This window comes from Lissotriton helveticus, chromosome 2_1 (assembly GCF_964261635.1).
Source record: "Lissotriton helveticus chromosome 2_1, aLisHel1.1, whole genome shotgun sequence".
Lineage (NCBI taxonomy): Eukaryota > Metazoa > Chordata > Amphibia > Caudata > Salamandridae > Lissotriton > Lissotriton helveticus.
In genome coordinates this window covers 1723864035-1723936123 of record NC_136059.1, presented here as the reverse complement: position 1 = coordinate 1723936123, position 72089 = coordinate 1723864035, and positions in this window count along the sequence as shown.

Below are 72089 nucleotides of genomic sequence, written 5' to 3'. Positions count from 1 at the left end.
GGTTGGTGGGACAGCCGACTACTTGTTGGGCCGTCTCCATCCCTCTGGACGGATGCTTTTTACGCTTTGCATGAATATAGGTCACTGCATAATTTACATTTATACATTTGGTGACAGGCTTATGGGTCTCTGTTTTATTTTTTTAAATATATTAATATGTATAAATATGATCATAATAATTGTATCTATAAGTGCTTCACTATTGAAATATTGGGGGGAAATATAAAATAGCAATAAATAAATGTAAATAACCAAATTAAAAATTAAAAACAACATAAAATTACCAAAACAATTATTGCAAATAAATAAATAAATTATCATTATGTAAAGCAATACTTGATAGTCTGAGTTTCTAAATATTTATTCATGCATGTACATTTGGGACTTTATATAATAAAATGTTATAGCTCTTCGTTATTTTATGTAGACATGTACACCTTTTAATCTAGTTACTTATCTATATATTTGTTCATTTACTCTCACTGTAGAAAATACAATTTAAAAAAATCATCAACTCTCCAATTCACTACTCTTGGCCTAATTTGGTTGTTGGTGTGAGTTGCCTCCAACCGACATCCCTGCATTTCGGAACCGACCAACCTTGGGTCAGCAGTCCAAAACATGCAATTACAATACAACTGCACATGGTGCGGCCACAGACTCCCATTTCCCCATGGGAGCTGGTGCAGCAGTCGGAAACCAACCACAGCACAAGCTCCCACAGAGAAATAGGAGTTACTGTAAATCCCTGCGCCATGTTGCAGGCACCTCATGGTTCCTACCACATGGTGCAGGGATTTACAGAGGCCATGGCGGAATGAGGGCACTACTAGGGGCCCCCAAAGTCACTTTCTGACAGGCTTTCCATTTCGGAAACCGACATCATAATCCCGACAGTGTAAACGCCATCCGTGCAGGATTATATGATGATTCCAACTGGTGGAAGGGCTCCTTGAGCTTGTCGTAAGCCAGTCGGATTTACCAGCTGGTTTCAAATCCGACCACCATCATTGTTAAGTGGCGGTCAGATTTGAATCCTTGGATGTCGGTCAGAAAGCGACCAACATCCAAATTAGGCCCTACATTTCTCATCCTATACCTCTTTCAATATATCCTGTACCTCCAATTTCTGACTTATCTAAAACCTCATTTTACTATTACGATCTCCCACATAACCTCTCTAGACTGCTCCCTCCTCTATCCCTCCTTTGTGTTATCCCGGTTAGAAATGGGGGTTTCTAGTTGGCAGTGGTATGCATCGTGTCCAAGTAGGGACCCTTCCTTGAACTCAGGGTATGAGAGTTACACACCTAGATAACCCCTGCTCACCCCCTTTGTAGCTTGGCACAAGCAGACAGGCTTATCTCAGATGCAATGTGTAAAGAATTTGTACATAACACACAGTAACGCATTGAAAACACAACAAATGGACACACCATTAGTTTAGAAAAATGAAGAATCATTATCTAAACCAAAGTTTGACTTTTAAAAAAGTTTCAAGCAATTCTGTCCACAGAAATCTATGGATGTGTGATTTTTACATAAAGTACCTCAAATGCGTCAAAGTCCACAAGTCAAAACAGCCAGAGAGTAGGGAAGCATCAAAATCACAGCCATCAGTCAATTTCTGAGTCCCTGGGGAGTGGATGTGACAGTTCTGCTGTGCGCATGAGAAGTGATGCATCAAATCTGTACTTTAGGGGGAAGTGATGCTTCGGTTTCTCAAGTGATTCTGGTCTGCGGATGTTGTGTCAGAACAACTTGCAGCACAGGTGTGATGCATAACAAAATTCAGGTACTGGGGCACCGCCTGGATTTCCATAGCCGATGACCAGTGATCCATTGATTCTTATAGCCGCACAGCATGGCCTGCGTTGGAGTTGGTGTGTGGTGGTTTCACGGGCCGGCATTGCATTGTTTTCTTCGGCTGAATTGGGCTGTGCTTCTGTAATTTCTCCCGCACGATGATGCAGTGTCTGGAAATTTAGCCACAAGAACAGCCAAGCATTGATTTTGTAGATTTCTTCAGTTCTTCACTGTTTTTGTAGAAGGAATAACCTCCAGGGGCCCAGAACTGGAATAAGCACCCCCAGGCAGGTCAGAGCTCAGAGCAGGGGAGCTTAAGAAGGCTGTAGGTGAAACCTTTGTGTCACTGAGACTTCAGAACAGGAGGCAAGCACAAGCAGGTTTCACAGCAAAGTCCAGTCTTTGTTCTCTCCTTGGCAGAAGTAGCAACTGCAGGCCAACCCAGAAAAGTAACACCCAGAAATGGGGCAGTCTCCTCCTCACAGCTCTTCAGCTCTTCTCCTTGGCACAGGGTCCACTTGATTCCCGAAGTAATCTAAATGTCTGGAGTTTTAGGTCTATTACTTGTACCCCTTTATCCCTTTGAAAGTTTTGTCCAGAAAGTCTCTCTTGCTTGGTAAAGTCAGTTCTGCCCTCTCTGGTCCAGTTTAACGACAGGAGGTGTGGACAGCATTGTGCAGAGCAGCCACAGCCATATTCAGGTGTCAGTGACAACTCCTCCCACCACTCTAGCCCAGGATGGCCCATCAGCATATGCAGGGCGCACCTCAGCTCCCTTGGTGGGAGTGTCTGGAGTGAAAGCACAAACAGCCCCTGCCAGTCTAAAACAAGACAGTGAATCCACAAGAAGGCAAAGGGACACAGGAGGGTTAACCCTTTCCGTGCTGATGACGGAACCGCTCCGTCATCAGCCGCGGTGGCGCTGTGCTGATGACGGAGCGGTTCCGTCATGGCCCGCCCGATGCGCCTGCGCGGCGCTGATTTCGCGCCTTCGCGGTGCGTTCTATTAAGCGGACGGGGCGTGACGGAACCGCTCCGTCATGAGCACAGCTCAACCGCGGCTGGTGACGGAGCGGTCCGTCACCAGCATGGGCGCGCCGCGCAAACCCCTTAGCGCTGCGGCGGTGAGGTTAAACAAGAAAATGGCAACTTTCTAAAAGTGGATGACATGTCTCATTCAGCCTTTTGTGATGTTGTTTGCATCATCGGCTTCCTGCTCCTACGTCAAGCCGGCGCTGCAATGCCTGACGGGTAACAACGCGTGTTACTCTTTTACGGAGATCTTTTGTTCCTTGCCGTGATTTGCTAGCGTATGAGGTACATAGAAAAGTGAAGTAGTGAGCAAAATGTGAGTTTAAAAAAAGTTGGATAGTCCACTCAGTAACCTTTATTCGTGTGGCTAGCCACTTTGTTAAAAAGTGCAAAGAGGGGCATTGAGGACCAAATTAACCATTAGTATGGCTTCATTTCAACCCTCAGACATGGTCAACATGTTTCATGCCCTAAAGGCAATTCTTCAGGACCAGATAGTGCTCATAAACTCATTGGGTGCCCAAAGGAGAGCTCAGGAGTATGCTTTGTACAACCTGGTCGGTCTATGACTGGAGCAAGCTAAAAGTACTGCCACACCGTCAGACCTAAGGATTAAAAACATAAACATTGTATGCCAAAAACGCTTATATGTTAAGCGTCAAAAGTATCCCAAGTTTCAATGGAGCACCCAGACATCAGTGATTCACTCGGTGTTGAAACCATTATTTACATGTGACTTCGTGCTGAGAGAGAGTCTCATTACATTGATCAAAATATGGTCCAAAGTATTATTTGGAACACGTGTAAATGAAAATCTTAACTAGAGGTATGTTACTTGCTAACAATGAAGCCTCTCGTGTCAAGAAATGATAGCTTATATTGAACAGCCAGTGGCCCCCGTGTTACTTGCTAACAAAGGAGCCTCTCGTGTCAGGAATTGATAGCTTATATTGAACAGCCAGTGGCCCCCGTGGGGGAAGACAAGGACTAAAGGGGAGACTACCAGCAAGTGTGACTACCAGTAAGTATCGAGGCTTACCATTGCAAAGCCCTGTATCAATCCGCGCGGCTGGTTCAGGTGGGGCGTGCGCTAACGATAGCTCCCTGCAGAAACAATCAACAGGGGAGGGAGGGGGAGGGAGGGAGACAAGGAGTCATAACCAGATCATAGTCGAGGGAAGCATTTGAATGACGGGCCAGCCAATGAATCACACGGGGTCCCGCCACGCTAGGCTGTGCTGCATGGTAAGACAGATTCCCAGGCTCAGTCCGCGGCCCCGCCCGTAGGAGCCGAGCGAGTGAGCCGGTGGTCGGAGGTGCGACCAGCGGTCTGGTGGGCCGTGGGTGAAGAAGTCCGAGATGTGGCCCCGGCCGCTAATTCGGGCGGAGCCGCAGGACCAGGCGAGGGCAGTCACCATTAACCGCAGCCCGGCGGTACGTGAAGCCCCCTGTGGTCTCCTTGGGGAGTCCGTCACAGAGGCAGCGTCGGAGAAAGGTTAAAGACCCTGATTGCTTACCTTAGCGACGAGACGTCGGCGCCGTTAGTAACCTACCCCCACACACTCCGGCGTGTAAAGACACGCGAAACAGCCGGTAGAGCGCTGTGACCCCGTCGCCATTAAATGCCGGGCTTGCGAGTATCAGTGGGGGGGTGTCTCTTGTGACGTGTATGCCAGGGCAGCCAATCAGGGGCCTCTCGTGTCAGAGGACGGGAAGTGTAGTCCACTGAACTGACGGTAGGGATCAGGGAATAGGAAACAAGTGTCTTAACCTTTCGAAGCCCCCGAAGTCCTACTGGAATGTGTTAAGCGGTCTCAAGACGGTACATCCCTCTGAATGAACCCTCAAGGAGAGCTTTGAATGTGGAGGCGGCTACGTAAGGGAATCTCTCAAAACTGGCGAGACGATCAAAAATGTAAGGGAGCGTCCCACAACTAGCGTCGCCTTAGGGGGGCGGGTAAACCAGATGGGTCCAATGGGCGTCATCCAAGGGTTAGTATTAACCCCCCTGTGCAGGTGATATGAAGGGATTTACGGGCTGTGGGTGATCGAGTAGGACAGGGGTGTTGAGAGGTGAGAGGGCACCAGAGTGTGTAAAGGGACTAGTTAAGTCTAGCTTTTTTAGGTGTCCAATCTCAACATCATCCCGGGCTAGGTAGAGTAATAAGGGTGAATCATGAGAGTTATCTTGCTAGCTGATTCCTAGGGACAGAATCATTCAACCCACAGGTGTCTAATTGTAATCGATGCACCCACCTCTGTTCCAATCTATGTAGTGCTTGTTGACTGATGGATGGGTGCCATTCTAAGACTATCCATTTCATGTTTTCTGCTGAGTGGCCGGCTTCTTTGCAATGTTCATAAAGCCTTGTGTGAGTCTTAGTACAGCGAATGTTGCTGTTGTGTTCAATAATGCGTGTTTTCACAGTGCGCATTGTCATGCCTATATATTGAAGCCCACAGGGGCATGTGAGCATGTATATACATCTACTGCTGTTGCAGTTGGTATGTTTGTTCATGTGCCAAGTGAAATATGTTGATAGAGTAATCTCTTTGCTTTGTATGGACTATGGACAGACGATGCAGTTACCACATCTGAAATGACCAACTACTGGTGGTAAATCCCAAAGTGTATTCTGGTGGTGGGTACTTGACTTCTTTGGTCGAGTATGGGTCAAGGTATCCTTGAGGTTGGCAGTTCTTTTAAAGGCGAAGCGTGGACGTGGAATGTCCAATCCAGCAGAATTCAGAGTGCCCCAATGGGAATTGATTATCTTCTTAATGAAGGTGGAATTCTTGGTGTAAGTGGTTACACATGTGATGGCATCATCTACTGGCTTAGTATGTGTCTCCAAAAGGGCTTCTCTATTGTTGTTGAGTGCTCGTTTAGCTGATTGTTTCAGAAGTCTGGTAGGGTAGCCCCTCTCCTGGAGTTTATGTTGTAAGGTAGATGCTTCGCGTTTGTAATCAGTCACTGACGTGCAGTTTCTGCGAATCCGAAGGAATTGCCCAAAGGGTAAATTCTCCCTCAGGGCCCTAGTATGGTGGCTCTGGTAGAGGAGGAGACTGTTCCTGTCGGTCTCTTTCCTGTAGAGAGTGGTGGTGATCTCCGTGGGGTCCAACCTGATTGTAAGGTCGAGGAAGGGGAGTGATAATTCAGAGATGGTACCCGTAAATTTGAGACACTTAGGTTACCAAGAGTGACACTATTTCACTTCTCTGGCCCAATACACACTGGGGTTCTGTCCCCGGTATTCCGAATCTGCGGTTTCATTCAATTCTTGATACAACATTAAACTTAGCCACATTCCGTCCACAATGGAAGATGTACCGGGTCTTAGTTTTGATGATGATGCCATTGACGAAGCCCTCAGGGCAGCACCCAGCTTACTTACCATCTCGGCTGCCGCTGCCTCTGGCGCTACTAATGACGACTGGGTCATACTTACCGATATGAAGAAAGAACTAATAAGGATTACGATACATGGGATAATGATGACCGAATACCTGAGAAGTAAAATCGCCCCACAAGGCCTCATTGTGAACATCATACCCAGACTCTTCTTAGAAGACAAACAATTTAAGGTCGACTGGGTCCAGGTATCCTGGAAATGCACCAAAGATTTCCTCTTTCTAATCGTGCAAACATCCAAACGGCTGTCAGAGGCCCTACTAGAGAAAATCACAGCCATAGAAGCCACAATGAGAAGTGCGGTCAACAAAAACACCAAGGCTAACTTTACCACCAAACTAGCAGAGATCAACCAAGAAATGGCAGATCACCATGAATACCTCCTGAATCAGAAAACAGCCAAACTGCAGAAAGATATTGCAAAATTTGAGAAGGAGAAAGTCTATCCCTACTTGAAGGAGGGCTTCAAGAACAAAAAGACAAGCTACTCCTCGGACGAAAACACAGACAATAATAGCCGACGAGGCTCAACTAGCAGTGATTCAAGTGGAGGATATAATTCAAGGAACAACCGGGCCCCACAACAACCTAATTGGCAACCAGAGTACCACCAAGGACCAGCGTTCCATGGGCCCAAACACATGGCACCCCCGTGGCATTATCCCTTCTACCAACAGGGTCCACCACAATTCTTTCACTCAAACCCGCCACCTTTTCAAGGCAGAGGTTGGGGCAGAGGAAGAGGGCGAAAGCGAGGCGGACAGAAAGGGGTCCAGTGGCAAGATCAACCAACACCACAGACCATGGTAGAAACCAGGAGTACAACCAGGGGGAGAAGAGTCTGACGGTGAACCTCTCGAAAAGAGTGCTGACCCCCGCGGAAAACAAAGATTTAGAAAAGGGACTTGGCTTCGTCCTCACTCCCGTTCCTGACAGTTTTCAGGAAATGATTGAAATTAAACAACTCTTCAGGAAGATACGCCTGAGAGCCTTCTTCGATGGCAAACCGGAACAAGACAATCTTGATACAGGACTACGGAAACCTTCCACTTTTACACCCACTGATGGGATGGTCCCCCCGGAGATCCTGGCCTTTGAGAGAGCGGTCCTAACCAGCCTTACCAACAAACCACAATGTCACCAATTCAATAACCTGACCAAAGCAGAGAGACAGGCCTCCCAGGCCCTAGGTAATGACAACACAATCGTCATTAAACAAGCAGACAAAGGGGGTGCCACAGTCATCCAAGATTATGTTGAGTATGACCTGGAATGTAGACGACAACTTTCCAACAGTACCCACTACAGACCCCTCACCGTAGACCCTACTAAACGCCTGACAACTACCATCATGAGTCTTGTGTTAGAGGGAGAAACCAATGAATGGCTATCAAAAAAGGAAGCAGAATTCCTTATTACCACCGAACCAGTAACGCCCTACTTCTATACGCTGCCTAAAATCCACAAGGGGGTTACCCCGGTGCCTGGTAGGCCCATCGTCTCTGGAATAGGGTCCCTTTTGGAACCTCTATCCCAATTTTGCGACGCCTTCCTGCAACCTATAGTCAAGAAAATTCCTTCTTTTCTTCAGGATACCAGAGACGTCCTACGCCTGATTGATGATATGGATGGGAGGGAAAATGTCGACCTCATACTGACGTTGGACGTAGAAGCCCTCTACACAAATATCCCTCAGCAAGCCACACTTGAGGCAGTAGAGTCTGCTTTGAGGTCGGAAGAATGGATATCACCCACCCCTAACTCTTTCATCATGGCCCTTGCAAGTATAGCCCTGACAGAGAACTTCTTCAGATATGAATCGCAATTGTACCACCAGATCCGTGGCACTTCCATGGGTTCTACCTTCGCGCCGAGCCTGGCCTGTATTTACATGGCTACCTTCGAGGAACATTTCATCTACGCCGCTGACACCAACCCATTCCTCGAACACCTGTCCCTTTGGCGTCGCTACATCGACGACATTTTGATCCTTTGGAAGGGGGATCGGACGAGTTGTGAGGCCTTTTGCTCATGGATTAATCTCCAAAACCCGTTTCTCAAATTTACGGGTACCATCTCTGAATTATCACTCCCCTTCCTCGACCTTACAATCAGTTTGGACCCCACGGAGATCACCACCACTCTCTACAGGAAAGAGACCGACAGGAACAGTCTCCTCCTCTATCAGAGCCACCATACCAGGGCCCTAAGGGAGAATTTACCCTTTGGGCAATTCCTTCGGATTCGCAGAAACTGCACGTCAGTGACTGATTACAAACGCGAAGCATCTACCTTACAACATAAACTCCAGGAGAGGGGCTACCCTACCAGACTTCTGAAACAATCAGCTAAACGAGCACTCAACAACAATAGAGAAGCCCTTTTGGAGACACATACTAAGCCAGTAGATGATGCCATCACATGTGTAACCACTTACACCAAGAATTCAACCTTCATTAAGAAGATAATCAATTCCCATTGGGGCACTCTGAATTCTGCTGGATTGGACATTCCACGTCCACGCTTTGCCTTTAAAAGAACTGCCAACCTCAAGGATACCTTGACCCATACTCGACCAAAGAAGTCAAGTACCCACCACCAGAATACACTTTGGGATTTACCACCAGTAGTTGGTCATTTCAGATGTGGTAACTGCATTGTCTGTCCACAGTCCATACAAAGCAAAGAGATTACTCTATCAACATCTTTCACTTGGCACATGAACAAACATACCAACTGCAACAGCAATAGATGTATATACATGCTCACATGCCCCTGTGGGCTTCAATATATAGGCATGACAATGCGCACTGTGAAAACACGCATAATTGAACACAACAGCAACATTCACTGTACTAAGACTCACACAAGGCTTTATGAACATTGCAAAGAAGCTGGCCACTCAGCAGAAAACATGAAATGGATAGTCTTAGAATGGCACCCATCCATCAGTCAACAAGCACTACATAGATTGGAACAGAGGTGGGTGCATCGATTACAATTAGACACCTGTGGGTTGAATGATTCTGTCCCTTGCAATCAGCTAGCAAGATAACTCTCATGATTCACCCTTATTACTCTGCCTAGCCCGGGATGATGTTGAGATTGGACACCTAAAAAAGCTAGACTTAACTAGTCCCTTTACACACTCTGGTGCCCTCTCACCTCTCAACACCCCTGTCCTACTCGATCACCCACAGCCCATAAATCCCTTCATATCACCTGCACTGGGGGTTAATACTAACCCTTGGATGACGCCCATAGGACCCATCTGGTTTACCCGCCCCCCCTAAGGCGACGCTAGTTGTGGGACGCTCCCTTACATTTTTGATGGTCTCGCCAGTTTTGAGAGATTCCCTTACGTAGCCGCCTCCACATTCAAAGCTCTCCTTGAGGGTTCATTCAGAGGGATGTACCGTCTTGAGACCGCTTAACACATTCCAGTAGGACTTCGGGGGCTTCGAAAGGTTAAGACACTTGTTTCCTATTCCCTGATCCCTACCGTCAGTTCAGTGGACTACACTTCCCGTCCTCTGACACGAGAGGCCCCTGATTGGCTGCCCTGGCATACACGTCACAAGAGACACGCCCCCACTGATACTCGCAAGCCCGGAATTTAATGGCGACGGGGTCACAGCGCTCTACCGGCTGTTTCGCGTGTCTTTACACGCCGGAGTGTGTGGGGGTAGGTTACTAACGGCGCCGACATCTCGTCGCTAAGGTAAGCAATCAGGGTCTTTAACCTTTCTCCGACGCTGCCTCTGTGACGGACTCCCCAAGGAGACCACAAGGGGCTTCACGTACCGCCGGGCTGCGGTTAATGGTGACTGCCCTCGCCTGGTCCTGCGGCTCCGCCCGAATTGGCGGCCGGGGCCACATCTCGGACTTCTTCACCCACGGCCCACCAGACCGCTGGTCGCACCTCCGACCACCGGCTCACTCGATCGGCTCCTACGGGCGGGGCCGCGGACTGAGCCTGGGAATCTGTCTTACCATGCAGCACAGCCTAGCGTGGCGGGACCCCGTGTGATTCATTGGCTGGCCCGTCATTCAAATGCTTCCCCTGACTATGATCTGGTTATGACTCCTTGTCTCCCTCCCTCCCCCTCCCTCCCCTGTTGATTGTTTCTGCAGGGAGCTATCGTTAACGCACGCCCCACCTGAACCAGCCGCGCGGATTGATACAGGGCTTTGCAATGGTAAGCCTCGATACTTACTGGTAGTCACACTTGCTGGTAGTCTCCCCTTTAGTCCTTGTCTTCCCCCACGGGGGCCACTGGCTGTTCAATATAAGCTATCAATTCCTGACACGAGAGGCTCCTTTGTTAGCAAGTAACACGGGGCCACTGGCTGTTCAATATAAGCTATCATTTCTTGACACGAGAGGCTTCATTGTTAGCAAGTAACATACCTGTAGTTAAGATTTTCATTTACACGTGTTCCAAATAATACTTTGGACCATATTTTGATCAATGTAATGAGACTCTCTCTCATCACGAAGTCACATGTAAATAATGGTTTCAACACCGAGTGAATCACTGATGTCTGGGTGCTCCATTGAAACTTGGGATACTTTTGACGCATAACATATAAGCGTTTTTGGCATACAATGTTTATGTTTTCTGTTTTTAATCCTTAGGTCTGACGGTGTGGCAGTACTTTTAGCTTGCTCCAGTCATAGACCGACCAGGTTGTACAAAGCATACTCCTGAGCTCACCTTTGGGCACCCAATGAGTTTATGAGCACTATCTGGTCCTGAAGAATTGCCTTTAGGGCATGAAACATGTTGACCATGTCTGAGGGTTGAAATGAGGCCATACTAATGGTTAATTTGGTCCTCAATACCCCTCTTTGCACTTTTTAACAAAGTGGCTAGCCACACGAATAAAGGTTACTGAGTGGACTATCCAACTTTTTTTAAACTCACATTTTGCTCACTACTTCACTTTTCTATGTACCTCATACGCTAGCAAATCACGGCAAGGAACAAAAGATCTCCGTAAAAGAGTAACACGCGTTGTTACCCGTCAGGCATTGCAGCGCCGGCTTGACGTAGGAGCAGGAAGCCGATGATGCAAACAACATCACAAAAGGCTGAATGAGACATGTCATCCAGCCCATTAGTTGTGTGAGGCTTCTTAGTTCCGACTAGGGACTTGCTGACTTCCCAAACTCCCTTTTCCTCCACTACTTCTTCTGAGAGAGAGACTCTATTACAGGCTTAATTCCAGGGGAACTTTGTACAACCTCTTTTGCTACATGTTCTTTGGTACACTGGACCCCTTTAAACACTGTCCCCTTTCGTCCCCCTCTTTGTTTAAATATACTGCGTGGGTTGCCCCCACGGGACACTTAGGTTACCAAGAGTGACACTATTTCACTTTCCGCATCTGCGGTTTCATTCAATTCTTGATACAACATTGAACCTAGCCACATTCCGTCCACAATGGAAGATGTACCGGGTCTTAGTTTTGATGATGATGCCATTGACGAAGCCCTCAGGGCAGCACCCAGCTTACTTACCATCTCGGCTGCCGCTGCCTCTGGCACTACTAATGACGACTGGGTCATACTTACCGATATGAAGAAAGAACTAATAAGGATTACGATACATGGGATAATGATGACCGAATACCTGAGAAGTAAATTCGCCCCACAAGGCCTCATTGTGAACATCATACCCAGACTCTTCTTAGAAGACAAACAATTTAAGGTCGACTGGGTCCAGGTATCCTGGAAATGCACCAAAGATTTACTCTTTCTAATCGTGCAAACATCCAAACGGCTGTCAGAGGCCCTACTAGAGAAAATCACAGCCATAGAAGCCACAATGAGAAGTGCGGTCAACAAAAACACCAAGGCTAACTTTACCACCAAACTAGCAGAGATCAACCAAGAAATGGCAGATCACCATGAATACCTCCTGAATCAGAAAACAGCCAAACTGCAGAAAGATATTGCAAAATTTGAGAAGGAGAAAGTCTATCCCTACTTGAAGGAGGGCTTCAAGAACAAAAAGACAAGCTACTCCTCGGACGAAAACACAGACAATAATAGCCGACGAGGCTCAACTAGCAGTGATTCAAGTGGAGGATATAATTCAAGGAACAACCGGGCCCCACAACAACCTAATTGGCAACCCGGGTACCACCAAGGACCAGTGTTCCATGGGCCCCAACACATGGCACCCCCGTGGCATTATCCCTTCTACCAACAGGGTCCACCACAATTCTTTCCCTCAAACCCGCCACCTTTTCAAGGCAGAGGTTGGGGCAGAGGAAGAGGGCGAAAGCGAGGCGGACAGAAAGGGGTCCAGTGGCAAGATCAACCAACACCACAGACCATGGTAGAAACCAGGAGTACAACCAGGGGGAGAAGAGTCTGACGGTGAACCTCTCGAAAAGAGTGCTGACCCCCGCGGAAAACAAAGTTTTAGAAAAGGGACTTGGCTTCGTCCCCACTCCCGTTCCTGACAGTTTTCAGGAAATGATTGAAATTAAACAACTCTTCAGGAAGATACGCCTGAGAGCCTTCTTCGATGGCAAACCGGAACAAGACAATCTTGATACAGGACTACGGAAACCTTCCACTTTTACACCCACTGATGGGATGGTCCCCCCGGAGATCCTGGCCTTTGAGAGAGCGGTCCTAACCAGCCTTACCAACAAACCACAATGTCACCAATTCAATAACCTGACCAAAGCAGGGAGACAGGCCTCCCAGGCCCTAGGTAATGACAACACAATCGTCATTAAACAAGCAGACAAAGGGGGTGCCACAGTCATCCAAGATTATGTTGAGTATGACCTGGAATGTAGACGACAACTTTCCTACAGTACCCACTATAGACCCCTCACCATAGACCCTACTAAACGCCTGACAACTACCATCATGAGTCTTGTGTTAGAGGGAGAAACCAATGTATGGCTATCAAAAAAGGAAGCAGAATTCCTTATTACCACCGAACCAGTAACGCCCTACTTCTATACGCTGCCTAAAATCCACAAGGGGGATACCCTGGTGCCTGGTAGGCCCATCGCCTCTGGAATAGGGTCCCTTTTGGAACCTCTATCCCAATTTTGCGACGCCTTCCTGCAACCTATAGTCAAGAAAATTCCTTCTTTTCTTCAGGATACCAGAGACGTCCTACGCCTGATTGATGATATGGATGGGAGGGAAAATGTCGACCTCATACTGACGTTGGACGTAGAAGCCCTCTACACAAATATCCCTCAGCAAGCCACACTTGAGGCAGTAGAGTCTGCTTTGAGGTCGGAAGAATGGATATCACCCACCCCTATCTCTTTCATCATGGCCCTTGCAAGTATAGCCCTGACAGAGAACTTCTTCAGATATGAATCGCAATTGTACCACCAGATCCGTGGCACTTCCATGGGTTCTACCTTCGCGCCGAGCCTGGCCTGTATTTACATGGCTACCTTCGAGGAACATTTCATCTACCCCGCTGACACCAACCCATTCCTCGAACACCTGTCCCTTTGGCGTCGCTACATCGACGACATTTTAATCCTTTGGAAGGGGGATCGGACGAGTTGTGAGGCCTTTTGCACATGGATTAATCTCCAAAACCTGTTTCTCAAATTTACGGGTACCATCTCTGAATTATCACTCCCCTTTCTCGACCTTACAATCAGGTTGGACCCCACGGAGATCACCACCACTCTCTACAGGAAAGAGACCGACAGGAACAGTCTCCTCCTCTATCAGAGCCACCATACCAGGGCCCTAAGGGAGAATTTACCCTTTGGGCAATTCCTTCGGATTCGCAGAAACTGCACGTCAGTGACTGATTACAAACGCGAAGCATCTACCTTACAACATAAACTCCAGGAGAAGGGCTACCCTACCAGACTTCTGAAACAATCAGCTAAACGAGCACTCAACAACAATAGAGAAGCCCTTTTGGAGACACATACTAAGCCAGTAGATGATGCCATCACATGTGTAACCACTTACACCAAGAATTCCACCTTCATTAAGAAGATAATCAATTCCCATTGGGGCACTCTGAATTCTGCTGGATTGGACCATCCACGTCCACGCTTCGCCTTTAAAAGAACTGCCAACCTCAAGGATACCTTGACCCATACTCGACCAAAGAAGTCAAGTACCCACCACCAGAATACACTTTGGGATTTACCACCAGTAGTTGGTCATTTCAGATGTGGTAACTGCATCGTCTGTCCACAGTCCATACAAAGCAAAGAGATTACTCTATCAACATCTTCCACTTGGCACATGAACAAACATACCAACTGCAACAGCAGTAGATGTATATACATGCTCACATGCCCCTGTGGGCTTCAATATATAGGCATGACAATGCGCACTGTGAAAACACGCATAATTGAACACAACAATTTCAAAAAGTGGGTGGTAATGGACTGAGTATCTGAGTTAATCAGAACACTCCTACCCAGTCAACAGATCAGGGCTTGATCCATCACCGTTTTTTAGCTCACTGCACCATCCCAGTTCAGAACCTGGCTATATACAAATTAGTCTGTCCCTGGCCCAGTGCATCATGGGAACAGGGCAGACCAAACTACCAAGCCAATTCTTGACTGGAAAGGAAACAAGCTTCCGGGGACCGGTTTCTGGCATTACAGCCGTCTTCGGCCCGGCTTGCTTGAATCCTGATGGTGCAGTGAGCAAGGGACTCATGTCTGAGCATACCCTTCCACACTCATGGTGGCCAAAATAATTTCAAAAAGTGGGTGGTAATGGACAGAGTATCTGAGTTAATCAGAACACTCCTACCCAGTCAACAGATCAGGGCTTGATCCATCACCATTTTTTAGCTCACTGCACCATCCCAGTTCAGAACCTGGCTATATGCAAATTAGTCTGTCCCTGGCCCAGTGCATCATGGGAACAGGGCAGACCAAACTACCAAGCCAATTCCTGACTGGAAAGGAAACAAGCTTCCGGGGACCGGTTTCTGGCATTACAGCCGTCTTCGGCCCGGCTTGCTTGAATCCTGATGGTGCAGTGAGCAAGGGACTCATGTCTGAGCATACCCTTCCACACTCATGGTGGCCAAAATAATTTCAAAAAGTGGGTGGTAATGGACAGAGTATCTGAGTTAATCAGAACACTCCTACCCAGTCAACAGATCAGGGCTTGATCCATCACCTTTTTTTAGCTCACTGCACCATCCCAGTTCAGAACCTGGCTATATGCAAATTAGTCTGTTGCACCATCAGGATTCAAGCAAGCCGGGCCGACGACGCCTGAAATGGCAGAAACCGGTCCCCAGAAGCTTGTTTCCTTCCCAGTATAAGAATTGGCTTGGTAGTTTGGTTTGCCCTGTTCCCATCATGCACTGGGACAGGAACAGACTAATTTGCATCTAGCCAAGTTCTGAGCTGGGATGGTGCAGTGAGCTAAAAAACGGTGATGGATGAAGCCCTGATCTTTGGACTGGGTAAGAGTGGTCTGCTTAATTCAGGCACTCTGTTCATCACCACCCCCTTTTCTGAATCATTTTGTCCACCATAAGCGTGGAAGGGTATACTCAGATGTGAGTCCCTTGCTCGTTGCACCATCAGGATTCAAGCAAGCCGGGCCGACGACGCCTGAAATGGCAGAAACCGGTCCCCGGAAGCTTGTTTCCTTCCCAGTATAAGAATTGGCTTGGTAGTTTGGTTTGCCCTGTTCCCATCGTGCACTGGGACAGGAACAGACTAATTTGCATATAGCCAAGTTCTGAGCTGGGATGGTGCAGTGAGCTAAAAAACGGTGATGGATGAACCCCTGATCTTTGGACTGGGTAAGAGTGGTCTGCTTAATTCAGGCACTCTGTTCATCACCACCCCCTTTTCTGAATAATTGAACACAACAGCAACATTCGCTGTACTAAGACTCACACAAGGCTTTACGAACATTGCAAAGAAGCCGGCCACTCAGCAGAAAACATGAAATGGATAGTCTTAGAATGGCACCCATCCATCAGTCAACAAGCACTACATAGATTGGAACAGAGGTGGGTGCATCGATTACAATTAGACACCTGTGGGTTGAATGATTCTGTCCCTTGGAATCAGCTAGCAAGATAACTCTCATGATTCACCCATATTACTCTGCCTAGCCCGGGATGATGTTGAGATTGGACACCTAAAAAAGCTAGACTTAACTAGTCCCTTTACACACTCTGGTGCCCTCTCACCTCTCAACACCCCTGTCCTACTCGATCACCCACAGCCCGTAAATCCCTTCATATCACCTGCACGGGGGGTTAATACTAACCCTTGGATGACGCCCATAGGACCCATCTGGTTTACCCGCCCCCCTAAGGCGACGCTAGTTGTGGGACGCTCCCTTACATTTTTGATGGTCTCGCCAGTTTTGAGAGATTCCCTTACGTAGCCGCCTCCACATTCAAAGCTCTCCTTGAGGGTTCATTCAGAGGGATGTACCGTCTTGAGACCGCTTAACACATTCCAGTGCGACTTCGGGGGCTTCGAAAGGTTAAGACACTTGTTTCCTATTCCCTGATCCCTACCGTCAGTTCAGTGGACTACACTTCCCGTCCTCTGACACGAGAGGCCCCTGATTGGCTGCCCTGGCATACACGTCACAAGAGACACGCCCCCACTGATACTCGCAAGCCCGGCATTTAATGGCGACGGGGTCACAGCGCTCTACCGGCTGTTTCGCGTGTCTTTACACGCCGGAGTGTGTGGGGGTAGGATACTAACGGCGCCGACGTCTCGTCGCTAAGGTAAGCAATCAGGGTCTTTAACCTTTCTCCGACGCTGCCTCTGTGACGGACTCCCCAAGGAGACCACAGGGGGCTTCACGTACCGCCGGGCTGCGGTTAATGGTGACTGCCCTCGCCTGGTCCTGCGGCTCCGCCCGAATTAGCGGCCGGGGCCACATCTCGGACTTCTTCACCCACGGCCCACCAGACCGCTGGTCGCACCTCCGACCACCGGCTCACTCGCTCGGCTCCTACGGGCGGGGCCACGGACTGAGCCTGGGAATCTGTCTTACCATGCAGCACAGCCTAGCATGGCGGGACCCCGTGTGATTCATTGGCTGGCCCGTCATTCAAATGCTTCCCCCGATTATGATCTGGTTATGACTCCTTGTCTCCCTCCCTCCCCCTCCCTCCCCTGTTGATTGTTTCTGCAGGGAGCTATCGTTAGCGCACGCCCCATCTGAACCAGCTGCGCGGATTGATACAGGGCTTTGCAATGGTAAGCCTTGATACTTACTGGTAGTCACACTTGCTGGTAGTCTCCCCTTTAGTCCTTGTCTTCCCCCACGGGGGCCACTGGCTGTTCAATATAAGCTATCAATTCCTGACACGAGAGGCTCCTTTGTTAGCAAGTAACACGGGGGCCACTGGCTGTTCAATATAAGCTATCATTTCTTGACACGAGAGGCTTCATTGTTAGCAAGTAACATACCTCTAGTTAAGATTTTCATTTACACGTGTTCCAAATAATACTTTGGACCATATTTTGATCAATGTAATGAGACTTTCTCTCAGCACGAAGTCACATGTAAATAATGGTTTCAACACCGAGTGAATCACTGATGTCTGGGTGCTCCATTGAAACTTGGGATACTTTTGACGCATAACATATAAGCGTTTTTGGCATACAATGTTTATGTTTTCTGTTTTTAATCCTTAGGTCTGACGGTGTGGCAGTACTTTTAGCTTGCTCCAGTCATAGACCGACCAGGTTGTACAAAGCATACTCCTGAGCTCACCTTTGGGCACCCAATGAGTTTATGAGCACTATCTGGTCCTGAAGAATTGCCTTTAGGGCATGAAACATGTTGACCATGTCTGAGGGTTTAAATGAGGCCATACTAATGGTTAATTTGGTCCTCAATACCCCTCTTTGCACTTTTTAACAAAGTGGCTAGCCACACGAATAAAGGTTACTGAGTGGACTATCCAACTTTTTTTAAACTCACATTTTGCTCACTACTTCACTTTTCTATGTACCTCATACGCTAGCAAATCACGGCAAGGAACAAAAGATCTCCGTAAAAGAGTAACACGCGTTGTTACCCGTCAGGCATTGCAGCGCCGGCTTGACGTAGGAGCAGGAAGCCGATGATGCAAACAACATAACAAAAGGCTGAATGAGACATGTCATCCAGCCCATTAGTTGTGTGAGGCTTCTTAGTTCCGACGAGGGACTTGCTGACTTTCCAAACTCCCTTTTCCTCCACTACTTCTTCTGAGAGAGAGACTCTATTACAGGCTTAATTCCAGGGGAACTTTGTACAACCTCTTTTGCTACATGTTCTTTGGACAGGTACACTGGACCCCTTTAAACACTGTCCCCTTTCGTCCCCCTCTTTGTTTAAATAAAACTTTCTAAAAGTGGCATTTTCAAACATACAATTAAAAAACCACATTTACTAAAAGGTGTGTTATTACATTCTGAGTTCAGGGAACCTTAACTCCAAATCTCTAGCTGTTCGCAATTGAATGTTACACTTGTAAAATGTTACAAGGCAGTTCCAATGAAAGCCTATGGGAGAGCTAGTCCTTGCAATTGTGAAAAACGGAATATACAGTATTTTACTATCAGTACATGTAAAACACACCAGTACATGTCCTACCTTTAGCATACACTGCACTGTGCCCATAGGGGTGCCTTGAGAATACCTTAGCGGTAATTTACATGTACGAAAAGGGAAGGTTAGGACCTAGCAAGCGTTGCATTTGCCAGTTCAACATGGCAGTTTATAACTGCGCATGCAGACAGTCCAGTGGCAGGTCTGAGACACATTTGGAAGGCTACTGGTGTGGGTGGCACAATCAGTGCTGCAGGCCTTAGTAGCATTTGATTTACAGGCCCTGGGCACACACAGTGCACTTTACTAGAGACATCAAATATGCCAATCATGGCTAACCAAGCAGAATTACAATTTGCATGGGGGGCACTTGCACTTTGGCACTAATAAGCAGTGGCAAAGTGCCCAGAGTACCTAAACCAGCAAAAACAAAATCCAGTACACAGTCAAAACTAAAGGAGGTAGATGCAAAACCATGGCAAGGATGCCAGGCCTAACAATCCCAAACCTCATTTTACTATTATGATCTCCCTAATAACCCTTTTTATACTCTTCCTTCCTCTATCCCTAATGTGACCCATCCAAAACCTCTTTTTACTACTATATTCTCCCAATTAACACTTTCTAGACTCTTTCTTCCTCCATCCCTCATTTATCCTATTCAATCCAAATAAGACTCACATGTTCACCACTACAAACAATACCTTGTATTTCCCTATACTAATCCACCACTAATCCACTTTGGGTTCCAGAGTAGCGCGCTACTCACTCAAAAGCATTTCAAGGGTTCGTCAGTGGTAGTAAGAACTAGGTAAATACAATTACAATTTTCAGACCTGGTGCTCTTGAGTCTAGTAGTAGTTGCTTAAATAGTATACACTAGGGTACTTCGCTGGGTAACGCATAACAGGACCTCAGGCAAGAAAACCTGGCCTGACGAGTAGAGAAACATGTCCCTATTTGTCAGGCTATTGTTTTTCTGTTTTACTGGAAGATAGTCTTTTATTGAGACTTTCTTTGAGAAAAACAAAAAGCATGAAGAGCATGAAACCTACAAGTTTTCAGTGAAATCCCTACTAGGCAGGGAAGGACCTAAAAATCTGTCAGATGATGTTCTTCCTTACAGGGGGACGCATGTATGGATTAGAATACTGATTTTCTTTGACTCTATTCTTTTAATTCAAAGGCAGAGGCCAATTTTGCTGCTGCTTTGAGAGGCAGCCTGGTGGTGCTGTATCTTATCCTCTCAATTAAACTTTGTCTTCCTAGAACCCATGCCTCATTGTAATCACTACAATAATATGGTTCCATTTAATATAATATAACAAAATACTTTGCCAGTGTGGAACAAAACATAAATCATTTGACAATTTACTAATGAATTAACTGATAAAATATGCATTATGTACACTGGGCATAAATTTGTAGTTCACAATATTGTTTTAACAAAGATAGACAATAAAAACTATCCTTGTATAGTTTCCTATAACAATTAAAGGCCTTACAAATTGTCACAGATAATATGCTCTGCATCTTCAGAGCTTGTAAACAAGATTGAATTGGGAACCAAGTGGTGGTTGGCAAAGTATTAAACACACAGCTTTCAAAGGATAATTTAATCGATGCATTTATTTTAAACTGCATTAGTACTATATTTTACATGCTACCTTGATAGGTATTGACAAACAATGTGTTGTCTGGAATTAATTGCTTTCCACCACCAAAGATATTTCCAATTTTGTTTGATTGTAAGGGTTACCGACCATTTGTTGGCAACAGTGCCGGGCTATTCTTTTTTTTGCTGTTATTCTGCTGAAAAAAAACTACTGTTCTAGTTGTAGAAACATTGGTCCCTTGTTGCCAGTGGGGGGAAATCCTGACCCTGGCCCAATTTGCAAATGTGAAAGTGTAATCAATTATGTCATTTGAGATGTCATCCGTGATGTCATAAATGATGTCATAGAACATGTGATATGTCAAGTCATAAATGGTTCATGGTGGCGGCACAAGTTATAGTTAATGATGCTATGTATAAATGATGAATTTCTGTATTTTTTTTAGTTCAAAACGGTAATGTTGTCTTTGATAAATTCACATAACTATAACGTTACTTTAATATTTGGCTTTTTTCAGTGAACGTATACGTTTTCTTTTTGAAAACAAAACTGATCTTGTTATCACACCTAACTGTATTGAAACTTTAACCATTTTTTAATTGAATTTAGTTTTTTTATGTGAAGTAATAATTATCATATGTAAATGTAACGCCCCCACCGCTTAAGGTTGAGGCCAGACCCTCTAGCCAACATCCCCTCCATATAGCCAAACCTATGCTGTGAACAGCCTGTTCCTGGGGATGTTCACTGACAGAATATCGACCGATAAAATATTGCCTTACAAAAATATCATGACCAAATTATCTTTTAAATACATATACATTAAAATAATACATATTAAATATACCAAATTGTAATATCAATAAAAATAATAAAAATAGATGTAGTATATATTTTAACAAATATAACTAATAAACTTAATGCTAAAAAAGTATAATGCACATATATATATTCATTTATATATATAAAAAATTACACCTATATATCCTTAAAACAATTATTAAACTAATAATTTTAATTCATATTATAATTTCAAAATCTTTAAAAAATATAAATATATATATCATTTATTATTATTATTTTTTTCTTCAAAAACTGTGGTGCTACTACCACCCCCAATCAGGAAGATCTTGTTAGACTCCATACTGTAAGTAAGGATTACTCTAGTGTTGTTGGTGTCTGTCTCCTTAATCTCCTGTTTCACTTGTAGTGTTTGTTCCCTTGTTACTTGTTTAACTTTGTCCACTGCTCTTTTTATAACCCAGTTTGGGAACCCCTGTTCCTTAAATTTGTGTTTCATGGCCCTGCACTCAGCCTGATATGATTCTTCTGTGCAGCAGTTTATTTTTGCTCTCAGCAGTTCTCCAAATGGAATGCTCCATTTTAGCGCATCTGGATTGCTGCTGAGAGCATGCAACAAGCTGTTCCCTGCTGTACTCTTACACTCCACTGCCACATCTAAGAACTCTATTGATTGTTTACTCATGCATTGTGTCAGCTTCAAATTGAAGTTATTCACATTGAGTCTATCAATAAAGTTACCTGCGCTGGTCTCAGTTCCTTTCCAGATCAAAAAAAGATCGTCTATATAGCGGAGACAAATGATTAGTTGGCTCCGCATGGGGAGTAGAGTTTGCTCCCTACGGATCTTGTTTTCCTATGCACTCAAAAAAAGATTGGCGAAACTGGGGGCAAACCAAGTACCCATGGCGGTTCCCAGTGTCTGTTTGTATAGTGTTCCATTGAACATAAAAATATTATTGTAGAGGCAAAAATTCATAATCTCTACTGTCATATTTGTATGTTCAAGGTACTGGATTGGTCTGTCTTCCAAGTGTTGGCAAGCTCTAATGCCCAGGTTGTGATCGATAATAGTGTAAAGCCAGTTTCATCCATAGTAATTAGAATGTAATTATCTTCCCATTTGACCCCCTGCAGTTTACATAGGAAATCCTTAGTGTCTCTCACATATGATGGAAGGGTTGTAACATACTGGCAGAGAAAATGGTCCACGTATTTGGATATATTCTCAATTGTGATGCCAATTGACGGACGAATCGGTTCCCCTGGTGGGGTGGTCTGTTTTTTGTGAATCTTAGGGAGTAGATACAAAATTGGCAGTCTAAGAAGGTCACATTTCAAATAACGAAATTCTTCCCTTTGAGGTAGGCCTTTTGCTTTCCAGCCATTAAGTTTGTCCCATGCATCAATGATACTCTTGTTGTACTCTTGAAAGTCAATTCTTCAATAGAATTTTCTATCTTCCAGTTGCCTTAATGCTTCCTTTGTATAGAGTTCTTTATCCCATATGATGACATTGCCCCTTGGTCTGGTGGACGGATCATAATGGTTTCATCAATGGCTATTGATTTGATCACTTCGTTCTGTGCAAATGAGATATTTTGTTGAGTATTTCGTCTCATCTGGTGTCTTGTATGTATAATATCGTTCGTCAAGGTGTTGTGAAAAGTATCGCAATTACAATGCGCCGCATATGGTCGCTTGTGCTGTGGCCGAAACTGGCCAAAGCACAAGCTTTCTTCCCTGCAACGTGTAGCATGCACCTCATGGTGCCTGCCACACAGTGCAGGAATTTATCCCATGGAACAACTGGAGGGCCAGGGGGGAAGGGGGCCTTGCTATGGGCCCACAAAGTCACGTTCCAACAGCAAATCCATGACGGAAAGGCAGTCATGGATTTGCTCTAGGAAAGTGCCATCATAATCCCGAAGGCAGAAACAACTTCCTCACAGGATTAGCGCCCTTCCAACTGACCTACAGGTTCCTGGCTCTTGTTGGAAGTCAGCCGGATTGACTGGCCGGTTCTAATTCTGACCAATGTAATTGTAATACGACAGTTTGAAGTCAAATCACGGATGTCGTTCGGAAAGCTCCAAAATCTTTTAAAAACAAAGAATTCTAACTAAATTAAAAAGGTAAACAACATAAAATGTAGTAAAAATGTTTTAAACATTAACAACATTAATAATTACAAATATTATAATATTAAATAAACAAAAGCATAATAATATAAATGATAACAATATACAATAACATATAAAATTATAATACATGTACTATTTCCACAACAATTTATGCAAAGCACAACACAAAAATAATACAACTGGGTAAAACAGTAGGGAAAGAGTTCAATTGCGGAGGGATAAAATGTACTATTCCCAATCCAGTCAGTGCAACATTAAAAAATATATATATCTTGAACAAAATAAAATTATCTCAAAAGAAAGTATAATATAAAAATATAAATATGTACAAAAAAACTACAAATATAATATTACAAATAAAAAAAATGAAAAGATATTACAATGTTAAATACATGTCACAAATATCCAAAAATATTATTCCAAATAAAATGCTATTTTATTTTCATACAAATCCATTTTTTATTTAGAAATTATTTATTAACAAACAAATATTTATTACATACATTTAATTTAATTATTTCCCCACCCTATAACCCAAGAAAACTCACAACCTGCACCTAAAGCGTAACTGTAAAAAGCAAAATACTTGCACTATTAAATAGAAATATTGATCAATAAACTAAATATCATTAATTAAATATTAATGAATTATTATTAATTCACTTCCCACACTATGCCGTCACAATACACACAGCACACTCAAAATGTAACAGAATATTATTTGCGCGATTAACATAATTAATTATCAATTTGATAATTAATATTAATAAATTCATAATTATTTACCTAAATTTCATTTACTTCCCACCTCATACCCCTAAAAAACCACAGCCGAATCTAAAATCCCCCAAAAACAAATTAGTTACACAATTAACATAATTAGTCATCAATTAAACAAATATTATTAATTAAAAACTAAGGGGACGATAACGATGTCAGGTGGAATTTCTTCTGCCAACACTGTATCATAAACGGGACGGACCGACCTGCGGTTGGAGGCCATGACCGCTAAATTTGAATGCGATCGAACACTGTTTGATCGCATTCCACCATTTCCCTATGGGAGCATGTATTACGGCCATAAACCTACCGTAGCGCATGCTTCCATAGGGAAATGGGAGGTGGTGTTAATCCCTGCACCCTGTGGCAAGCACCTCAAGGTGCCTGCCACGGGGTGCAGGGATTAACATGGGTACACCATAGGTGCCCCCTCGGCTACCAACTGGAGGCCGCCATGGAAAGGGGGCCCTGCGGTGGTCCTCCAAACATGCTTTCTGACATGGGTTCCATCTCAGATAGGCTGGCACAGAAATCATGCTGGGAACCGAGCATTGTAATCCCAAGGGAGGAAAGGCCCGCCCTTTGGGATTAAGAGCCGGGTCTGACTGGCCAACGGGCTCCTTGAGCCTGTTCTAAGTCAGCCAAAAAGACCAGCCAGTTTAATTTCCGACCCGAGCATTGTTATGTGGCAGTCAGATATTAAACCGAGATGCGACCCGGAAAGATTCCTTCGGTCTGAGCCTTTCCTGGGCGTATCGTAATCAATATTTATTCATTTAAATTAATTTTCTCCCCATCCTTTACAACTTTAAACCCCACAACCTACACCTAAAAAGTAATTTATTGAACAATTAACATATTTTAATTAACAACTAATTATTAATTAATTAAAATAAATTACTTGCCACCCTTCACCCCTATCAGCCCCACGACCTGCATCTAAAAAGCTAAAATAAATTACACAATTAACATAAATATTTATCAACTAATTGATAAATATTAATTAACAACTAAGGGCCTTATTACGATGTTGCTTTGAGTTGCCTCTGACCGACACCAGCGTGGTCTCAGGACCGACCGACCTCTGTTCGGCGGTTCCGACTACATGATTACGATGAGACTGAACACTGTTATGTTGCATACTCCCTTTTCACTATGGGAGCTTGTGTTACGACTGTGTGCTCCCATAGAGAAATGGGTGTGTGTAGAAAATCTTGCACCCTGCAGCACGCACCTCATGATGCCTGCTAGACAGTGCAGGGATTGACAGAGAGGCACCCTCGGTACCCCCTCAGCCACCAACCATATGTCACGGATGCAAGGGAGCCCTGCTAGGGGCCCTCAAAGTCGATTTCTGTGTCAGAAATACTGGCACGGAAAGATTGTTGGAAACTGACATTGTAATCCCGACCATAGGTGATTACGGTGAGGTTCCAACCGGTCAGACCAACCAGTTTACGCACCGAACCACAACATCATAATTCAGCAATTGGTCTGTAAATCGACTGTGTCAGTCAGAAAGCCTCTGACCATGGTCAGAAAGCTTCCGACCCTTGGGCAGAGGCTTTGTGACTGACATCGTAATCGGCCCCTAATTATTAAATAATTTAAAATAAATTACTTCCCATCCATTACCCCTATACACCCTCAGCCCGCACATAAAATTTACATAAAAAAAATATTAGCACAGTTAACATAATTGAATAGCAGTTAAATAAATATTAAATAAAATATAAGAAGTAATGTATTATAATTATCTTACTTCCCACCTTATACCCCTATAAACCCACAATAAACTATGGCACTAAAAATCAGAAAAAATATTTACATTAAATGTAATAACTACTAAAAATTTAACAAATATGTAAAAAAAGTTGAACCGTAAATTTACATCATATACTTTTAAAATATATAATAAAATACATAACAATAATTTAAAAACGATATTTTGAACAACTACATTTTTGCAAATGATATTAATGACTTCGATATTTTAAAAATCGTTATCACTTACCTTAAAATCGATTTTCTTGCCAACAAAATTCTTGCTGATGATATTTCCATAATATGATATTTTGGAGACAATATTTTGGTATGGCGATAGTTTTAATTCAATATTTTGTCTAAATACTCTTGGTGACATATTTAGGGGGAGAGCGGCACATGAACCCTCTCCCTGGGCTGATTTCAGCCCAAGGGACCCCATCCCTCTTGTCCTGGCAGCATTCTAAGGTGTAGGGGGCATGCTGCTCCCTCCTCAAGCCAATTTGGGCCCAGGGACCCCATCCTCGAGGATCTGTACATGGGTGCTCACCCAGTGGACCCACCATACTCTTGTTAGAGACTGCAGGGGAGCCCCAGAACCCCAACAGCCCCACCGACTCCCCACATACAGCGGGAGACAGTATTTATCCCACCCACAGGGAGCAGCTTCTGATGCTGCTGCCTGCTATCAAGAGCAAAATTTTGATCTGTTCCCTGTCCACATCACTGCAGGTTAGCCATCGCCCGCATTGAAATTCAATGAAAAATCCAAATGTTACAGGAACATTGTAGTTAGGAAATTGAATTATAAATCCTTAGAAATTCACAAACAAAAAAAAGATAACAGGGTCATTATAGCTAGGTTCAGAATGTAAACTCACAAAACCATAGATATTCAGTAGTTATAGTTAGAGTTATCTCAAGAAACTATAATGCTTGTCCTTAAGTAACTATAACGAGCGCCCTAGCCATGTCCTGCTAATTACCCTACATATTACATCACTTTTGACATAATTAATAATATCACTGCAACTTTTGCAGTGCAATTATCAATGAGAAAACTGAGCATGGCCGACAGGGCGCAAGTTCACAATTGCGATGTCGGTGGGGGTTCCCTCCGTCCGACATCAGCAGGGATGCGGAACTGATCGACCTCCAGTTGGCCGTCCTGAAACCGCAATTAGAATGCGACTGAACACGGTGTAGTCTCACACTTCCATTTTACTGGGAGCTTGTGCGGAGGTCCGAAACCGCCCGCAGCGCAAGCTCCCAATGTAAAATAGGAGTTTTTGATCATCTCTGTACCGTGTGAATACGGGCCCCCAAAGTCGCTCTCAGACAGCATTTGCATGTCTGAAAGGCCGACATGGGAAGGCTGTCGTAAACGGACATCATAATCCAGATGGCAGAAACGCAGTCCGCTAGGGATTAAGTGTGGCTTCCAACTGGCCAACGGGCTCCCAGCTGGTTTGACTGGCAAGTTTACACTCCTACCGCCGGCATTATAATTTGGTGGTTGGAATGTAAACCTACCATGTCGGTCAGTAAGCCTCTGACGAGTTGTCACAGTCTTACCGACCGACATTGTAAGTAGGTCCTCTGTGTTCAAAGAACAAAGGGGCTCATTACGATGTAGGGCGGGCAACACCGTAGCCGCCTGGAACTGCCCAATCTTAGGTCAGCGGTTCCTACCTCAGTATTTGGATGCAACCTACTTATTGGTGGTCGGAAACATCCATTTTATAAGGGCAGCTTGTGAGGTGGGTCTAAAATGCCTGCAGCACAAGGTGCCATTGTAAATAGATGCTCGTAAATATCCCTGCATTGTGTGGCAGGCACCATGCATTGCCTGCTACATGGTGCCGGATGATAAGGGGGGCCCCATAGGTGTCCCCCAGGCCCCATAGAGGATTGCCAGAAGAAGGGGGCTCTACTAGTCACCCCCAAAGACATTTCCCAACAGCCTTTATATGTTTGAAAGACCGACATGGAAAGGCGGTCTGAAAATGAAATCATAATCCCCCAGCCTTGGCTCCGTCATCAGTAAGGGATCATGAGCATTTCAGATGCTCTGACAGGCTCAAGAAGCAGCAGCAGGATGGTTGATGCCTCCGCCCGTTGCATTGTAATGTGGAAGGCGGACTGAAGGGGCACATGTCTGATGCTGCGGTCTGCCTGCAATCATAATCAGCCCCAAAGAGTTCACAATTATGTAAGGTAGGGAGTACTTATGAAACATCACTGCATTACCTCACTGTCTCTGTACTATATTATGAAGAGCAGTGCTGCCTCAGCACATGGCCAGATCCTCATTCTTTGCGTTTGAGGTGTCTAAAGTTAATACTTATAACTCTGAACTTCTCTGAATTAATGCAAGAACTATACACAGTAAAAGTGGTAAACAGTGATCGCCTCTCTCTGCTTCCAACTTGTTCTGTTACAATACATGCAATAATTTGCAGAAATGTTGGTTTATATCATTTAAATGTTGACACCTCAAACACAGGAATAAAACGTTGGTGCGCATCTCCGGGCAGAGCCTGCACAGCTCTTCATGATAAAGCCAATACGCAGAGACACTTCCAAGGGACCCTTTGCGAAGTAAACATTCTTGCTATTGGTTTTGGGCCTCTGTCCCTTCTATTTCACCTCTCTAAAACTCTCTTCCTTTATCTCTATGAACATTGGGCATCTTTTGTTCGGTACTACCGAGGGGTTTGTGCTGCCCCCCCAAACACAAAGAAGGCAATCTTGAAGGAAATCTTTGTGAAAAGTAACAACTCGTGGGCCAACGGCCTTCTAACTGCTTGCACTGAATTGCACCTAGACTTGTCCAACTGGCAGGATTTTATTTATCAACCTGGAACCTTAAAAAACATTCTTAAGAAACAAGTTAGATTGCTATCCAAGGAAGAGGACCTGAAGGAACTGGAGTCCTCCAGCAGCAACATCAGACTATTAGCCAGTTCCTTCCATGATAAACGGAGCCAGCCATACCTTGACTCTGCCCTGAATAAGTCAATTTTAAAGCAAATTCTGTCAGTGAGATTGATGATACTACTGATAAAAAGCATCAACAGCCGTTGGAAAACATTAGAGGTTGTTACTACTTGCAGATTGTGTCAACAGTATGAGGGATCCATGGCCCACATGGTCTGTACATGTCACCGTTTGAATTATGCACGTCACACTTTACTTAAACCCTTGTTTTTAAAATATGGGATACGCACCTGTTTAGATGCCATGAAACTTCTCTTCAAGCTGGAGATCCCAATAGAACTAGCAAGATTAGCGAAATTTGCCGACAAGGTGAAATAACTATTACATAATGACTCAGTCAAAGACTAGAAACAAACTGTAGTTTTAAACTTGTGGTTCCCTTTTTTCTTTAGTTAGTAATTTCCACAATGTTTTAAAGAAATCATTATGTCTTATATATTACCAACAGTTCTGTTAAATGAAATGATCATCTTTTATTTATGCTCACAAAGTGTATGGATGGAGTGTTAGCCAACCAGCCTTTTTTTTTGTTAACAATTTTAATTAATTGAAACAATAAACAAATACAATGATCTCTCTGCGTCTTCCTTGGGCTCTGTCATTCTCTTCCCAGTGTCATCTCAACAATTTTTGTGGTCTGGCGTAAGACATATTGCAACTTTTTTGAGTGACTCTATTTTAGAATTTTTTGTACGGAACTGAAAACAGTTCTGCACCATGAGTGACTGCATTAGTAGGAAACAGGTAGTACAAGTTAAAGTAGTATCCAACAGGGGCCTCCAACATATGTTTTGCACAGAGCCCCGAATTCCTTAAAAAGCCAATACGTTTTAGTCAGTACACCCCTCAGCCACAATAGCCTGAGAAATGTGAGGTATGATTTCTTTGATACAACGTTATCACTAATCCTCTGCACCATACCTCAAAAATGTATATGTTTTATCGTTTTATTGTAATCAACTAAAAATGACCAGACACCACATGGATTGAAAACTGAACCTCTTCCAACACTTTTTTTCCTGAATCGTTTTTGCAGAAACAGGTGGTCAAGTAGGAGATAGCTAAATGTACAGGATCACGTTGCTGTGGTGATGTGGCTGTCTCTTGGTGTATTTCATATTTGTCTTGCCATATGTTTTCACTTATTCATGAACGAGCCTCTAATTGGTTCTCAGAGACCATCTAAATCCACTGGCGGGCACGAAAAACTCTAGACAACCCTCTGTGAAGCGGAGGAGCGCAAACCTATTAGCAAAGTCCCCCCCCCCACAAGCTGCTGGGCAAAACGCACAGCTTTCAGTACTTACGAAGAGTGCTTACATAGCTAGTGTAGTTACAAACCCTGGGATAATTTACAGGCAGTATATTGAATTCCCATTGTGATGGAAACTGTTCGTAAACAACCATAAGCACTGTAAGGCTATTTAGAGAAATATTATCGAAAAATATATCCTATGTAATCAAGTTGGAGACCTCTGGTGGGTTGATGTTCCTATTATTTCTGTGAACCTGTCAGATTATTTGAAGCACTAAACGTATAACTTACTTCTGACATGCTGTGCAAACATTTTAAATGTTCATGACATTTTTGACTTCATGCCTTGCCTACCTAAAAATGGGGCACATTTTGCTTTCCATTTTTTCAAACCGAAGAGGTCAGCTAGCTGCAAAAATACATTGCAGAACCTGTCAAGTACTGATTGGTAATCGATACAATATGACAGGAGAGCTGCTCGGTTTGAGAGGTGTTCCTTGTTCAAGAAAGGGGCTTTATAGCGTGTAATCATAAAATATATGATAAATTGTGTATATTAGGCAGGATTTTGTCTCGGCTATTCCATTGGAGGCCTCCGAATTAAAAAAAAAAAGGTTACATTGATAGTTCCAGGACACTGCTGTTTTGTTCTGTAATTGCTATGCATTTATGGAAATTATACCATAAATTATTAATTCATAGATACACTATTTTATATATTTAGGTATATTTCTTGAGAGCTTTGGTACGCTACTGATAAATATGAAATGTTTTAACTTTATTGTCTATTTTTATAATGATCATATTGCAATTCTTGTAATTAAGTGTACAAAGAAATAAACCATCAACCTCATGCAAAGTCCTGATGGAACAACGTTTTCCACTCCAATCGTCAAGAGGCAGAATGGAGAGAGATGTGTGAAATGCTATGTATAACATTAACTCCTATAAACAGCAATGTAGTATTTTTGTTTTAGGTCTGGCTAAGGACAGCTTTAGCGGTACAGGAGTTTTTATTAAGTGACTATTTTAAACAGAACAATTGGAAATATTGAACACAACTATGTTTTTCCTCAGCCCCATTCTGTTATGTGCTCACATTATAGGTATGGGTAGAAACACCTCCATTTTACATGGTCACATTGTTAAGTTGCCTTCTTTCTTAAACATGGTGACAGTTAACACACATTCGTTTGCGGGCCTGTTCAGGATAATATTCTCGGAACTGAGCGTTGCTTACATTTCCACTTCGTAGTCACATGATCGAATACCTCGAACTGTGAAAATTGCTGTTATTTGCTTTGCCCTTTTGATGACAGAGCTATCACAATAGTAAAAACACGAGCGGCTTGACTGGGACTTCAGCATGATAACATGGATGCTGTTTATTTCATAAACAACTACGGGGCATATTATCAAGGGGGTTTATCTGCACTTTTTTGGCTTTAAAAGCCAAGAAAGCGGAGATAAAATTATCTCCCTATTACCTAGCTGTCGCTACAGCTAGTAGGAGATAGCGACCATCTTGGGCCCCACTTTGCATGTCAGTGATATTTATCACTAATGACATGCAAAGTGGGCGTGCCAAGATGTTAGTGACTGGAAACAGTCGCTAACATCGCTATCTCCTATTACCAACTTTTGGAGATATTCGCACTAAGCGCGAATATCTCCAAAAGCTAACACCTGCCCTGAGCAGTTCTTAGCCATGTTATCCAATGGGAGGTGGATAACATGGCTAAGAGCATTAGCTCGGTAATGCATGAATATCGCTGACTTTTCAGCGATATTTATACATTGCAGCCGTTTTTTATCGCATTTGCGATAAACCTTGGTAATACCAAGGTTTATCTGCGGTAAAAATCGCCGCAGCTCAGCGGTAAAATGTTGTCTCTAACCAAGCAATAGCGATAATCATCGCTATTGCTTGGTAATATGCCCCATCATTCCTTGTTGAGACAGAGTAGCATTTCGCTGGCACTGGGAGGTTGACTCATGCCGGAATTCCAGCCCAGCTTATTCCTGCTTACCTCATGCAAGGGATGCTGCTCAGCTCTCCACTAAGATGGGCAGCATGATGATACCAGAGGTAATGAAGAGTTAGATTACCGTACAGGGAATTAGCAGATTCACTCACCCTAAACACTAGGGGGCCGAATAGGATGACGGACGGTTCGCCGCCGCCATGCGGGCGGTGGCGATCCGTTCGCCATCTGTGCCCGTCCACCACCAATTCCGCGGCGGACAGAAACACCGTCTGCCGCTTTTCCGCCCCGGTCGCCTTGGGGCCGGGGTGGAAAAGGGTTCATATGGCTGGCGGTGTCTTCTAGACACCGCCAGCCATATTACGATGGCCGGATGCAGATGCCTTTCCGTGGCGGCATTGCATTGCCGCCACGGAAAGGCATATGGGCTTTGCTTTGGGGGCCCGTTGCGGGCCCCCAGGGTAAAGGGGGGTGGGGGGTGCACATGGGGGGTACCTATGGTACCCCCCCTACGTTTCACAGTACAACATGGCAGACACCACGCGGTGCCTATCATGTTGTGCTGTGAAACGCACAACATGCATTTTTGACATTGCGGCGGACGGTTCAGCACCGTCGGCTGCAATGTTAAAAATGTGGGATGCACCCGCCACTGTGGCAGGTGCATCCTAATTCGGGGCACGGTACCTCCGCCCTTGTGGCGGACGGTCCCTGCCCCAGACAGGATGGCGGACGGACTTTGTCCGCCCGCTATCCTAATCGAACCCTAGGTTAGGTAACTCTAGGTAGGAGTACAATATATTACAGTACTTAGATGAAGGCATGTCTTCTCGGTTATAGCAAAATGGTTGAACTGGTGATCTTCTTCACCATTCTCGTTATGCTAATAACATTATTCTCCTTCCTTCTATTGAACATTGCAGCGCACATATTTTACTCAAGAATCGGATTGCTTCAAGAAATATTGAAACTGCATCTTGTGAATTTCTTGTGTATCTCTTTGGGTATGCATGAGTAGGTTTCTAGATCGGTTACCACAATTTCCCTTGGGAGGCATGGTTATAAGGTTTGAGGTTGCACAATTTCATTTTTTACCAAACCATCTTAGGGGTACAGAAGGCCAATATATCCGGATGGTGTGCATGGAGTCAGTCTCACACAGTTCTGTGTTCATGTTGTCCAACAAATGCACAGTTTTTACTGAGAAAGTATAAGCTGTATGACATGGCAGCAGCAACGATCTACATTGGGTTCTCATTTAACAGATTGCCAAAGAAGGTTTCTTTTGTATACCCAAAGACCCCTACTTACCTCCTAACAGGAGACATCTGTGGTGTTAGGGAAAAACCTGCTCAGCTGTGTAGGTAAATCCAAGCTATTGGCTGTAGGTTGCTCAAGCTCAAACCTTTTAAAAGGATCACCCCATAGAGGTACCTTTTCTGAATACCACATATTCATATGGCTGACGACGACACAGCAAGCAATATACCAGTGAACCGCAGACATGCAGTTACACAAATGTAATTACAACGTGGACTGCCACATTCAGGTGGGGACATTACCATTGTGCATTTAGGATGGAGGTATTCTAGTCAAGGGGTAAATTCCCAGCCACAGAAAAACGAGCAGGACAGTTTCAAAAATACACTGAGGCTGCAGTTCCTAACAGCTACACAGCTTATAAAGCACTAGAAACACCACCAGCACACCAAGAACACGGACATTAGCTTGAAGGTGCTTTATCACGTACACACAACAATGTTAGACTAGGTCCCCTTGGCAATGAGAGAGCAATATGACCAGTCTTAGCCAGATACATACCATTCCCAGATATACACAATCTGACAACTCCAGAGCTACGTATGCTATATACAGATCTGGTTAAAACATATATATGATTAACACAATTTATCATGTGAACAATTAGAATAAGTCCTGCAAGGGCTGCTCCAGCTGGACAACCACAATTGGCTACACCTGGAGTTAGTTCGCAAACAATCAATGCTGTCATGGGTAAAAATCCAGTCAGACAGGAGGAAATTCTGTGCTGGACTGCACAAAAAACAAATCAGGTTGAAACAGTCATCTCTAATACAGGACCTCAGAAAAAAACTGAGAATTCTCACAATATACTTGCCAACTGGGATGACTCCACTGGTGGAAGACTACGGAACTTGGGGTTCAGTCTTTGCTGCAGTATATATCCGGAGCACATGGTATACCCTTATTAGCTGTTTTGCCAGAAGTGCTTAAACAGATCCAAAAGGAGTAAGGGCAGTCCCTGCCTTGGACTTGAGGATGAAACTGATAGGCAACTTTGCTACATTACCTTCTACAATGTTAAGCAACATTAAAGGGGAAGCAGCAGCATTGGCTATATGCCAATGACTCACAAATATGCCTCTGGGTGAACAGGAGCATGAATTACCTAGAATTTTTGAGGAAACCTATGCAACAATAGGTAGTAATAATTTGTCGTAGTACACCACAAATTAAGAAGAATTCTGAAAAGGATAACTTGAAGCAGGCAACAGACTCTTCTGTTATAAAGAAGTGGAATAGTAAGAAATATAAAGAGAGACTACTGCATGGAGTGGTTCTCCTTAACAGGAGCCTACTGAGAAAATCCTACAATTTGTGTAACCAAGATAATATTAAAATACTTTGCAGGTGTCAGGATACTGATACACCTTCATCCCATTCCTTTCAGGAGTCATCAGAAAAACACATGGCGAGAGGTGGACAGTAGGAGCGCAGATCAGAGGAGTATGCGAAACTAAAGGACTCACAATGCTCATCTGACTTTATAAAACAGGAAGACTGACCTAAATAGCCCAATCCTCAATTCAAAAAGAAGAAGGTGGCTGGCCTTAAAATCAGGCATGCCATGGATAATTAGGTCACTGCTTCTGAGTGGGAAGTGGGATCTGACCATGCTGGACAGAGCGGCATAAGTCACAATAGTTTGCCGTAATCTTATGGAGTGTCTGGTAGCAGTAGCAGTAAGTGACTATATCCAGGTAGAAACACCAGATAGGAGAGTTAGTGTCCCACATCAACTATATGAGATACAACTCAAGATGCAAGGGAACATTCAATGAACCATTATTGTTCTCTTTTGGGAGCACATGTCATTTGGTTATGACATTCTGTTGGCTGATAGAGATTGGCCCTCAGAGTTTTTTTACGAACAACCCGAGGGAGAAACTGTAATATGACCTCCTTTTTCTGGCCTCGTCCCAGATGTAGTAAACATTCACATGCCAAGGGGTGGACTTTAGCGCAAGCTCCTGCATTTTACTGCAAACATGTGGGTTGGGGTGACAGTTCTCCTTATAACATCATCCCTGTGAGGTCAACCCTACAATCTCAGACAATAACACATTAAAAATGAGGCTAAAAAACAAGTTAGAGAAATACTCATGCAACTTGAATACCAAGGTGTAATAGAAATTTGCATCTCCCATATGAATAATCCTTTGTTTCCAGTAATAAAAGCAGCCCATTCATGTTGTTTAGTGTTAGATTACAGACACTTGAACATCACTACATGCACATTTACTTCATAAAAGGCACACAGCGTGGCACTAATGAATAACATAGTGTGAAAGAGATACAAAACTGCATTTAACATTTTCAATGGATTTTCCTGCCAAAACAGCACCTGAAAGCAGGTTCTTGACTGCATTCAGTGCACTAGATTCTCAAAGCAGTTCTGTCGATTGCCCCAAGGGTATCAGAACAGCCCTGGGTTGTTTCCATCCAGGTTACAGAACTTTTTCAAGAATTCGATAACCAGGAATTGTCCTATGTCAATGACATATATTGACTGACGATGACTTTTCAACTCATTTGGTTAGAGTAGATTGCACAGTTTTGGAATTCGCTCACATGGGCTACATATTCAATTTAAAAAAAAAAATCAAACGAAGCCCACCTCAGTGTCATGTACATAGGATATGAGTTGCCGAGTGAAGGCAGAAGTCTAGCAATACATTTTCTCGAAGTTTGCACGTCTACGACAATAAAACACAGTTCAGTACAAGCTGACATGCTAGCTTCAAACATTTACACACACATGTGAACACCACCAACCTGATGATCCATATAATTGTGGTAATTGCGGGTGCATCAGGGTACACCTATGTCACATTCAACGAAGGAGGCACGGTGGCAATTGCATATAAATCACATTTATACACCAATGCCGAGATGCGTTTTGCACCAACAGAAACAATTCTGATGGCAGTACAGACTGCTGTAGTGACAGAAAGATCTTTGGCTCAGGCAAAACACATTATTGTCATGACTTCAGTACCAGCCATAGAGGCTGTCACAAAGGCCAGCTTTTGAAACGCGAAAGCTTTACACCCATGATGGATAAAGAAGGCTAACTCTCTTACAGCAAGGAGTGTTAATTACAAATTTGGCTCTGAACTACAAACACAAGCATATCTACAAAATAAATATGAATATCCTCTGCCTAAGTAGTCATGCCTCTGAATCAGTATGATTACTGCTATTAAGGGTAGAATGGAGGATGGATTCCTTCTTAACAAAACCAACACTCAGTAACTAGATGATTGCACAGTGCATCTGGCTGAACTAAAAGCTATAATTCTAGTACTTGAAAATAAAGATCCTGGATTATCCACACTAACAGTGTGTGATTTATATTATTTGTCCAGGCCTACAACGAGTACTCACACTACTGGAGCCAGAATGGATTCAGAGATTGCAAAGGGTTCACCATAAAGAACAATCTGCTTTGTGGGCAGATGGCTAAACTCAAAGTGTGTTAGCCACTGCAACATGCAATACACGCACGGAGTCATCAGCGTGTAGGAATATACGTCATACGGCATTCCATGGCTGATGAAACTGCAAAAGTAGCAGTGCAAACTGCTACAGTCACTGCAATTACTAATTCAAGTTGAGGATAGAAGGAGACATGGTGGCTGTCAACGCTGCGAGTAATGGCATCCACCTTCGGAAAGACTTTCCAACTAAATAATCTTAACAGTTAAGTGCACAAAACATTCAATTTAAGAGTCCCGGAGTAGGTGATCAGGTAATACCAAACTCAGTTTGCAGATTACTGTTAATGCTAGAAGTACATAGGGCCTATCATCTGCTCATTCAGGGTTGGCAACACCATTTCATTTTTACAGCAACACTATTGGTGGCCAGGTCTCTACAAACCGCCTAAGGGGCTCATTAGGATGGCGGGCGGACTTTGTCCGCCCGCCACCCTAACGGAGAACGGGACCGCCCGCCATAAGGGCGGGGGTCCCGTAGGGGGAATTAGGATGTGCCCGCCACTGTGGTGGGCACGTCCTCCATGTTTTGCATTGTGGCGGGCGGTGCACTCTGCAACGCCCGCCACAATGCAAAACACTTGTGAAGGCATTTGCAAAGCGGCAGGCACCGCGCAGTGCCTGCCGCTTTGCATATGCAAATGTGGGGGGTAGCATAGGTACCCCCCTGTCCTCCCCCTACACTGGCATGACCTGGGGCCCCGCAGGGGGACCCCGCAGCAAACACCGCCTGCCTTTCCGTGGCGGCATTGCCGCTGCAGAAAGGCACCTATATGTGGGCATTGTAATATGGATGGCGGTGTCCATTGGACACCGCCACCATATTCCATTACCACCGCAGTTGCAAGGCGACCGCGGCGGATGGTCTTTCCGTCCGCCGCGCTCCCCCCGCCATCCTAAAACGGCAGGGGGGAATCCGGGCATAGGTGTCGGGCGAATTGCCTCCGCCAGGCCAGCGGTGGCTACCGCCAGCCTGGCGGAGACAATCCGCCCGACATCATAATGGGCCCCTAAGTATTTTGTCCTTAAATGCGATACCTGCCAGAAGACGGAGGTGTCCACCATAGCACATCCACCGCAGGTACCTCTACTGATCTCAGACAAGCCTCTAGTTTGTGTTTATTTGGACCAAAGTAGCCCTTTCCAATCAGATGGGGCTTACAAATACATCTTGATCTCGATTCCTAGGGGTTTGGCCACAGTGATCGGCTGACGCCCAAACTGTTATTAGAGATCTGCATATCTTTATTCTGGACATACACAGTAGCCACATTACATTTGTACTAGGGTCTGTCGTTTTTTCTCCTGGGCTAACAGAGATAGCATGGGAAACCTGGGTGTGACTTTGCGGTACTCCTCTCCCTATAATCCCAATGGAAACACTGTAAAGAACTAGGACTTAAAGCAGACTTTAAAGGATAGAGTTTTAAGTTCGGATTGCAGTTGAATCAATCACCTGTATGGGGTCGAGAGAGATCTAAATAATCTGCCTAGAAAATACCTGAGAGGCTGGACTCCCTATGAGATCCTGTTTTGGATTAATGTTTGGGTTCCAGATCTCCACAGTCCCAGTACAGTGGTGGCAGAAACATCATTTGACATCAATGAACATTTGGATGTTTTACAGGATCTTAACAACCATCGAGAAGCTTAGAGCAATGTCAACGGAAAAGTTACGCCACTGTTGTTAAAGACGCATCAGCAACTCCTGATTGGATTCCAAAGATTAGTGATCTAGTCCAGGAAAAAATAGTGGACAAAAGGGAATTCAGGCCATCCTACAGAGCTGGCTGTCCTTGCAGTTAAAAATACCAGAACTGTACGTTTACCACCCCTTGTCTGGCTGCGAAAACAAGAGATTTGTGTCAACGGATCTCATCAAACCACATCATGTAGCCGGTTCTACACAGTAGGCCAGAAGTGCTCCTGGGTAGTCACCCGTCTCCTCTCACTACCCTACAAGAAATCCCAATGGAAGCTTTATTCAGCATTGAAGCTCTTTCTCCAAAGCTGGGGACAGTGAACACTGAAGTATCACTTCTTTCTATTAAATTAACAATAGGCCTGGCTGGAGTTCGCAGAGTTCTGCTGTGCAAAACTCTGTGAAGTGGTTGAAATACTCAAACATACTACGCAGAGTTCTGCGTGTGCGCAGAGTTTACCGGGTGCCCGTTTGCTTTGCCATGTGCAACGCAGAGTGTGTCTTCATGTTGCAACTCATGCATAAAGGGCACTACAGGGTTCTCATGTGGGCCCTCGCATTGAAAATCACATACAAAGGGCACCACGTGGTTTGTTTGAGCAAGGAAAACTTCTTTTTCTACTCTGTTATGGTACTGGGCCTAATTTGTGTTTTCAACCCCTCTGTAATCTATTGAATCCTCCCCCTATAAAAATGATCTACCCCACAATATTATTTATTATATTAGTGTGTGTCTTTGCGTTCGTGTATTTTATGTTTTTTTGAAAAAATAAATGGTGTATTTTGTTTTTTCCCCCTTACTTCCTTATTTCTTCTTTCCTTTCCTTTCCTTTCCTTCGTTCTCTACCCCACCCAGTGCCATGGCAGAGTGCAGAGGGTCGTCATCCTTGCGGGAGTGCAGGTCTGGGCAATCTTTAGCAAGGAGGCGGTGGCAGCACTAGTTTTTTTTTTGTGCAGGGCCACCTTCCATCCAAGCTGGCAGCAGGTAGCAGACCTGGCAGCAGATATCCACTGCGGAAGCGTCAGCTGCGCTCTGGGAGGGTGCACCGGTGAATGCAACACACCAGCCAGGTTTGGCGCACTGTTCAGCAGCTCACTCACCACTGGGCGGATGTGTTAGATTAGGACCAGGACCTTCTCGACCTGTTAGGTGTTTAGATTCTAGGGCTTAGTCAATATTAATTATTTGTTGTGTTTGTGTTCTACACTGCTAACATCTGTATCCAAATTACATGCAGCTCACACTCAGAGGTAAGTTGCATTTAGTTTCTTTATTTAAATATTATTATGTGATCCAGTTTCTAGTTTCTGCTAGGTAGGTGCACAGCGCCACCTAATCGTACTCATCATAAGTTGTCCCTTTGGCTGAATAATTAAGAACCCATTGCAGACTGCCCTCCTGTCGCTATAGTGAATCAGTAAGTAGCGCGTCCTCTTTTTAACTTTGTTTATGTAACTCGTACAATTCCTGGCTATTTCACAGCGATGTGTAGTCTGCATCAATGCTCCTTCGGGGTGGTTGAGAAATGAGAATAGAATCAAAGATCATTCAATGCAATGTATTAGCTCCAAATGTAGTTTTGTTCAGGCCTTGTGGTTCATGGAGTTTCCCAACGCGGAACTACTACAAGTGGCAAAATAACTCTGCAGAGTTCCACAAGAGGTGGAGATCAGTGTGAACTAAAATTCGCGCTGATCTTCCTGCCATTCAAGTAGAAATTCTACCCGAAAAAAACTAGGGAAAAAACTCTGCTGCACTACGCGGAGTTTACTGTATACCAAATGCAGAAAACTCCGCAAACGGAGTAGAATTCACCACCCAGGTCTAGTTTTGTTAAGGGAATTTAGAATAGGGATTTTTAGGATTATAATGGGCAAGTCAACAATAGTTGATAGACTCAAAACTAGTACTATAGGTGATCTGTGTTAGAGAATAACAATAACGTGACTGTGTTTGCCTGTCACAGTTATTTTGGGGAGATTAACTGAATCACTAATCTGTTTGCTTTTATCTTCTTCATTTCTTACATCAGCACCCACTGGTAAGAAGAGGGACATTGTAGAGGGTCCAGGCCAAGGTGGTCAGCAGGAGGAATGAAACACCTGCGCTGCTGCACAGGGCTCTGGTAATCCCAGTAAATACTATTATTTATTACTAATATTTCCCTAATGTTGGGTTTTATGATTGCTGGTGGCCTAGGGTAGATTCTGGGGTTATTGGAATGTTGGTGCTGGGTTTCAGGATGGGAGTTACTGCCTGGAGATTGGTGTTGCTGTTAAGAAATAAAGTTTCTCTGACACCCTTACCTGCTGTCTTCCTTCCACGTGGCAGGGATACAAACCCACTTATGCGAAGCATAATGAATTCTTTTTTTGTTTCGTGCCTGTTATCCATGCATTATCTTTTTCTTCTTATATTACATGTTTTTTTTTTTTTTGGTAGCTGACTTTTTCCAGTCTCTAGACTCTAGTTCGCTTACCTTCTGCTTTGTTGGTAATCTTTCCCTCTCTCCTATATATCTTGTGGTACTGTAAGAGTGAGACTAAGTATAACATGTTTGGTACGCTATGGTCTACCATGAAGATTGCAGGCCCAAGTAAGCTAGTATCATAACTAATGTTCACCATGCATGTTTGTTAAGAAGGCTTTCTTTTTCCTGGGTATGCTCTAACAGTTGAGTTCACAAGAGAGTGGCCATGGTCATGGAACCCCTACCCAATGTTGGGTGGTGTGTCATACATTTATACAGTATACCAGCAGTTTTCCAGGACAGTGCAGCATGACTGGGAAAAAAAGTATGATGTCCCACTCCCATTGCGTTTGCCAAACATAATTTGTCTTTCATTGACCATTATTTCACCCCTGTCTTGTCTAACATTGTGAACCAACCAAATGCTCAGTAATATTTTTGTTAGAAATTACTGCATTGCTAACCAAACTGTAGTGATGTATTGCAGTTGTATTTTTTGATTGAAAAATTAAGTCGTAGTATATCTGACGTATAAATAAATATGTATATGATTTATTCTAGCCACACAGAACACCAGTGACCCAGCTCCAGTGCCACTGCAGGAGGAGAGTCGGTTGGAGGGGAGGAAATGATGGCAGAGACGGGCACTGGTAAGTCACATAATTGCTTGCTTATTGACAAATACTATTATACTCACTAGCTAGTACCAGGGCGTCATCAATTTGTGACGTGAACTCCCCAGCTTTACCAGTGGTGGTTGAGTGATTATGGCCTCTTCCATCTGCAACTTACCAAAAGCTCACATAATGAGTGTTGATGGCTTGAGGGAAACATGAAAGAACAGAAGATTAAAAGAAAGGAAAATGGTATATAAATTAAAGGGTTGATGGGTGGGTGAAAGGTTTGTGGGTGGGTAAAGGTATGGATGGGCAAAAGACTGGTTGGAAGAAAGATTGGAAACTGAATGGATGTAAAATGGATTAGAAATGTTGGTGTAACACTGGATAAGAGAAAGTAAAGCTTTATTGTGGTGGCTATGGCTGTATTAGAATGAAAGAATGAATTAATATTCAGATTATTTGGATGAATAAGCAAGGCAGCTCCGCTCATGGAGAGGGGCATGCTGCTATACTACTTCTCTTACTTTGTTTATATAGGCTTATCAAAGCTATGGTTCAAAGTGGGGTATGTTTTAAGTATTTGTTCTACTCCCTTGACTTACTGTATTTGTTAAGTGAGTCAGATGTTTCCCACCCATCAATCATCAACCCCCTTCCCCGCACACGTCAATTTGGCACCTAAGACCGAAGTGCAGTATGGTTCAATTTGTGACTGCAGTGTTTTATCTGCAGTTTGTCTGCTTCAGTTAATGCAGCATTTACAAAGTTTTCAATGCATTGCAAACCGAACACAAAAGTTGTGTTTCCTTTTGCCCACTCAGTCAACTCTTTGTAATTAACTGTTTTATTTTTTCCTAAGTTCTTCCATCCCAGGCAACCAAAAAATTGGAAAATCTATTCTTGCAATACGCCACTTTTGATTTTATAACCATGTTCTAAAATAAATCTGTTATGGTTTTCCATAACAGATTTATTTTACAACTGTTCAGATTTTTCCCTTTCAACTTTGTCAACCAGTACATTTACTGAATAAGCCAAAGAAGATGAATTAATAATCAGTGTAGTGACCCCCAATTCTATATATTAAAATCTCTCCCCTACCCACCTAAACCATCTGCCTTACCCTGCAGTAGAGTAAGTCAAGTTTCCTTTCTTTACTTACTGCCCAGCAAATTAATGTGGTGTAAATAATATGTGGTTGTGGGAAAGGCTAGTAAGTAAATTTTGAGTAAGTTCATGATTTGATATTAAGTTTGGCGTATCGAATACACTGTGACGAACATGCCAAAAATAATCTACGTAGCCCGTTCCTTTCCCTTTAGTGTAGTCCATCATTTTCCCCAATGTCTACTTACGGCAGACAGGATAATATCTGCTCATTTCATATGTGAGGTGTGAGACGTAGTATCTTATTTATTATGTATCTGCCTCTTTGGAGTCGGGGTAGAAAGAGAAATGCATTTGGAGAAGACATTGGAATTGAAAGTAGATAATTGTCAACTACAGCTACCCCAGCTGCAGACAGTAGCAAAATTCCCGAAGCGCTGTCTAGCCATGAGCATAGCTCCATTACTTTAGCACAAAATACAGCTTATACTCCATAGTGCACAATGCCATACTCATTGATGAGAGGTAATTTATTTTTCCACTCAAAGTGTCTGTTTATAGTTACTTGAAACACCTTTAGAAGTGTTAGTATAAAAAATGTTAATATAGACAGTGAGGAGAGAGGCTCAGCGAAGTGTCACTGAAAAACCTCACCTGCACCCACACAGAAATGTACATGATTAAACAGCAGTATGTGCCCAATGCTTCAAGTTAAATAATTACAGTGGGCAAGCTCAGAGAGAGAACAGCTGCAACCTTTGATACACAATGCACATACTGATGGTAGCTATGAATCAATCAAACAAACAAATCAAGAAGTCTCTGGTACATTAAACAAACCAGTATTGACAGTTCCTCCGGAGAATGATTGACCGAGAAGGTGGTGCAGGGGAGTGATGCAAGTAAACAATCAGCTTTGAGGTCAATTTAGTAGGGAAAGATAACACACAGGGATGATCAAAATACATTGCCACAAGAGTGCGATCACACGTTTTGCTTATGTTGAGAATTTAGAAATAGGACACGTAGTCAGTTGGCACAAATAACATATAGTTAGGACAGGAGTGTGGGAGTGATTGCACCAATGCAAAATAGGATGGTGGGAGGCTTGCCTTTAGTTGTGTAATGTTTCTTAAATATGGCATATATTCAGCAAAAGTACACTATATAAAGGGCTACCTGCTGTAGCCAATTTCAGAGTTGGGTGGCAATCATACCTGGGTAGCTCACTCTCCCAGCCACTGTAAAAAAAAAATGTTATTTACTCTTGCTTGTTTTTCTTCCTCAAATAAGGTCTAACCACCAGAAGAAAAAAATTCGAATCACATTTTTTTAATTCAGTTTTGTTCTTCCCTAATAAGTTTCTGCCACACAGTCAGAGCTTTTTATGCAAGGCATGTGTCGCTAAAACATAATTGGCCTTGTGACTCTCCTAATCATGATCACATCAAATTCCAATGTCTCCAAGGGGCCAGCAATGTACTGATACTGTGCCACTCACTAATTTAAAACAGTTGTTTCCACAGAGCATTATTTACAATTTGTCTTTATTCTTTTAGTTTTTCTTGATATAGATACTCCTGCTGGTCCACCTGTAGGACCCAACAGGCCAACAGATAGCAGCTCGTCTGAAGTGGCAGAGGTTGGAGCGTGTCTAGCAGGAATACCAGTGGCTGCTCATCTTGGAAGAGTAGGAGGAAATAAATGCCTCTCAGCCGGCCCCCAGTCCAGCCAGTTCCCCTCGGCCACTAGCCTCCTGACCATCCAATCTAAAGGCACTGCTGCCAGTTGCCATCAACTTCTGCCACTACCTCCCACACTGACAATAGCAGGCCATTGTTGTGGTGCATCCTTCAGTGGCTGGACTCCAAAGAGCTGCTCACCGTCCAAGAGCAAAGCCTGGTGCCATCTCTGGACCAAAACCAGAACACCCTCTTTTTGCCCTTTTTTGGTGGGATGGACTTGTTGTGGCTAGGTGGAGAGGGTGGAAGGGAGTTGGGACCGAGTTTTTTGGGACATTTCGCCTTTCGGGATACTGAGGCTTGGGTCAATTTGCTTGGGGAGAGGGGTGGGCATGTTGTGTGGGTAGAGAGGGTAGATTTGTTTAGTAAAAAAATAAAGGGGGAACTATATTTTATCAAAATTTGTGTCTGCTGTAGTTTGTTTTACTTTTACTTTGCACTGCTGCCTTCAGTTTTTACTCAGCCTGTTTATGTGCTTGTAAGAGAGAGTGTACCACTTAGTTATATAGTTATACCTTTCTGACTATTAATGGAGATGCTGCCATGACCTATATTGTCTACAACAACCTAGATAAACAAATATTTGTAGTAGCAGTTAGTTACTTACTAACTTAACTAATGCACTTCACTCGAAAGTTGTCTTACCTGAATATAGATGAAACAATAACAGGGAAGACATCACAGCTTTACAAGCAAGGTCCCTGTTCTACCCAGGTGAGCTCCAACCGCAGGATTAAGCAGAAGTCTTATCCATCATTGGGAACTAAATGGAAATCAAAACGCTGAGTTAGTGGGTTATATCAAAGCACTTCAAAGAATTGACACCAGACTAATACATGATGACACAACAAGAATTCCTGATAGTGATAAAATACCAAAAATTAGCATTAGTAGTAATTTGGCTAATGGAGACCTACTAGTAACTTACTAAATCCTCAAGTCATACAAAGTGGGCTCAAAGTCTGGAGTAGATATGCTAAGTTTAGGCAGTTAAAATTACACAACACAAGGCATGAATAATGAAGCTGACAACTTTGTTCTATATCTAAAATATGGATCCGTTTTTTTTATGCGCGGTTTGGTAAATGGGGCGATTGTGGGCTATTGCTTAGAAGTTCCTGTAGTGAGTTGGTATTTCTTTGACTACATCCTCCCAACCAAGTATATGATCCATTGATGGTGTTAATTAAGTCACACCTCAATAAATCACAATGCCCGGGGAAAGAGGGTTAGGGGTTTGATGAATGGATAGGAAAGGGGATTTGGGGAAAGTTTTATAAAGACAAACACTACACAAGGACAAAATTCATCTGGGCAATGAGCAGCACATCATTTGCCATCAATCTTTTGTGGAAGGAAACAAAGGAATGAGTATGGCAGAGTACAGTTAAATGCAGTGCAAACAGTCCTTCCGACCTGACACCAAAGTTATCAGATATCTAAATGTTCTGTCTTTTAGGTTGGGAGTGAACCCACCCACCCAGTTCTCCATATATAATTGGTAAAATAAAAAAAATACTGGAGTGCAAAATTAGGTGGTGCATCTGCATTCTCCTCTGGAATGTGCATCACTCTTGGGTGCCTGTCTGGACTGGTCCAGTAGGTAAGCAGGAGTGTTGAGCTCAGCTTTCGCCTTTTGTTCGTGCAGGAGACTAAAAGGCCAGTGGATTGTAAAAAAGAAACTGTATTTTAGAATCAAGGAGATGGTCAGATGGTAAGCTTCATGAAGAGTGTATCAAGAAGACTCAGAGGCACAGAAAAAATAACAAGAGGGGTTATCAGAGTTCAACTTTGCGACAAATGCAAAACACACACAGCAGCATTTCACAAAAGACACACCTCTCACCATTCCACACAGCTGCGTACTAGGCCTCAGACTCTTGGTTTACCTTTCAAGTAAAGTCGATAACTTGCTTCTAGTTGTTGATGAGGTAGTCCCACATCTCCCACCCTGAGTTCTCCCATCCTCCTCCTGTCTCTGTGTAACTCCGTCCCAGACGAGTCATCATGACCAAAGCAAGATAGCATGTAGTGCACTTCTGTTGAATAACAAGTAGAGAAACAGAATTGCAGTATTTTACATAGTTTTTGTTTGTTAACTAAAGGGACTGTTCGGGAGTATGAAGAACCAGAAAAAAGGATAGGACCCTACAAGTAAATCTGGCTAAGTGTGAAAGGGCCAATCAACATCAGGGAAAAAATGATAGCCCATCGCTCATGCCCCAAACATTGCAAATCAACGATCTCAGGCATGTTCCCACATTACAGTTCAATACCCTACCTCACTATCTGCCACCACATGAATCATCATTCATCACTCACAATCACTCGATAATCAGACCCCTCATTGGTGTAACGGTTAACTGTTCAAATCAAAGCACAGTGGTAGGTACCCTTTCTCCCCCTTGATGCAAGCAGCAGATTTGAATTTGGCAGTCTTGTAAATCAAACGATTGTCTCAGGCAGTCATCCTAGATGATGAAGAAAACCGAAGAAATATAGAAGTATACAGGTTAATACATTTTCGCTAAGTACATTTGTGAAAGCCAATCACCTCCAGGGAAAGAAATTATCACCCATCACTCAGGTCCCAAACATGGCAAATCAAGCATCTCAAGAAAGTTCCTGCATTACAGTTCAACACCCTCCCTCACGGTCTGCCACCACATGAATGATCAATCATCATCACTCACAAAATCCCTCACTCACTGTTACAATAGTTGTAAATATCTAGTCTAATTAAAACATGGGTAGTTTATGTATTAGCTATTCAAATTTGATGTAGGCAACACATTGAAATTTGGCTTCACCAATCTTGTAAATCAACAATGTTCTAGGGCAGACCTTCAGGTGCTAAGTGATACAAAAAGGGATAGGCAAAAGGCATTCGAGTGGGGCAGGCATTGTCTCTAGTCTCAGGAAGGAATTGTGGAGGTTTCTTTGATGCACACTGATTTAACTGCACTCCAGAAATATATGTGACTAAAAAATGGTGGGTAGCACAAATCTGACATAAAATAATAATGTTCCATACACTACTTTTTTTTTTGTTGCAAAGTTAGAAGTTTACTGAGAAATAATTCAAATGTTCTCTTAGGGCACTGGCATACTTATCTAGGGAGTTCATCCTCTAACTGGTCCTTCTCAGTGTAACAACCGCACCAGCTGCAATGAACACACAATTAGCAGACAACTGACTACAGGACAAGCCAGATACTTTAGGGCCAGCATGCTGATCTCTGTCCGTTGGCGCATCCTCCCATACCAATACATCAATGGCTTTTGATCAACATAGACCGCTTTGGATCATGCAGTTAACCCTGGAACAATCTGTGGATGGCCATTGGTGCTGCCACTTTCTCATCCTCTTTTACCATCACCTCTGCACTGGACATAAGCCCTGCTGATTGAAACCAATCCAATGCAGAGGTTGGGCGTGGTCTTTCTGTTGCTGTTGTTGCCGTTGTTCCCGTTGTTCTGTTTGATGGTGTTATTGGCTGCTGTCGCACAAGACTGCCATCTCTGGAATTTGAAGGCAGCACCACAGATATGCGGGGTGGGACGCTGAGTTCCAGCAATTCTTCTTCCAGGTCTCCGTTTTGCTCTTTCCACCTCTGGTATTTTGAAGCATCCACTTCAGAAAAAGATATTAAAGTGGGCAAAACGAATTTGTATCATGGATCAAGTACTGTGGCACAGATATACTCTTTGAACGTGATGATGTCATGTTGCAGCCTTGTATTACAATCCAAGTGAAGGATTAAGCTCTCAACCAAGGCATGCACTTCTGTGTTTTCTTTCACACCTGCAGGGGCAAACCTTTCAGACACCTTGTTTACATGGTCCCGTAGCAGATGCAATAATGGGATAGCTTGGCCCATCATACTGTCAAGGTTGCTAACTTCCCATTTGAAAACCACAAAAGGGAGTAGCATCTGTGTCAGGCATTTGACTAGGCGCCATTTGTCCGCATCCATAGTCATAGCTTTCCCAACTGCATCCACTCCTCTTAGAATGACATAGTCATTGATCTGTTTGTACTGTTCAAAGTGACGTTGCAATATGTACTAGGTCAAGTTCCAATGTTTTTGAACCTCCTTTATCAGGGCTTGCACTGGTGCTCTAATATTATGCTGAATAATCTGTAACTGTTTTCAGGCTTTAAAATAATTGATTAAAGTCTTGCACCATCAGGCTGGTGCAATGGGCCAAACACAGGACCCTGAAATAGCCTCCGTCTGACATGGCCTTGACTATGGTACTGCAATTGTCTGCACCAAAAAAAACAATTGTTATACCTCTGGGTTGTAGCCATTCATAGACCTTGCAGTTTAATTCCTCCAAGATTTTTACAGCTGTATGTGATTTTTCCAAGATTTTTACAGCTGTATGTGATTTTTCCATGGCAAACATGGCCACTGTTGCATGCTTCCTAAAACTTTTAAAGCTTTCTTCTTGGCCAAGACCTGCAGACATTTGCTTTACGCCCACAAAAGAGATCCTGTGTGCAGTGAAGTACATGTAATCAGTTGCCTGACATCTGGTCCTCAGGTCTGTTAGGTGGATAGTGTGAACAACACTTTGCTGCAACCAACAACAGCACATCGTCATGCAGTGACAGAACAGCAAATCTGGCAAAATAGGATCAACTTGGTACCTTCCATTTCGGACAGATGGCTGCCAAAAATTCCAAGAGTCCCACTCTTCTCACAAAAGAAGCACTGAAGTTTTTGCCAGCTTCCCATTGTGCAAACATGGTGTAGGTGGGTGGTTCTGCTCGTAGGACCCCTCCTGTCTAAACATGCCTGTGATAGTAGCCTGAAGTTTCTCTTTATGGGGACCCTTGATACAGGCGTCTTTGAGAAGTAGATGGTGGTGGTAGACTAAATGTGCATCATGGTGGGGCGGTCACTGTATGCTGTGGTGCCTCCATCTCACTTCAAATCTTGTGCCATTGTGAAGTCTCAGAGGTGGTTGATTCTATTAGTTCACTGCTGGGGACAGAGCTGCTTTGTGTGAAGTCGTCACCCTCTTCTTCCTCATCATCACCTTCCACCATGATTGGACTCCATGTTCCCTGGGTCTCCTTACCACCACGACCAGGTTAAGCACATTTTTGAAGTTGCTCCTCCCACTCGATTTTGGGGTATTTTTTCATATGGGTCATTTGGCCTCAAGTACCATAATGTGTACCAGGCTTACCACAACAAACATTTATGTGGCAAATGGTGCATAATGCAATGTGCTCCCCCTCTTTTCTGGAGTGAAGTATTTTGTTCCTATGCCACTGTGAAAGCCTGCAGAAGAACTGGGGGTAGGTGGGTGTGTTGTTGATTGCATCTTTGCTTCTCCTGAGGTAGTGGTTGGTGCAGGTCTCAGCATGTCTTAATCCCCCTCATCTTCCCCTTTCATAAGTGTTAGGCTTTCTGGAACTTTTCTTTTCCCTTACCTATCCTGTTGTTTCCTGGATCAGCTGGGGTCCACTCAATGTCCCTATCATATTTATCAGAAGTGGTGCTTGGAGAAGATGCTGGAGATTTGGGAGACAATGATTCTAATAGAGGAGGTTCTCACTCAGAAGGAAACTCAACATCCTGTTCTGCTCCAACATCAGAAAAATGTACTATTGCTGGCTGAGGCTACTGTCCACTTTGCTCTGTTTCCTGAAACAATTGTGAACTACTTTGTGAAAGGGACAAATCCAATTCAACGTCACTACTCATCAGCGTCAACATGATTGTAGTAGCATCTCAGTGACAGACATGGTCCTAGGTTTAGGTTGGGGGGTGTGCTGTTGCTGCATGAGTGCTGCTCTCATGTTGCTACCTGTAGGCTGGTGCGGCAGCCACACAATGATGTGGTACAAAAAAAGGTATAGGGTGACATGTCACTGGTGAGAAGCTGCTTCTTCTCGCTTACCACTTTCTTGGAAGCATCTTTCTTTAGGGCCATCTTAAAGCTATCAGTTGGCAGTTCACCAAGCTGCACAAGTGGAAATGTTTGAAGGGCAGAAATGTGACCGCACAGGCCCTTTGTTTTGAAGTTCTGCAGGTGATGTCTCTTCTCTGGTGCACCTAAAAGTAAACAAGAACGAAAAACATTATGGCCATTACGATGGTAAAAGGGACCGCCCGCCATATGTGCGGGGGTCCCTTGGGGGAGATCAGGATACGCCCGCCACTCTGGCGGGCGCATCCTGCAATTTTAACATTGCGGCTGGCAGTGCTCTCAGCAGCACCCGCCGCAATGCCAAAAATGCATGTCATTCATATGCATGCACAACGTGGCAGGCACCGCACGGTGCCTGCCATGTTGTGCTTGCACACGCAGGGGGTATCATAGGTAACCCATATGCCCCCCTACCCACCAACATCCTGGGGGCCTGCGACGGGCTGCCAACCTCAAAAACCACATGCCTTGTTGCCACCACGGAAAGGCTGCCCCCGCAAGCATCCTAGTATGGATGGCGGTGTCTTCCAGACACCACCACCATATTAAACCCTTTTCCGCCCGGTCGACTTGTCGACCGGGCGGAAAAGCGGCGGACTGTCTTCCCGTCCGCTGTGGTACCCCCACCATACTAATATGGCGGGCGTAATGGGTGGTGGGTGGGCTAGGATGTAGGGCGGATCGCCACTGCCATGCGGGCGGTGGCGATCCACCCTACATCCTAATGGGCCCCTTAGTGTGAAAAGTGGCATTGTTTGCAGTTTGAATTAGTACAGACAAAGGCAACATTACCCTGGTTGTTTTTTTTTACTTAGGTAACCACTTTAATGTCAAACTACACCAACATGCCATAATTCTCCTTCAGAATAGCACACAATATACAGAATGATAGAGTTCTTTCCTTTATGTTCATATATTCTGAAGAAAACACCTTTGGCACTCAGGGAACTAAATGGGTAAATGGAATAGTAATTGTTTTAAAAAGGGAGGTTACTGTGCGCCTATTGCAGGCAATGTGGACCAGGGGGAATGGTATAATAATTGTCATCATTACATAAATGAATGATGATAGAGTCTAAAGTGCACTTCAGCCAGGGTGTCAAGGAGGGAATTGAATTGTATACCTAAAAAACTGAATGCTGTTGCATGGTGGATGCTATGGTGGATTGATGGATGGATGGATGGATGTATGGATGGATGTATGGATGGATGATGGATTGAGGCAAAGGTCAAAACAAGAAAGAACATTTTACAACAAAAACATTGAAAAAAATGAAAATGAAAAACATTGAAAAATGGAAATAAATAAAATGAAATGATAATAAAATTAATTGAAAAAAACTAAAAGGAATTTTTTTGAAACATTTTTTACCAAAACTGTAAAAAACATAAAAATAAAAATATGATAGAAATGTATTTAAAATCAAAAAAATTAACAATACGTCAAATTATCCTCATTCATATTATTAAATTGATACCTCACCCTTCTATGCAAGCTTATTGCTAATGTACACTGGCTGGATGCACAAAATGGCTGCCGGAAGTACCACATGGTCATCAACAACACTTGGCAAGAAGGCATGGGGAACAAAAAAGACATGCAGGCTTTTTGAAAAAGCACACTGGCCGCCTACACATGGTCACAGCAACCAGCAAGAAGGCATGACCACAACAAAGAACATATGCAGCCCTATGGCAAAAGCACACTAGTTGCCTACACTAAATGGCCTCCAGCCACATGGTCAGTCAGAACAACCAGCAAGGACGCATAGCAACAAGAAAGAACACATGCAGGCATATGTGAAAAGCACACTGACAGCCTACACAAAGTAGCTGCCAGACACATGGTCACAACAGCAAGAACCAGTGAGTAGGCATGGCCACAACAAAGATGAAGGCCTATAGCAAAAGCACACTGGCTTCCTAGTGCCTACACACAATGTCTGCTAGCCACATGGGCACAACAACAAGCAGAAGGCAAGGAAAACAAAGAACACATGCAGGGCTATGGCAAAAGCACACTGGCTGCCTAGTGCCTGCACAAAATGTTGCCTGCCACATGGTCACAACAATAAGCATGAGGCCTTGAAAATAAAGAACACATTCAGGCCTATGGCAAAAGCACACTAGCTGCCTAGTGCCTGCACAAAATGTTGCCTGCCACATGGTCAAAACACCAAGCAAGGAGGCATGGCCAGCATTGGCCACAAATAAAGAACACATGCAGGCCTATGGCAAAAGCATACTGGCTGCCTACAAACTATTGACCCTGACCACTTGGTCAAACAGCAAGCAAGAAGGCATGACCCCAAACAAAGAACACATGCAGGCCTATGGTGCACACTGGCAGCATACACAACATGGATGCCAGCCACATGGTCACAACAACAGCCAACAAGGAGGCATAGCCATAATAAAGAACACATGCAGGCCTACGGCAAAAGCACATAGGCTGCCTCCACAAAATGGCCACCAGCCATATGGTCAAACAACAACAAGCATGAGGCATGGAAACAAAGAACACATATAGGCCTCCAGACACTTACTACACAAAAACTGGCCCCTGGCCCCATAGCATGGGGAACAAAGAATATAGTGGTATATGGCAAACACACACACACACTGGCGAGACAAAGGAGGCATGGCAAAACTTAAAAAACAGCATTCATTCATAAATATCAAAAACTGGGCTAAAAAATAAAAAAACAACAAACATCATCCATAGGCAACAAATATAATGATCCTACCTATACACTGTTTGCAGAACAAAAATGGGAAATGCCTCCCAAAAAACACATTTTTGTAATTTAATCCAATGTAATCCATGGCCTAAATTATGTTTCAGTTCTACAGACACCACAGTTATTTCATGCACCCATGTCTGCTATTGGGCCTACTGCCTGCAAGGCCCATTGGCAGACTAGGCCACATAGTGAATTAAATGAATATTGCAAATGTATTAAAACTATGGGGAAATTTGCCTAAACTGTGAAACTTTTTCCCTTTACAACAGAAGAAAAATGACATGCAAAAAATGAAACTGAAGGTCACACACCACAATAAAATAAAAAAATTGAATAAAAGTACAAAAACATCCTGGTCCATGCCCTTAATCACACAACACACTTATACACCAGTTTTCCAACTTATATGTGAAATCTCACATACGAAGTCAGTAATTCCAATGGTATGCAGCAGACAAGGAGAGTGATCCTTCAAGCTCCAAATCCCAATAAAAAGTGAACAGGAGCTGGACAAAGCACTGGGAGGAGTTTGCGGGACAGGAACAGGGAGTTTACGTCTCTGGGGCACTTCCTAAAAAAAATAGGGCCTCTCACACAAAAACCAACTCCAACATCTAGTTGGAGACAAAAATCCACTTGAAAAGCCTCTCAGCTGCTTCTCAAGCACTACAAATCTCGAGCGAGCAAACAGAAAAAAAACTCCACCTCCTGCCCGGCAAGGAGGACTTCAGGAACTCCATGCTCGAGAGTGGAGTGTCCGAATTCCATAAACTCCATGAGCAGAGCGAAGTTTTACACCCGGGCCTAATCAACAGCCTCCTTACAAACAACATGTATGGAAACGCATATTTCAATTCTGAAAACAAATGAAGATGGTATCTACAGAAATGTACCGTAGTGCTCACCAGGGCAGTCAGGGTTGCCGCATTTCGACCGAGGACTCCTCCTCTAAGGACTTCCACCGCCTGCCTGCAGCAGCGGCGCTCTCTGCCACCGAGTGCCGCCGCAGAGCAGAGAGCGGGACCCAGGGGACACAAGACTACATCCCCCAGCACTCCCAGCGGCCGGAAGCCGCGAACCGCGATTTGGTGCCAGGCGGCGCTTAAACACCAGCTCTACCCCCGGCAGAGCGGGGGAAACCGTAGCGCTCACCAGGGCAGTCAGGGTTGCCGCATTTCGACCGAGGACTCCTCCTCTAAGGACTTCCACCGCCTGCCTGCAGCAGCGGCGCTCTCTGCCACCGAGTGCCGCCGCAGAGCAGAGAGCGGGACCCAGGGGACACAAGACTACATCCCCCAGCACTCCCAGCGGCCGGAAGCCGCGAACCGTGATTTGGCGCCAGGCGGCGCTTAAACACCAGCTCTACCTCCCGCGACGCGGGAGCGCGCGGGGCCGTGCCGGGCTAAGCCCGGGCAAAGGGCGGGCCCTCTGAGGCCCTCAGAGGTCAACAGTGGTCGGGCGGGCCACCCATCTAACTTCCATTGAAAGGTGAGACTTATTGTCCATCATGGGGGAACGTAACAACACCTCCACTAGTACAATTAATATGGATATGAAGATTACCGAAGCCCCTGCATCACTACAACTTTCCTTTGAGAGTCTCTTGGAAAATGCGTTTAATGAGATCGCTGAGACCGAAAGGAGATTTTCTCTGGCCTCTCAAAGTAATGGCCAATCGACCATTGTTATAAGTCCTAATCACACCATACCCCTATTGCCAGAAGTAATTATAGTAAAATCTAGCTCTGTGGCGAGCTCATCTATTGCATCGCAAGTAGGTAACACCCTTGTTATAGCTGATGTTGCTAGCGATCCTGCACCCTCAACCGTCAATATTAAGACTGCAGGAGCAAAACGTAAAAGGGGCCCAGCAAAGACTGTTTTAAACAAGAGGAAGCAGCCCCCTAGGAGTGTTAATCATCCTACCCCACAGAGTATGTGGTCTAGGGGGAAAAAGCGTCAAACAGAAGCCCCAACAGTCTGTTTGGACATAGGGGAACATTGTGATACTGTGATAACAAATGATGGTACTAATTCAATCTGCACACAGACGGATTTTCCTATTGAAAATGTTCATCAATTTAAATCACAGGGAAACCTTATAGAGACTGTTGCAGACACAATTTTTAAACAACTTGAAGGTCAAATGATGAAACAATTTAATATTATTTTTAAAAGGTTTGACAGACTGGAGACTCTTGTGAAAAATGATGAAGCTAAGAGGAAAGGGATGGTTTGTCTAGACCAAATTAGAGGCGACCGTTTGTTAAAAGATTTAGAGTCTATTACTAGTACTCTATCTAATGGAGAGCCCAATAAAAATTGTGATTTAGCTAAAATTCAAGGGGCCACAGGGGTACCAATTGTTAACATTCCCTCCTTGACACCAGCGGAAGCTAACACAAAGCAGAATGATTCTCCACAAATCTTGAAAATCTCGCCTCCCATTCCTCCACCATCTTCCGGTCTGATTAAAACCACAAACATTACCAAAAAGAGCATCCCCCCCACTGGTACAGCTAAGCAGAAAGTACCTACCAGACCTGGACAGCACAGGGCTCAACTTGAGGATAATAGACCAATAAAACATCAAGGTCCAGCTTTACATCTTCCTCCTGAGTCGTGCCCTTATGTCTTGGTTTTGGCCGGTATACCACCACTTAGGGAGGGCCAAAGCGAATCTTGGGTACAGTTACACAACAAATGTATTGACTGGTTAACTAAGCACAAGGGGGTTGGCTACGACATAACAAATGAAATTCTCTCTGCTCGCCGGGTGACCTGGGTCGGTCCCCTGTTTAAAAACATCAATGGGGACTGTATCACAATTAACTTTAGGAACCCGGGCGTAGTAAAATATTTACTAAACAGGAAGAATACTCAGAATGGTCCATCTACCGTGGTGACCCCCTTACCTCTGAATTACTTTTACAGACCCCCCAACAGATTGTTGCAATCACCACCAACATTCCCGTTACATAATAGATTCTCAGCATTATCAGACCAGGGCACTTTAGATTGACTGCCTGCAACTTTTGAAGATTCTGCTGCAGTGTTGCCAATTGCTGATGATTCTTTAAAGACTGTAGATTCTGGGACGGTCCTGTCATTGCCCCACCCTAATCTGCCATTAAACCCTCAATGTGATCAAGTGTCTAATTTAACAACTATTGCCACTTATGATGTTTGTCCTCGTGTTTGTGAGAATTTGTCCATTGTAAGTTGGAACATTGCAGGGCTAAGGGCAAAATTAGAAGACAAAGCTTGGAAGGATTGGGTAAATTGTTATGATGTTTTAATGTTCCAGGAAACTTGGAGTACAACTAATCTGTTATTAGAAGGGTATAGCTGTCACAACAGTATTGTGCCATCCCCACCCTTAGGCCGTCCAAGTGGGGGTTTATCAATTTGGATAAAAATAATAGCAGAGGTAAAAATAGAAGCAATACAAACTAATAACCCAAGTTTTATGGCACTGGTATATGTAAGAGAGGTAAAATTATGTCTGATAAACTTTTATAATAATGATTTTTTATCTCATCCGAACCGTAATTTTTTAGACTTGTTTAATTTTTTCGATGATATAATAGAGGGGCATAAATACGGGAAGTTTGATGGGATTTGTTTAGGAGGGGATTTTAATGCTCACATCCATTTAAAGAATCCCCCATGCAGGAGAGGCGTAGAATTATCCGATCTCCTTGCAACTAGAGAACTCTTAAACTCTATGGAATTTGCTGGTAACGACACAAGCACTAAACCAGTCCCTACTTACATCGGTCATGGGAGTGCAACAACTATTGATTATATATTTGTTTCATCTTCCCTTGCCGATGTTTTATCAAAGGCAGAGGTAGTGTGCAATGTATATAGTGACCACTACCCGATTGTGATTCATCTGAAATTATCAAGGGGGAAAACATCACATAGGGAAATCGGCGCAGCTAACTTGGCGGCGACAACGGATGGATTAAGGGTTGTTTGGAGGGGAGTAGATAACAGAGGTGTTTTGGGCACCGTAATTAGGAAATATCCTGTATTGATCTCGGACTGTCTAGATATCGAAAATTGCGGGGGCAACTTGATTCAATCTTTTGGGGAACTCTGCTCCGCAACAAAAAGCGAAATTTCCAAGCCAACATCAAGGAAAGATGAGGGAGCCCCAAAATGGTTTGATGCCTCTTGCTCAAAGGCAAACCGGGATCTAAGGGTTGCTCTCACGGCCGAACCACGGGATATTTCCCAGGTAAGGCTTCTGAGAGCAAGATACAAATCCACGCTGCGCACTAGATCAAATGAACTAGTTAAAGGTCATTGGGAATCTTTAGCACTTTCAGCCGCCCTAAAAGACACCCCGGGCTTCTGGAAGGAGGTAAAGAAGTTAAGATCACTTGGTTCGAATATAACATCGATCAATTGTAATATCCTGGGACCTGCGTGGGTGGAGCATTTTTCAACGATTTATACTGTGCCTGATCACCCTGTAGTAAACCTTCCTCCCCCAACTCCCTTAAATATCACATTGCTTGAGGTAGAGGATGCTATTACTGAATCCGCCAGTAATAAAGCACCCGGCCCAGATGGTCTTTCCATCGACCAATTAAAATGTGAAACTAATTTCTGGGCTCCATTATTATGCAATGTTTTTAACAATTTAACAAATGAATCCATCCCTGAAACTTGGTCAAATAGCACTATCGGCCCCATCTTTAAAAAAGGTAATAGGCTTGAACCTGGGTGCTACCGCCCAATATCATTGATTGATAACACCTTGAAAGTATTGGGCAGGGTAATTTTTAAAAGAATTAGAACTTGGGTGGAGGAAAGTTCTATTCTACACCCAAGTCAGCTAGGGTTTCGTAGTAAGGTGGGCACGGTAGAACAGTGCTTAAATTTAAACTTGATAATGGCCAAATATACAATTGCTAAAAAATCCCCCTTATATTTTGGTTTTATGGACCTGAGTTCTGCTTTTGATTTTGTAAACCGCTCCCGTTTATGGACTGCCCTTCTTACTTATGGTCTAGATGAAAATTTGGTGCATTTCCTATCTTACCTTCACAGCAACCTAAGAGCCCGTGTGCGCATTAACTGTTATGGTGAAGTTTCAGATGATATTTTAATCGACAGGGGGGTCAGACAGGGTTGCGTCTTGGCCCCGCTGCTTTTTATTTTATATATTAATGAATTGAGCAGCTCATTAGGAATCCTAACTAAAGATGTACCTTATATTAAGGGCATGCCGTTACCCACCCTTCTTTATGCCGACGATGCGGTTCTAATGGGCCGCACTCCAAAGGCCCTGCGTACTCTAATCTCAGGGTTCGTCAGCTTTATGGCTGATCTGGGTTTAAGTACAAATTTTAAAAAATCCCTTATTATGTCCTGTGGCCCAAAGAAGCATAAAATTACAAGGATAACCTCAGGGGAGAATGTTTTACATAGCACAAGTACTTTTCCATATCTGGGGCTGGTGTTTTCGAACAGCGGTTCATGGCAACCGCATGTTTCTTATGCCAGAAACAAATTTGGTAAAGCCATTAACTCCATAATTTCTTTACGCCAACCCAACCATGCGGATGTGATAACACCATTAATTAAGATTTACCAAACACAATGCATCCCTACCGGCACTTATGGTGCCGAGGTATGGGGATATACAAATTGTCTCCATATCCAGACGGAAGACAATAGATTCTGTCGGAAATTGTTGGGAGGAGTTATATGTGCTTCAAATTACATATGTCATAGTGAATTAAACATCCCCTATATTGAGGACTTTGTTAGATCAAGGCCTGCACTTTTTTGGTTAAAGCTATGGACGAACCCGGCAGCCATATTGACCCAAGACATAATATTAGACTGCCTAAAATGTGATAGGGCACATTATATACCATGGTTAAAAGCAGTAAAAGAAAGCTTAATAGATGTTGGGTATGGCTATCTGTTTACATCTCCTAACCTTATTGATCGTTCTCATAAGAAGTGTATTCAAGGAGCTTTGTTTAACCTGTACAGAGAGAAACGGGAAAGGATACACTTCCCTAAATGTACAGTTGCCAAATATTTGGGCCATTCAGAGCTCATTTCTAGTTACACCGCCCCACCCCGGAAATACCTACGTTTAAATCTTGGTAGGTGGAATAGAAGTTTACTATTCCATTTCCGGGACGGCAGTATAGTAAATTTGTTAAATTTTCCACTGGGTTATAATTAACATTTGGAAACACTAGGTTGTCCTTGTAACCCGTGTATGAAACAAAGCCTCATGCATTTCATGTTTTTCTGTGATTTTTATAAATTGTTTACTATGCACTTTTTAATGCCTTATTGCAGGAAACACGATCTGGTTGATTTTAAGATTGCTATGAGGAATCTGTTAATGTTAGGTACTGATGAAATTATTTTTAGAGTGAGCTGTTTTTTAAAGGCTGCTGTTCTCTCACGAGCTACTTTGAGTATTGATTGATAGGAATTTACAATCTGCATATTGCACCTTATATCACCTTCGTTTGTTATATGTATTAAGCTGTGTATATATATATTTATATGTATCTGTGTGGATAACTTGTCGCTATTTTTAAGAAATTCTTTTAGATTGTATATATTGCCCTTTTGCACTTTTTGCATATCAGACAGATCATCATATTTGCCAGTTGTTTCATTTCTTGTATTGTATTGCATGTCATAACAATTGTTGTGTACTTTTATGGATTTATTTTTTTCCGAATAAAGATCTTTGACTGAAATGTACCACCAATCAAATTAACTCCCACTTCTATAAAGCTTCCAGAGCTGCCTAAAATATATCGACAAAATGCACAAGCTGATGGATGGAATGTTGAACATTGGCAAAACATTCAGCCCCAGTCACAGATCTGGGTTTAATCCATCGTTATTTTGCTCACCACGCCACCCCAGTTCAGTCATGGCCATATGCAAATCAGTCTTGACCCTGTGCCTCATGGGAACAGTCCAGCCCGAACTGCCGAGCCATGTCTTCCCTGGACCGGAATCAAGCATCCTAGGACCGGTTTATGGCAATCAGCCGTCATCAGCCAGGATAGCTTGAATCCAGTGGCGTAGTGAGCACGGGACCCACGTCTGGGCATACTCTTCCCACATAGGACGAACAGCAAAACACACAAGATGATCTGCTGGTGGGTCCTATGAAGACCCACTTGTACTGTTGTCCCTCGCACTTCCCATTGCTTCTATATGCATAATATGATCCTTCTTGGAATGCTTAAGCTCCTGGTAATCTAGAGCCTGGCTCATCTTCTGTGGACTCAGCACTGGCTGATCCTCTCTTGGCCGCTGCCGAGGGGTGTGGACTGGAACATGTTTGCTCAATGGTCTTGATACATTTGGTGCCTCTGATAACATCATCTGTGGTTGCTCGGAACTGCAATGTTGCGTCTGCTCCTCGCAACATTTAAACAATTTGGCAGTTTTGATTTGTGGGAACTTTTAAGTTGTTTTTAACATCAAAGTTGTTTTTAAATGTTACCACTTTTAACTAGCATTTGAATTCCTTTTACATTTTAATTGTGGTTTTTTCAATGTTTTTATTTTCAAACTAGAACATGGCCTTTAAGATTTTAGGAGCATTATGCCTCGACCTATATTGATAGCATTGTTTTTAGGAAGCTTTTTTAGGATTGCCCTATACAATTTGACACCATTCGTTTGCGTGCCTGTGTAGGATAATATCCGCTCAATGGAGTCTTGCTTACATTTCCTCTTCGTAGGTACATTATAAAATACCTTGAACATTCTGTACAAGGGCTAACTTAACTATGCAAAATGCTGTTACTTTTTTTGCCTTTTCGGCAACAGAGCTATCACAATAGCAAAAACAATAGCAGCATGGAAAAGACTTCGGCATGATAATGTGGATGCTGTTTATCATATAAACAACATTACTCACTTGTTAAGAAAGAGGAGCCTTTTGCTGGCACTGAGAGGTCGACCCATGCTGGAAATCTAGTCCAGCTGATTCCTGCTAACTTCATGCGAGGGATGCTGCCCAGGTCTCAACCAAGATAGGCAGTCTGATGACACTTACTCACAGGTAACGGTGGAGTACGATCACCCTCCAGAAATTCAGCAGATACACTCTCCCTAGACACTAGGGGGCAGATGTATCAACTAATTTTTTAGTCGCAAATGCTGCAAATCGCAAAAAAACAGCATTTGCGACAAAAAAAAAGAGAAAAGGTATGTATGAAAGAAATCGCATCGCAATATAAGGAATCGCAAAAATTGCAATTCCTTACGTTGCGAGAACATCTTTTCAGCGAATATAATAGCGATTTCTTTATTTGCGATGTTCCATGTTTGCGTAACTCGGAAACTAGAAATCGTAACATAAGAAATCGCAATGACATGTATGAAAAATTCGCAAATTGCAAATTCGTTAAAATCACAATTTTTGAAATTGCAATTACCACCAAATGCATGCAGGTGGTAACCAGGTTGAAAGTATAAAAAGTAACCCACAATGCAACAGAAACTTCCGTGATGGCAGGACTATACGTGATAGCCAGGAGACTGCGTATTCGTGCCCTTGCACAGATTAGACAGAGACAGGAGCGAATATTCAGACTGCGCATCACGCTGTTTCAGCAGACTGAAGAGGACAACTATGACAAGTACAGGCTGCACCCACACACCATCTTGAACCTCATAGATGAACTGAAACCTTTTTTTGAGCACCCAACAGGCAGGACACAATCAATTCCTACCCATGTGCAGGCATTGTGCTCACTGCACCTTCTGGCCTCAGGCTCGTTTCAAAGCCTCAATGCAGAGGTTGGTGAGGTGTCCCAGAGTGCTCTTTCATGCTTTTTTCATGCCTTTTTGGATGCAATGCTGAACAGGTTAGAACATCACATTTACTTTCCAAGCACCCAACAGGCATTGCATGAAACAAAACTTGATTTTTACCAAATTGCACGTTTTCCCCATGTGATTGGATGCATTGATGGAACCCATAATGCCATCACACCACCAGCAGCTAAGTAATATGTCTTCAGGAATCGGAAAAGCTACCATTCCCTGAACATCCAGATTGTGTGCAATGCCAAATATATAATCAATGATATTGTGGCCAAATACCCAGGCAGCACACATGACTCCTTCATTTTCCGACATAGTGGGATACATGGACGTCTGAGTGCTGGACAGTTTGGAGAGGGATACCTGCTTGGTAAATATTTCTCACACATCCATCCTTCCATACATTAGTGAATTGTCAGTGGAACATACACTTACACTTACTTTCCTTCCATGTAGGTGACAGTGCCTACGCAGTGCCTACGCAGTGCGCGACTTCATCTTAACACCATACTTAAATCAATCAAATGCAAGTGAGAGAAGATACAACAGTGCACACCGGTCAATGCGCAGCGTCATGGAACGCACATTTGGCATTTTGAAAAGCCGTTTCAGGTGCATACACAAAAGTGGAGGGACATTGCAGTACAGGCCTGAAACATGTTGTAAGATTTTAACAAGCTGTGCAATGCTACACAACATGGCAATGAGGAAAGGCACTGACATTGAAGTGAGTGACTCCAACACATTTGATGATGATTGCATAACTCCCCCTGGCAGGGCAACAGCAGGAGTAGGAGCAGCCGCTGGATGGCAGAGACGGTCAGAGATCACACAAAATTACTTTTAGGTAAGAAAACAATTTACTCTCACAACATATCTGTATTACAGGTGCTGTGTTTAATCACATTTCACACACCTTATGTGTTTAATAAACACAATGACATGTTACAGCACAATCATGGCACTGTTCCATAAAGTAATTTCCAAAACCTTTGTTTGATAAAAATGTGAAAAATGTGTGCACCGTAGAAGTTCACTTTCAACGGTGGCGGCTAGTTGCAGGGCGGTGTTCGGATTCTGTGCTCTCCATTACATGTGTACTGGCAGCATCATGTCTGCCACTTCTGCGCTGTGTGACGTGCAATGTTGGGGTTGGATTGTTACTACTCCTGCTAGAGGTGTCCTCACTTTCTGCAGAAACCATGAGGGTGCTGGCACCGGAGTTGGCTGTTTGTGAGATTTCAACAGCATTTGTCACTTGATCCAGGCCTCTAGCAATATTTTGAGTGCATTGACTCATCTCCCTCTGCATGGTGATGCTGCACCTAGTAAAGTTTGATGTCACTGTACAGAGGCAGTTAATAGCCTTTGTGTAGCTATGCATTCGTCCATGAGCACGATGAGCAGCCCAGTTTCTTGCAGTCTCTGTGCGCTCCAGTGTCATACAGCTGCCATCGACATCATGCCCTCACCCATGTTTTGCTGATTGGTGTTTAATCTTGTGAGCTGCCTATTAATTGACCTGAGTGCCTTATGTTGCAGGCGCTGCACATCAAGCATGTCCTGCTCCAGACCGGCAAAAACAGTGGGTGTCTCAACATGAACAGTACTACTCCTGGACCTTTCTGCACCGTATGTTCGTGTTCTTGCTTGAGGTTGCTGTTGGCCTAGGCTCTCACCAGCGTCCACTGTGTCTTGGCCACTGTCACTTGCATCCCCATGAATGTCCATATCATCCTCCAAAGGAGACTGAGGGGGCACATGTCGGCGCTTCCTGCGCACTATTGGTGTGGAGACACGTTCCTCAGTACTTTCCCCTTCATTCCCCGATTCAACATGGACTTGGGATTCATCTCCCTCAGCGATGTCTCTTGGGGCCCTTGATTGTGCTGTGGATGTAGAGTGAGACATATGAGTTTGTGTTTTGTTTTGCATCTTAGAACAAATAAAGTTTTCTGTTTTGAACTTCTATCAATCCTGACACACTCATTTTGACAACAAACAAAACCACAATGTGAGCCTGTTTTTCATTGCTATCAAATAAAAACTATCCTTCATATGACTACAACTCCCATGATGCACTTGTATATGTATGTTAAGCTGTGTACCTGGACTTGAAACTTCTTTACTTAATATATCTCTATCAACACTGTGTGCATGCAACACCTAGCTGATGTAATCTTTCTCACATGCATCTTACCTTGAGCACTGGAAGTAGGGTCTGAGCTGTCAATATCAGCCACTCCACTGACACTCTCAGGCAGGAGAGTGGCCTTCACGAGTTCTTCATGTGGTGTTGGTTACTCTGCAGTAGAAGTACCACCTCCAGTCTTCTGTGCCTCCTTCAACCTTGCAGCCACCCTTTTTGGATCTCTGGCGCATATCGTACCATCTTTTTCTTAAATCCTTGATGGTATGTGTGGTGACTCTAACAGCATTCACCTTCTGTTGTATATCAAGCCAGATCTTCCTCTTTCTGGATTCGGGAACTTTCAATGCTTTTTTTCCAAAAAGCAGTTCATGGTTGCACACCAACTCCTCTATTAAAACTTTCTGCTCCTTTTCAGAAAACATATGTTTTCTTTTCCTCTTTTCAGCATCCATGCCCTCCTGTGTCCTCTGGGACTCCATTGCAGTGCTAGCAGTTCAGTTCAGCCTCCAAACACTCTCCTAACTGCCACTGGGTGTGGCTCAGGCAAGCAGGTGCAGGTGATCATTCCCTCTTCCTGGTTGTGATGTCATCATCCTGCTCCTGCTTTGCAGATTCCCATTTTTGCGATTTCTTAATTTGCGAGTTTCGCAATTTAAGAAATCGCAAGGAATTCTGCGATTTTTTTGCGATATTTAAGAAATCGCTAATATTTTGCAATTTATTACATACATCGTGTTTTGTGAATCTGCAACTGCGAATCGCAACATTTGGCCATTACAGATTCGCAAAACAGATTCTTCATACATCTGCTCCCAGGTTAGGTAGCACTAGGTAGGAGTACAATATATTATAGTACACATAAGATATCTTCTCTGTAATAGCAACATGGTTGAAGTGGTTATGTTCTTCACCATCCACGTTATTCTAATAACAGTATTCTGTTTCCTTATATTGATTATTTCAGCACACCTATGTTACTCAAGAATCACAATGCTTCAATAATATTCAAATTGCATGTTGTGTATTTCTTGTGTATCTCTTTTGGTATGCATGTGTAACCAAATGAAAATGTTTCTAGATCTGTTATCACAATTTCCTTGGGGAGTCAAGGTTCTCATGTTCTGGGGTTGCTCAATTCAATTGATACCTTGTCCTGAAAGGGGTACAGATGGTGCACTGTGTGCTAGCAGGAGTAAGGCCAACATATCCGGTTGGTGTTCATGGTTTCCATCTGGCACATTTCTGATGTTTCTGTTGTACAACCAACACACAGTTTTTACTGAGAAAGTATAAGCAGTGCAACACTTCTGCTACTGCATCCCATATTTTTTGTAAATTGCTATTGCTTGGTCAGGCTGTCTATCCTCCTAATGCCCATTTCATGGACGGTTATTTGTTTCCATTACTGCTCCCTTAAGTTTTTAGTGGTAGGCCTCAAGAATTCCTATATATCTATTCTTGAGGTCCTGTTAGAGCTTTTGAGACCTGCCATGTAATAAAAATCCTTGGTGAGTATATGGCATTTGAGAAATATTCCTGTATCATTATCAAAATCATGCTAGGTTGCATGGGAACACCCATGTACCAGCATGGAATGCTCCCTTGGTGATAAGTAACGCAAAGCAACCCTAGGCGCTTCTTAATGCTACTTTCAAGGGAATTTTCAGTGCAAAACAAGTAAATGGAAAAAACAGAGTTGGATTAATTTGCATCACTTTTGTGACGCAAACGCAACATACAATCTTAGTAAATATACCCCTCAGTCAGAAGGTAACATCTTTGACTAGGGCAACCCACTTGATGCATTCAGCCTCTGCCCAATTGAAGTCATGCTGAAATCACACCTTGGACTTGACCAACTGCAAAAAATAGTGGTGTCTGATTGGCATTTTCAATTTTCTTGGCACATTTTGCCCTAAAACATTAACATCCATATTTCTGATGTCCCTTATTGTATTTTAATCAGTTTAGCATCAATAATCTAATTATATTTTTCTATCTTTAGGAAATGATTGTTGTGTTTTTATTGCGCTGTGTTTTGACATTTTAGTTGTTGCTGTACTGCTAAGGGCCCAATTCCGATGCGGTTAGGAAAGCATTCCCACCTAGGGCTTGATTATGATGCGGTTAGGAATACCTCCTAACAGCATTTTCTCCTTCCATCTCCTTCCATCTGAGCCGCTTAGAAACCATTTCTAAACCGATTCGATCGGGAAAATGTCCTAACCCCATCAGAAGCAGGCCCTAAGTATTAATCAATCAATTATGTTTTTTCTAACATAATTAGTCCATAAAACAGTTATCTTTCAAATTTTATCTTCATAAATTACAATACACAAACACAATGTTAAATAAGATTTGCAAAATATAGCCAGTTGTTAAACTCAAAACTGCATGCAACCTTTCAAAAATAAGCCATGCCCTATTTCTGGCCTTGCTGAATTCAGTTCAGTTATACATGTTACATCGACTGACACTCTGTAAAGATTCTTCTCAATAAATAGAAGTTTCAAATACCCTTAAATATTTGAACACAGGGCATATCAACATAATGGGGTTATTCACAAAGTTAAATTTACAAGTTAACACATCTACACATCTAAAAATACCCGTAGACTTTGTAGTACCATAATCTTTTTGCTATTAATTATTACCAAGTGTATAGTTTCTACAAAGAGTAGACTTACATGTCTCCACCCACTAAAACATGGGGAGAGTCTAAAAAATCATCAAATACAACAGTAAAATTACACTATTATTTAACTTAATGACCATATTTATTTCCCACACACCTGGAGGAGACCTCAGCAACCGAGTCATAGATTTCCCGATGGTAAACCATACAAAAATGTATGGAAGGTTATTAAAGTTTTTTTTTTTATATAGTAAAAATACCGAAATGTGTTGAATATTAATGTCAAATATTTGTTTAGATTAGATTTATTTTCAATATAGAACAGAATCCAACAGGTGCAGCACTATTAACTTAATATTGACTTGCATATCTAATTTAACAAATTATAGTAAATTTAAATTATTTTTAAAATGGTTATCAAATAAAATGGCAACCTAAAGTAAAATGTAATATTTATGTATTCTGTATAAAAAAATACTAAAATGTTAAATATAAAGGGACAGATTTACAAGCCCCCTGCGACACTTTTACGCCGCTGTTGCGTCACTTTTGTGACGCAGCGGCGGCGTAAACAATGCGTCACTATTAGACAAATTTACAACATGACGCATCTAGTAAGATGCATCACGTTGTAAAGCCCTGCGCTACATTATACCTGCAAGAAACAAAGAGGTGGGAAAACCCAATATACCCTTGCGAGCTAGGGCAATGCTAATAATGTTGGGTATAAAGTGCCTGCAAGGGGTTTTATTCAGGTCAATTATTTTCAGATTCAAATTTGAGATTCAATTTCTACAAACTTTGAATAAATCTAATTGAATTCTAATGCGACTTTAATCAAATTGTAGTATTTTGGCAATTAATACAATGAAAAACTATTCAAGAAATATCGTCAAAATAAAGATAAAAATCAACACGGGATAATCTTTTGAGAAAATATTTTTCTTATTTATATTTTTCATAAATTCATAGGGTCCATTTCAACGATTCAAGTTGATTTCAATGCTTGCAAATGAACAAGGAGTTTAACAATTCTTACTGGGATTCATCAGAAAAAAGTCCAATCCAAATAAAAACAGTAAGTGACATATATCTTTCTTAAATAAAACAGTCACTTATAAATACATTAACACATGGAGAAATGGACTATGTAGTCTCAAAAAATTATCACTTGTTGATTTTTATTTTTATTTTGACTATATTTCTTGAATAGTTTTTTGTTGCATTAATTGCTAGAATACTACAATTTGATCAAAGTCACATTATACCTGCATCAGGTATAAAGGATGCAGGGTGAGCGTTCCGTCGCAAGGAAGCTCGGTAAAAGTGATGCAGTGAAATCTACAAGATTTCACTGAGTACTTTTACATCCCTGCTGCGTCAAATCCTTACGCCTGCTTGAAGCAGGCGTAAGGAGTGACCCAGCATATTAGGTCTAGGGCACCCCTGAGCAGGGCTGGAGGTGCGTCGCGCTTGCAACTCAACTCCAGCACTGCATCAAAAGACTTTATTATATACCTGCTTATTACCCACTGGTTCACATATATGTGATGAATACATACTCCTCTAATAAAAGTCCTTTTTGCAGCATGATCTAAAGTAAACCCGCCATCTAATATTTTTAGTCGGCATTCATCTTATTAGCATCAGTGTCAAAACACTTACACAAACAATTCAACTTTCTTTTGTTAAAATCACCCACAATTATGATTAAAATATCGTGAGAATTTGCTGGCCCTTGTGTCATTTTAAAAAGGGAATGCAAGTTGTTTATAGTGTTGTCATAACCGACAAACTGTTAAGTCGCAACCTATGATTAAAAGAGAAGCAGTGCCTGTTCAAATGATGGTGCATTTGCATTTTAACATTTGCCTTGTGGGTGCCCTCAACCACTGGTGATTGCTGCTTTGAAATAAGTTGTAAAATCTGTAAGAGACAGTCTTGTTAAACTCTGTGTCTCCTGCAACATGACAACCTCACAAAGTGACAGTAGATTTAATTTCGTCTGTCATCTTCTAAAGCCAAAGACATTCCCGCAGATAAGGTTATTGTCCATCTGGCAGAAGCTGTCATCAGCCACACTGTAGTCGAGACTGCGTGAGCAAGCTAAAATGGGCAGATAGAGTTATTAATGAGCTAGCAAACAGCATCCATATTGTACATTGTGTGCACTGTTCATGTTGCACACCCTTCAAAAGGTGCACCTGGTGCATCCTGAGATAGTGCCCCAGGGCAGAGCGTTCAGTAAAAATCGGATCTTCTGCTTCCAAGCTGCACAATGTGTTTCTGTGCAGCTTGCAACCCCCTGCACATTAAGGAGAACAAAGAGATCCGTTTGCAGGCAGGTGCAGTGAGTGATTGCACCCACCTGCAGGGAGATGTCAGCAGGGGCCCATTTAGCCACCTTTCCACCCTCCAAAGGGATGACCTGAGCAGGGCACATTGACAGTGTGCTACCTCTTTGTAACACACTGTCAGTGCACTTCCTAAGGGCTTGTTTGTCTCTGTCTCCATGCCATAATAAGGTGCAGAGGCTAAGTGATTCCCTCCTTTGCATAGGGACACTATTATTATTGCAGAAAATGTACAAGTGTCTGCAGCACCTTCTGTAATACCAAAATGCTCTGGAGGTACACAAGTCAGGCACAGATGCCCATTGTGCACCAAAGCACTTTGGGAAACATCCTTTACAACGCAACTTTTACCACGCAGTGCCTTTACGACGCAACTTTTACAATGTAAACCATTACAACGCATTGCGCTGGGGGGCGCTCTAGGATAGGGAATAGATTTAATTTACTATCCAACACCTTCCCTACTATCCACGTGGACTGGAGTTGGAATAGTAAATTAAACTATTCACTATCCAGCACCCCAAAGCGCTAAGCGTTGTAAAGGCATGCGTTGTAAATACCGTGTTGTAAAGGCATGCGTGGTAAGAGCATGCGTTGTAATGTCATACATCCAGGCACTTTGCATAATATGACCCAAGGGCCCATAAAATGTAATTGATACACTCTCCCTGTTTATGCCACTGTACACCTTTAAGCAGGTGTGCCATGTGCAAATAGGAAAAGTATGCCATAATACAATCAATGCTATACCCCCAGGGAAGATGTGAACTTGTCACTGCCCTTAGAGAAACAACCTCAGTGAAATACAGGGTTGGCTGTTTACAAGCTGCTCAGTGTTTCACAATGCAGAGTGCAGACACCTGCACTTTAGAAAGGGGACAGAGATCCCTTTGCACAGCACCTACCAGAATAGGGGTGCCTGAGGGGGTCCATTGGAGCCGCGTTCACCCTCCAGAGGGCTGCCTTCAGGGGGGCACAATGACAGTCACCACCTTTTTGTGGTGCACTGGCTGTGTGCCACCTAAGGGTCTGTTTGTTTTGCACCCTCGATCGTAATAGGGTGCAGGTGCAGAGGCAAAGTGATTCCCTCATTTGCAAGGAGCCACTCGCCATGCAAATGAGCGAATAATCTCTCAATATAGCACTGGTGCTACATGTGCGCAGCCCCTTCTGTACTATCATAGCGACCCAGGGGTGGAAAAAACGGGTGCACATGCCATTTGCTCCACCAGGGTGCTATGTATAATACGGCCCCAAATGTCCATGTGTGGTGAACTAGTGAGTATCATAGCTGTCTGAGATTGTGACTGATAAAGTCCATGGATTTCTGAGGTGATTGACTGACAATTTGATTCACAACATTAATTTGCTCTTGAGCTAGCTCTGAGACTCAGATGATTTGATCATAAAATCTGTATTTGTAAAGCGCGAATACTACTCGCCCTTACAGGACTCAAGGCGCTGGGGGACATCGTGGAAATTAAGTTGGCTATTTGCCCAGAGTCACATGGTGCTGAGCTGAGCTGCCACCGGAGCCGGGGATCGAACCGTGAACCCTATGCTCCGAAGTCAGCTGCCCTGGCCGCTGCACCCCACCTCATTCGTTTTGTTAGGCTAGTTGCAGGTAACAACCATTCATTGAGACACATGTAATTTGAAAATTAGCTGCTGTCATTGTTGCGCTGTCTACCTCTAGCAGTTTTAAACGTCATATACAGGAAAGACGAAAATAAACTCTAGTGTAGGACTGTTGTTTGCTGTCAGACATCAATTCTACATTTTTATGTATTTTTAATACATTTTTAGTCAGGCATCGTTTAATATTATTCAGATTGCCAGAGTTACCAACGTTAGAAAGCCATTCAGCAGTGACTGTATTGTGGGAAGACTCATCCTCAATGATCTACAGTTTGTTACTGGAGGGGGCGTCATCAGAACCTATTTGTTATGTATGACCCTTGGTACATGGTATTACATTTTGTCTGTAGCTACACATAAGAAACGAGATCCTTTTAAGTCTCTGTCCTTGGAAGTAATATTTTGTTTAGTCAATTGAAGTTCTTGTCAGTTGTATTGAGTTCCCTTTTTCAACAGTTGAGCTATCTCCACTGACAAGCTTGTAATGTTGGAGTTCCAGGTTTCAAGATGTGCTATTGATACTTTGGTGTTATTCATCATTTCAAGACTGGTTTGGAAGATGTCTGATATGAGCTCTTCTTTAGAGACAACTGTGAGTGCACCTTGCTCTCATGCTTGAGTTTAAATGAAGCTACCCTTTTTGTCTTGTGCTTGATGGTGACCTTACTTGCTCTCATTGGTCTGTAGTGTCTTGGGAATCTAATCACTCTGTAAGGAACTTAAGATGGGTGATTGTTTTTTCCAATTAAGATATTGCAGTTTTTCTGCAATCTCCCTTAAGTGTTCTCTTTTGGCTGAACTCCTTTTCTCCAGTGACACCTACTCCAGTTAAGGAAACGTTTGGAATATTCCTACCAGAAGCATCCTTCGTTTCAGTAGAAGTTACTGGGAGTTCGATGGGTGTTGATTAAAAGTGTGCAAGATAAAGTCCCTTACTAGTGCATTTCTCTCTCCCATTCAATTTCAAGACTGGCGATTTGCTGTGGGAAGACCACTTATTTTGTTGCATCCCGTTTTCTGTCTAAATTAGTGAGTTTTGGTGAGCCTTAGCGATTTTATCAGACCTCAACATTTGCAAAGTGTTCAGTACCTATATAGTAACCAGAATTGGGAAAAAATAAAAGGAGGTACAGTATTTTCAAGATTATTATGTAAAG